General features: G+C 41.2%; 4 protein-coding genes and 2 pseudogenes across 5 annotated transcripts; all 6 read right to left on the reverse strand.

Moving 5' to 3' along the window:
- Nucleotides 1-1,513: 1,513 nt before the first annotated feature.
- LOC102078466 (sacsin) lies at nt 1,514-11,883 on the reverse strand. The gene is given in 11 exon segments (XM_025904331.1): nt 1,514-1,692; nt 2,097-2,157; nt 3,484-3,773; nt 3,885-3,973; nt 4,157-5,360; nt 5,363-5,587; nt 5,679-5,825; nt 7,165-7,276; nt 9,990-10,077; nt 10,604-10,649; nt 11,865-11,883. Coding segments are annotated over 10 exon segments (2,427 nt in total). The 5' UTR covers nt 10,636-10,649; nt 11,865-11,883.
- Nucleotides 11,884-15,672: 3,789 nt separating this feature from the next.
- On the reverse strand, nt 15,673-25,926 carry LOC112844709 (sacsin-like). The gene is made up of 2 exons (XM_025904332.1): nt 25,923-25,926; nt 15,673-22,012 (listed from the first exon to the last, which is right to left on the reverse strand). Exon 2 carries the CDS (start codon nt 21,976-21,978, stop codon nt 16,570-16,572), a length of 5,409 nt encoding a protein of 1,802 aa, XP_025760117.1. The 5' UTR covers nt 21,979-22,012; nt 25,923-25,926; the 3' UTR covers nt 15,673-16,569.
- Nucleotides 25,927-58,592: 32,666 nt separating this feature from the next.
- LOC106098386 (sacsin) lies at nt 58,593-66,981 on the reverse strand. 2 transcript variants are annotated; one of them, XM_013272627.3, is made up of 2 exons: nt 60,347-66,981; nt 58,593-60,295 (listed from the first exon to the last, which is right to left on the reverse strand). In XM_013272627.3, the coding sequence occupies exons 1-2, from the start codon at nt 64,839-64,841 to the stop codon at nt 59,457-59,459; spliced, it is 5,334 nt and encodes a 1,777-aa protein (XP_013128081.2). In that variant the 5' UTR covers nt 64,842-66,981; the 3' UTR covers nt 58,593-59,456. The 2 variants fall into 2 exon arrangements, with proteins under 2 accessions (XP_013128081.2, XP_019211889.1); XM_019356344.2 differs by having other exon boundaries at nt 58,593-66,981.
- On the reverse strand, nt 63,121-67,001 carry LOC109200744 (sacsin-like). The gene has a single exon (XM_019356346.2). The coding sequence runs from the start codon at nt 66,975-66,977 to the stop codon at nt 65,175-65,177; it is 1,803 nt and encodes a 600-aa protein (XP_019211891.1). The 5' UTR covers nt 66,978-67,001; the 3' UTR covers nt 63,121-65,174.
- LOC109200742 (sacsin-like) lies at nt 63,121-68,820 on the reverse strand (annotated as a pseudogene).
- Nucleotides 68,821-71,770: 2,950 nt separating this feature from the next.
- The window catches only part of LOC109200743 (sacsin-like), a 631-nt pseudogene continuing 504 nt past the window's right edge, over nt 71,771-71,897 (reverse strand).

Raw genomic sequence — 71,897 nt, forward strand, 5'->3', positions numbered from 1 at the left:
CTGAACACTGCTTCTCTGTAGAACTTCTCCCAGTTCCATGTCCTGTTTTGTAAAACCTTTTCAGGCCAGCCTGTTTGAAGCTATTTCTCAGCCACAGTGGAAGAGGAACACAGGTTGGGTCTTTGGCATATTCCTGCAAACTTGAACTGCAAGGTCACCAATCTTTTTATCATTTTCAATGCTCTCATGTAGAAATATGGCATTGTTCATTGAGAACCATTGTTCTCCATCACTAAAGAGCTCTGGACAACAGAGTCATCAACAATGGTGAGTAAAGTGCATCCACTAAGGCTTGAAAGTTCAGTCACTTTCTCTCTATCAGGCCAAAAACTGTGATAACAGTAACTCACCAGCTGCTTATCTTCTGACATTTTCTTTAGTGCCTTGAGTACAGTAACATATGCTGTCACTACTGGATCCTGAAGGAGAGCTTTGTTCCAGTCACTTTTCACTCCAGTTTCCCACAGAGCTTTTCGGTTGCTTGTCACTGCAAATGTGCCATTTACATTGACAGGAAGACCTGTGTGAATGGGAAGAGGAAGGAAGCAAAAGGCCTGTCCAACAAGATCTGTTTGTAATGTGGTGAATTTTCCAGTTTCTGGATCATTTGCAAAGGCACAGCAATCCTCCAATGGGCAAAGAGAAACTGGCCTGCTTGTTTTTGTGAAGGGCCATTTTAAAGACTCATCTGTCCCAAAGCAGTTGTACAGGAGCCAGAACTGAAGTTTAGTTTCATTAGACAGCTGACTGGATATTTTCACAATGCTGATTTTGCAGCAATTGATCACCTCTTTGCATTTACCATCAAGTTTCATCAGTGATTTCTCAGCGTGACGTTGCTTGGACACACTGGTGTCATCAGGAATCTCCATTGCACTCACAGTGGTTTTGGACACAGAGAAGATGGTCTCTATTTCATTATCTCTTGGTGGAGTTGATCCATTGTGGGGATATTTTGGAGGGATAATGTAATGATGTTCTTTAAAAAAAGCAGATGGTTTGTGAATTCTTAGAAAAGAGATGTTGAAAATCAAGGATATTGTGTTTTTGATACACTTTTGGGTTTATTTCTGATTTGGCAGCCTCTTCTTCACTTCGGAAAGGTAGTTTGATCAGAGTGCCTGGATAGGGTTCAGGAGGACTTTTTCTGGTAAAATTACAGTCAAAATGTTTCATATGATCCAAACTGACCAGGAAAACAATGAAAGAGTCGCTGTTGAGAGAGATCCAGCTTGATTCCAGGATTTGTTTTGTGTTTAATATGCTTTGTGAGATGAGTAACATTTGGATCAAGTATGAGAAGAGTGTTGCCACTAAGGATGGAGGGGACATCTGTCACATGATACACAGTGTTGAATCCAAGTCCAAACTTTCCAATTTTTTCTGCTTTGTTTTCCTTTGAGGCTGAGCCAACTCTGACAATATTTTCCAATCCTCTGCTGTAAACTGCTCATTATTGAAAGCCCAAAGACAAGGTCCCTGACAAAGAGCCATGTCAGGGTCAATCAGGCTTTCAGGGCATCTCTGTGTACTCTGAAATCCACCAAGAACTTGCAACATCTGCCCCAGCATCCTCTGCATTCTGGATGAGCTCTTTGAAGATGTCACTGTCTTCATCGTACTCTTTAAGAATGTTTTTTATCCTCATTGTTATTGGTTCAGATTGTCCACACTGCTCTATTCCTATCTCCTCTGGATCAAGGATGTGGGTACTGAGAAAACGAATTTCAAGCCATTCAGCCGCTGCTTTTGGATTTCCTCATGTATGACATAAATTTCCTCTTCTCTGCAGTTTAGTTCTTTCAGTCCATTTTTGCTTACATCACAGAAAAGAGCTGTTGATCGTGGTTTAAGGGTAAATTTTCCTCCCTCAGCAATGACTGGCACTGGGATGTCATCCTGAACTGTCTTCTTCTCTTTCCAGAGCCAGTTGAGAATTTCTATTGACACTTTGACCTCAGAGGAACTTGCAAATGGCGGTTGTCTTGCTTCAATCATTTCCTGGATGGAGTACAGAATGCCCAAAATGTCTTCACTGGAAAGTACTTTTCTCAGGCCAAACCTCTGGAACAATGTTTTGTACGGCAAAAACTCACTTGGCACCTTCCCAATGTAAGAACTCAGATCTAGATTATTTGGGTATTCAAGAACCAGATCCTGGGGTGCAACAAAGTGGTTGTGAGTCCATACCCAACATGTCTCCTTGCTCATCATTGTAACAAATACAGAGACATTGTCTTGCATGTGTTTGTAAATGCTGTGCAGCTGTCTTTTGAAGTCTACATCTGTGTCAGGATTAACCATTTCCAGTGCTTTTGATTTCAAGACTGACAGATTCTCAATCACTTTTTCAGGTGGTGGTAGGTCTTTGAGACCAAGGCTGTTGCTAACTCTGTCACTGAGCTTCCCTACCAGAGGCACCACATGTCCAACAATGTCCTTATACACAGAATGTCTTATTTCATTTGGGCAAAACAAACAATACTTCTGAGATTTATCACTGAATTGTTTCTCACTTCCAGGTTGTTCACATGGGACCCATTTTAACATTTTGAGGCAATGAAGCTGTCTGTGAGAAAACTTGACAGTAAATCATTACTTTCCAACATTTCCAACAGAACCTGAGCTCTTCTCAGAGCCTCAGTTTGTGAGTTCACACACAGTTTGTCAGTCAGGGTGGCAGCATGTAGCAAATGTTCAGGTGAGAAATCCATCTCTTTATTCAGTAATCCGATTTCTGTTAAGCTTTCCAGCATCTGCAGTGAATGAGTGTATGAAGGCGGTGGAAAGAAGTCTGACTCAAAGATGACTTTAAAAGTCTGAATTCTTGGATCAAAAAGTCAGATGCCTTTTTCAGCTGTCCATTCATTTCAATGAAGCTCAAGTCCTTACAGCTACATTTCAGGGATTCGTTTTGTGAGAAAAGCACCTTACCATGCTGTAAAACCCAAGTCATTGTTTTGTTAGTGTTGTCACTGCTACAAGCGCCTTTCCTTATGCTGTCAACAAGAACATTGGCTGCTTCGGCGGTGTCCAAGAGATGAACTTTGAGCAGCTGTAACAGTCTGCGGTCAGTCTCAGTAGAACACTGGATTATGGAATCAGGCATAGGGAGCTCTGTTGGTACTGTTAGGCCTGAGATCAGAAGCACAGCTTGTTTTGATTGAGCTGCAACACTGAATCCTTTCATGGTTTGAAACAAAGGCAACTTCAACAGAAAATCTTTCTCTGTTTTTGAGAGAGAATCCAGATAAGAAAGATAATCTTTTAGTTCATTGCGTGCTGTGTGAGAGGCAGATGTGAGTTCTGTGACAAGATACTGGAAATCTAAATTCATCAAGACCTTCAAAACACTCCTTGGAGATGGGCACAGCACGTACGAGTCAAGGTCTTCATGCTTGAGCCACTCATTTCCTCTCACCACTGTGCCACCAACTTTGTTCACCAGCTGAGCTATTCCGTCTGGCAAATTCAGCTGTTTACTTTTCTGAAGATCAGGGTTGTGCTCTGCTGTAGTTTTGCTACTGATACAGTCTGACTGCCAGACAGAGGACTAACTGGTATTAGAGGTATGTCAGTGAAAGGACTTAACTCGTTAAAATGACTGTTGAGAAACCTCCAGAATTCTTGGAACCAGTCTAAAGGTGGATGCTGACAGTTGTTGTTGTCCCATGTAACAAGGTTCTTCCCTGTCTGCTTCCAGTCTGGTGGCAAATATCGTCTTGCATATTCAGCCACATGGGATGCATCAATGTTGGTGACCTTGAAGAAATCTGAAGAGCAGATCAAAAAGATTTTTTTTAAAAGATAAGAATAAATGTGTGTGCTAAAATGTGTAGCTGTGTACAAATGACTCTGCATTCTTTAAAATTACTTTGACTTACTTCTTCTGGCCAGTTCTTTCAGATGGGCACTGCAGGCTGGAGTCAGATCATGTGGGATGAAGAAGGGTTTACAGAATGGCAGCAAGACTCTATAAAAAAGTGTAATGGATTCTGTCGATCAAACTGTTAAGAGTTCATTCAGTATAGAAATATTCCTGAACCTTCCAAATATTCAGTTACAATCATTATGTGAATAACACATAAAATGGCAACTTTAGTCATAATGAATATAACATTTATTTTAAATATTGATAGATGTATGGAAACCCTACCTTGGAAATTCATGGCTGTCAATCAAAGCAGTGTCTTCCTCTCTGTATGTGAAAGATCTGAAAGAGCCATCACTGAGTGGAAGGAGGTGAAGACCCTCAAGTTCTTTGTATTGTTTATCACCCAAAATGTACTCCAAAAGACTGAGTTTGTCATCTTTGGTGATGTTATCCACACCGGTCCTGTGGAGAATGTCCCTGAGGAATGCTGGAGTCACATGTTTTAGGGTAGTAGGGTTTGGGTAGGCCTCATTTATAGCATTCGCAACACTAGCTGGTAAAGTGACAAGATTTTCTCCACATGACACTAAAGCCCTTTTAATGGCAGACAATATGTTGGTGCTTGTTGGGCCATTGCAGGGGAAAACAGCTTCTGATGGAGAGATAAACTGTCTTTCATCTTTAGCAAGAGAGAGGATGGCCACGTTCTGTCTGAATAAGTGATGAAAAACATCCAGAGTGAGAGCATGCCATTTGTCTTTGTGTTGTATCTGAGTGAGATCTGGCCACAGATTGTACACAGAGGAAACAGGGAGGATAGATTTTTGGGCAAGTTTAATGGCATCTTGAATGATCTTGATGTATGCTTGTGGAAACACCTTCTTCATCAGCATTTCATTCCACAATGCATGTTCATCATGTCTCTGGTCTTCCTCTTGCCATTTGATGTGTCTTCTATTGTCTGTGAGGCCAAAGCATGCATTGACATAAACTGGGAGTCCTGTCTTATTGGATTCATTGTTTGGAAGGGGGAGAAAGCAGCTCAGTCTGCTCTGGCTACAGTCTCTCTTCTCACCACAGGGGAATGCCAGGTCAACTTGAGGTAAAAAGCTCAACTTCTTTGTAAGCAAATCGAGATCTTCTGCAACGCCCTCTTTCATGGTACATGTTGTCAGAAGCCACTTTGTCTCTTTTTGGTCTTCTGAACTCACAGTTATAACTTTGAACCTTGTTAGACCCTCAGTGACTGACTCCTCTTCTGGCTCCAAAACACCATCTGTGGGGACTGAAGATTTCACTTCAAGTCTGGTGTTAACAGCTCCATCTTCACTAATATGTAACAAGGACACGGAGGTGACATTTTTCAAGAAGAGGAGGCTCAAATCTGCATCTGCAATGAAGCTATCAAAAAGCTCAACCACTTTATCTGAGTCATACAGATTATCAGAAATCTCTGATGCTTCATTGCGTAGAGGAAATCTAAAATTGTCCCACTGAAGTGCTGATCCTCCATGACAACTTTTGACCATCCATGTTCACATACAAGTGAGACTATATCTCTAAATGGTTGAAACTGATCACTCATATTCAACAGAACTTCTTGGTGTTCAGCATCATCCAAAGACCACCGAAACCCTCCATTTCTCTCTCCAAATACTTTTTCTTGGGGATCCATCATGCCAAGATGCTCTGAACTGAATATACTTGGCACATCTGTGGACAAAGTAAAAATATGTTACTGCTAACTGTTTATCTTTTCAAAAATTACTACTCATAGCTGTGATCTAACTACACATAGTTTCACCTGTTATGTGGTAAACAGAGTTGAAGCCGATTCCAAACCTTCCCACTCTGTTTGGGTCATCACGCTTGACACTCCTTCCAGCCATCTGAATTCCTTTCCAGTCTTCATCAGTGAATGCGGCATTGTTGTAGGCATAGAGAGCAGGACCTTCGTAAAAACATAACAAACTCAAGGCTTATGCTTTAGGTATCTATGTGTTAGTGACACATTCTCTGGAACCTCTATACCAACGTGCACTGAATGAGATTTTTCCAGAAAGGAAATCAGAAGACAGGAGACACTTTTCAGTAGAACACTTTGAGTGTAACTGTAACTAGAGACAATATTAACAGTGACTATCCTAAATCTTCACGCTTGATCTGCATATTATAATTAAGCTGAAAGCTCCATTGTCGAAAAATGAAGCCAGTTTTAAAAACTGCAGTGCTGTGAATGAACAGTTGAGGTTTGCTCCAAAAGCAAAATGCTCAACAACCTTGTGCAAGTTTAAACTGTGTTAAGGGTGAGGGCTGCATGAACATACATATAAAACTATTTGGCTGTTTAATTAAGTGAGTACATTTGATTTTCACTAGTCAACATTCATTATCATAGTGAATTACAGTGCCAGTAGCTTGTTAACAAGTAGTTTTTACTTTGCAAGGCTCTGCCTTTCAGACAAACATGGAATTAAGTGAGTGTGGGAATTTGTTAGGAAGCAAGAGCTATATTATTTAATGATGCTGTAAATGCACATTGGTTATTCATGTTTTCTTATATGACCAATGCCTTTAAGTGAAGCACATTGACAGTGATAACGTTGGTCTCTGAAAGCACAAATATCCAAGAAAGCACAGAAAATATAGACTAAGAAAATGTAATCTGTCCTGTTATGCACCACCTGAGACATGAAAGAATATAAGCAGACCCACTATTACTACTATTAAAAAATTATACAATAGAAAATAAATAAATAAAATGAGAAAATTTTTGTACTTGTTTTTCCAATCAGTTGTTGTTGGAAATGTAGTTTTTCCAGGGCCTTGGATAGCTTGAATAAAAATGATGGTGACAGCCAAAATTCAACAGCTTAGGATTCACAACTGTAGTCCCAGCATGTGACATCACATATTTTATGTAGTCTACAATCAGAATCCAGTTTTATAGGGCTTTCTAAAAACAGCCACCTAGGAAATGTTTGATAATGTGGAAAAATATGAGGAAAAACATCCACACACTATACTTTGGGAGAAATTACACACTGAAACAAGCAGAACCTGCTACTTTTATTCTGCTCCTTTAGTCACAAGGGATCGCCACAGTGAGTAGCTCCACTTTTCGACGTGACCCCCAAAGGAAGCAGAATGTTAAATAAAAACAAACCAAAAAGTCCCCAGCAAACCCGGACAGACATTCTTAACTGGAGATGTATTGGCTCTATTTATTACTTTTAAATGTAAATAAATAATAGTTTTTGTGAAATATATTTCTGTTATTCAGTGAATACCTTGGTATGTCTCCAGTTCTTCAGTCCAAAGGCTTTCAGTCCCATAGCTTCGCTCATCATGGATGAAAACCACTTCTGTGGCTCGAGCATCATCTGCATTTTGAATCAGCTCCTGTTTACAAAAAAAACAACCTTGAGCAAAAAATGGCAGTACAACGCTGCCACTGACACAGTTCTGCACAGAAAGCTGGTAGATCTTTCTCACAGCAAGTATGTCTACAGAGGAAAAACAAAAAAAGGGTCCGTTTCAGTCTAACTCAGACTCACTGGACACTGTAGTCCAAAGTGTCCAGTCAGAGTATATGATGTAGTCATTCTTATTCTTTAGCATACAATGGCAAAAATGTTTTAAGCTTCAAAAATGGTCAATAATTGTGTAAATTTAACTCTGTGGTAAAACTGATGAATTGTACTGCATTATATTTTTTATATTTTGTCTGATAAAATGCCAGTTCAGTATGGTCGGTTGCAAAAAAGCAAAAATTTGCAGGTCCTTATCATTTGCAAGCAGCACAAAATCTGGGAGATTTCTGTGAATTACAACCATATTTTAGTTACACCTCCACCAACCAGTGAAGTTTGCATCCATGTTTCCATTTTGCCAATTAAATAGAGCGTTTTCTAATCTGAGCTGATGGTCTAAGGACAGAGTCAGTACATATTATGAAGCTCATTGTTTTATATTTTGGGTTTGTCACAATGTTAAGTAGAAATAAATTACATTTTCATTAAATGTAGAAATAATTGTTGTTCTTGTTCTTCTGTGTTCACACAATTAATGTGTAGGTTCACTTTCAAATGTTTTTAATGGGTGAAAGGTCCATACTGCAGGCAGGCGAGTTCAGCAGCTGGACTCTTCTACTGTGAAAACATGCTGTTGTACTAGATGCAGTACGCAGTTTAGGATTATCTTTCTGAAATATTCAAGGCCTGCCCTGCAAAAGAAATTACCTCATTGAGAACATTTTGCTCTAAAACCTGTGTATACCTTTCAGCATTGATGGTGCCTTTAGATATGCAAGCTGCGAATTCCATAGGCACTAATGCACCCCCATACCATCAGAGATACATAGTGATGATAATATGCCATATGGGCCCTCTTCTATTCACTCTGGCAGATGAGCCATCCATCCATCCATCCATCCATCCATCCATCCATCCATCCATCCTCCCGGTGGGACATGCCCAGGACACCTCACCCATGAGGCGCCCAGGAGGCATCCTTGTCAAATGCCTGAACAACCTCAACTGGCACCTTTCAATGTGGAGGAGCAGCAGCTCTACTCTGAGCCCCTCCCAGACGGCTGAACCTATCACCCTATCTCTTAGGAAGAGGCCAGCCACACTTTGGCGGAAGCTCATTTCAGCCGCTTGTATCCGCGATCTTGGATCACTACCCACAGTTCATGACCATAGGTGAGGGTAGAGACGTAGATCAACCGGTAAATTGTGAGCTTTGATTTTACACTCAGCTCTCTCTTCACCATGACGGACTGGTACAGCATCCAAATCACTGCAGCCACAGGACCAATCCGTCTGTCGATCTCCAGCTCCCTTCTCCCGTCACTCGTGAACAAGACCCCGAGATACTTAAACTCCTCCACTTGGGGCAGGAACTCATCCCTGTCCTGACCTGGGAGCGGGCACTCTACCCTGTTCTGACTGAGAACCATGACCTCAGATTTGGACGTGCTGATTCTCATTCCCACTGCTTCACACTTGGCTGCGAGCTGGACGCCATCACTCGAAGAAGCCAGCTGAACCACATCATCTGCAAAAAGCAGAGATGAGATTCTGAGACCATCCAAGTGAAAGCCTTCCGCCACTTGGCAGGGCCTAGAACTTTGGTCCATAAAAATTATGAACAGAATCGGTGACAAAGGGCAGCCCTGGCAGAGCCCATCACCCTCTGGGAGCAACTCCGACTTATTGCCGGCTATGTGGAACAAGCTCTTGCAACAGTTGTATACCCGTCTATGTTTGTAAAAAATAAATACAATTTTGATTTTTTTTCTAGACTACAGAATAGGTTTTCACTTTTCTTCAGTCTATTTTAAACAAGCTTTAGCTCTGAGAAGATTGTGGCCTTTCTGAATCGTATTGACATATGGCTTTTTCTTTGCAAGCTACAGCTTTAACCCACATTTGTGGATGGCACTGTGACCTGTGTTCACAAACAGTGATTTGTGGAAGTGTTCTGGAGCTAATGCAGTGGTTTCCACGAGAGAATCATGCCTGTTTTGCAGTGCTGCCTGAGGGCTTGAAAATCCTGTGTGGCTGTGGTACTGACTTTTGGCCTTATCTCTTGCAAACAGAGATTTCTCCAGATTCTCTGAATCTATATACAGAAGATGATGAAATTATTCCAATCTGCACAATTTTGCATTGAGGAATATTATTCTGACACTATGTCTACAACTTGTAGACATTTTTTTTTCTTTACAGATCGGTGAACCTCTGCCCCTTAACTTTGGAGAAACTCAGAGTCTCTGTCCAATCATGTTACTGACTTTTTACCAGTTAACCTCATTAAATGTTGCCCCGTCCCAACTTATTCAACCATGTTGATTTCACCAAATCCAAAATGAGACAATTTTTTTTCATGAAATAATAAAATGTTTCAGTTTAAATTTTTACTTTGTTTTCAGTTGTTCCATTGTGAATCATTTTTATGTTTGTGAGAACTGCAAAATGTAGTAAATCTCATAAACCCATCACTTTCTATTTTCATTTACAGTTTATTATTATTATTATTATTATTTGCACAGCAGCCCAATATTACCTAAAGTAACTGTTGTGTGTTTTTGTTACATCATTACACCAACCTTCAAAATTTGTCCACCATCTGGATATCGCCGTAGAATATCTTTCAGATAGTCAATGATGGGTGGTGCTGTGGGCCCGAAGGAAGTCCTAAACAAAGTAAAAGCATTAAACAGAAAGAAACTAGAGTCTGAAGGCAAATTAAAACCATGTTGGTCCTGCTGATGCAATGTTAGTAAGGATAAGGTTGAGAGCTAAGTTAGCAAAGCACATGCACATATTTGACTATTTGACTGATATTGTTAGAGATGAGGTTCTTTACTTTAAATTAAATATAATAATCTTTATGAAATTAGACAAAAATTAAATTTAATTAAAAAGAGACACTAAAGTCGAGTATAAAAATAATTTTGGCCATCTGGTTTCAAAATGTTTCTTTCATGTATGGATTCCACACATTTGTTTTAATGCTGAAAACATATTTATTCCCTAATTTATTTTGACCACAGGAAACTGACTAGTAGTTAGTAATGATATCAATAAAGAATCTGATCTTTAAGCAGAATCAAAAATGGCATTAGTACCCAAATCCTATTAATATAATGTCTACTCAGCATGTAGGAGAACAGTTACTGCCTCCTACTGTATACAGTATATTAAAAAGAAAGCAATTCACCCGACTTTCTTCTTTGCCTTTAGATTCACCATGCCAGAACGGGTTCCTGTAAGAAATTCAGAAAATTGTGACATGTGTTACAGCAGTGCAAACTTACTGTCACACTTTTAGTTTTAAGGTTTTATATATCTGGATGTAATAAAAAAAAAACCACATGAACTAAGGGGCTTAATGGGTTTTAAAAATAGGTCAATAAAACATCAGATGAACATCTAAACGTGACATATTACACCGTGTCATTATTTATTTAACAAAAATGAAATCAAAATGCAGAAGCAGTGCATAAAAAAACTCAAATACACACACACCGCTTCTGCAGTACTTACTGAAGTAGGTAGCACCCATGAGCTGGAAGGTGATTAATGGCATTAATAGCAAAACATTCAGGACAGCTGCCAGTCTTCCCCACCAAAGTGGAGAAGTTTGGCCATAAGGCACAGAGCTACAAATGCAGCATTGTTGTAGAATGTGGATTAGGATGATTGATTTCTGTTTCAAGTATTGAATGCTTTTGTTTGCTTATTCTTTTTAATGTGTGATGTAAACCACACCCATGTGGGGAAGGAGACTGTACTCCTCTGGATCAGATGACTGAGACAATTGTGTGATGATAGCAAAGGTTTAACATTAGTAATATATAGAAACACATGCAAACCTTTTGCTTAGTTTACAAATTAGGTTTACAGTGCTCTCTTTAAACCTAAGAAAATATAAATGTGAAACAAATCTTTGAACTATGAGTCCTTCAAGGTTTTATTTCTTGTTTTGTTCTGATCATTTTGCTGAGTAACAGTGTATTGCACAAGGAAATGATCAATAATTCAAGTGTTTAAGTAACTTAGCCTGAATCTAGATGATCTTATGATTTAGCTACTTCACCCACCTCTCAAACAGACTAAACAGCTACAGTATGAGGGCTGTGGTTGATGATGCACACTGAAATTGTCCTTGTGAGCCCTCTTTGTTTACTTTGTTGCTTCCAAAGCATTTGTACTTTGGAATTAAACAACAACAAAGCAGCAAATATAATTAAACACAGATCTAAATAAGATCATCTGTATATAATTTGACAAAAGTGTATAAAATATTTTTTTTTAAAGTTAGTAAATTAACAAATAAAGATTTTCTCTATTCTGTGATCACAGTGTTTAAAATAGCAAAATCATTTTTGCGTGTATTTCTGTTTTTAAGATTTTCGTTATTACTTAGCTAGTAGCCTACCTAAATACGCCAATAAAACAAATAAATACAATCACAGTACCTCAGTCATAGCAGTGCAGGGTCCTATCAGTGCCAGGGAAAGTAGTGATGCTGCATCAATCTGCTGTATATAAAGGCTGCTGATGTCCAATCACAGCAACGAACGCCTGTCTTCTTTTTCTCCTCCGAGTTCCGTCATCTCGTTAGAAACGAAACTGACTGAAACAGAAGCAGCAGATCCAAGACTGAATTTCCTCTGATGTCCTGGAAGAAACGAAACTTTCGGAGGAAAGTTGTCCTGCATCCCGCATCATCCAGCTGCCTCCGAGCTAGATGATGATGATGCAGGAAATCAGCGGAAATGCGACTTACAGCCCTCCGCTGTTATTTCACTCTGTTCATGTGGTGATTTTAATGGGTTTGTAAGATAAATACTTCTCTTCAAGTACATTTGTTAGGAAGGATTAACAATCTTTGCATCCTTATATATACAAGACAATAGTTGGTAGGCTTCTAAGTAAGCTAGTACACCTGCTTGCTATGTTTGCATGTCTCTTATGGTGGCCTGTTTGACCCATAAAGGGCGTAATTGGATGAGTCAGTGCATCATAATTGATATAAAATAGCCAAAAACTAGTGATGAAAAAGGAAACATGACTTACTGTTTATTTAAAACAGTAATAAACTTGTAGGTTAGTAAGCAGGGGAGGGATGGTTATAAAACAGTGCATGTCTCCTCAAAAATCTGCATAACTGTGTAAAAAATAAAGATTATGTCATGTTTCTCATCTGTAGGACAGTGAAAACCCCTCCCCTGCTGCTGTGGGTTTAGATGGCACCATGCTGGATAACACAGTGATCAAGTAGAGCAGCGGTCTGCTCAGACTGTTGGTGTAGTTTTAGTCTTTCCTGACTCTGACCTTGATTCTGATGACATTCCAGTTGCTCCTAAACAGCAGAATAAAACAGACAGTTCTTCCAAATGTCCATCCAGGTCCAGGCCTTTAAAGAGTTATTTAAATTTATATTTAATTTATTTATTTTTGAAACTCATGTCTGTACTTTAATGAGTTGAGTCACTGTAAGAAAAATTAATATGAGAATGTCCTTTCAGCTCCTTGTACAACTTGATGACAGACCCTGGTGCAGATATTTTTTGAACATTTACTGCCACGTCGTATATATCATATCCCCCCCCCCCCCCCCCCCCCCCCCCCCCCCACACACACACACACACACAAATTTTCCCTGTCTACATGCCTGGTGGTAGCAGGTGAAAGGCTCCACGTAGCCATTACTCAGCACCACCTTCAGCTGCAGAGTGAATGTTTTAGTCTTTATCCAGGTAAGTTGTTGGTTAAGAAAAATTAGAAAAGATTGGACTGGGAAAAGTCAAAAGTGACTGACAATCAAAAGTTCACAGTCAATTTTGGTCTTGAATCTGTGCAATTATTCAGAGAAGCTGTATTTTAAAAATTATTGTAAGATATAGTCTTGATATTACTTCATTTGTAAGAGAAAATGATGACATGGGCAACATTGTGTATTATGAGAAATTAGAGATCTCAGACAAGATGGCTGCTATAGAAAAGCAGATATTTTGTATGCAGCAAAGCAGCTTTACATTAAAAAAAGTAAAGCTAAAATCAAGCTATACACAAAATAGCATTTTAGGCTGAAAAGCAATTTTTTCAGTTAATTTTTTTCAGCTTTCAATTATGTGTTATACAAAGGTTGTAGTATTGATTTGCTGAACTGTATTCAGAAATGTTTTCCTTTATTCTGCCAACATTTAATTTCGATGTGTACAATAAATATGTAAGGGTGAAGAAAACAAGTTAAGGAACATCTGTAAATATAATTTAGTCCAGAAGTCCTTTAGCTATAGTCTAGCTTTTACATATTTGGGGTAATTTTGGGGTGGCTGTAGCTCAGGTGGTAGAGCAGAATGCCTACTAATGAGGAAGTTTGGTGGTTTGATTCCCCATCTGCAATTACATACAGTTCCGAAATATTAATTCTGACCACTAATTTATACTGTATGTATTTTCTTTCATTCTTCATCTTGTACTCCTGATGCAGTACTCACATTGACCAACCTGCTTGTGGTTGTTGTAGAACGGCAGGAACCCAAGCAGGAGGCCCTGGACCTAGTAGTCTTGGTCAAGCGCTACCTCATCATAGGGATTGTGGTGGTAATAGAACCCTCCATCACTGCCATCAACCATGAAGGGAGAAGCCACAAATAAACCTCAGAGACAAATTTAGGTTCATAGATTTATGGACACCAATTCCTTGTTTTTCCGTCATTTTGCTTCTATAGTAGCACAGTGGATTTTTCTTCATACAGTGAAGTTAGGAGTAAAACGCAGTCTTTCAGGTTTAATTTAAGGGGTATAAGTATTGCATTAATTGTTGGATGTTTAATATTGAGTAGTATATATGTAAATAAAATCTTTAATCGTAAACCATCTCTACCATCAACTGTTAAAGGTGTTTCTGGGTCTCCATAGTTTACCCTCCAGATTTGCCCATACAGCTGAGAACCTGTAACACTGGATGTATGTTAGGTAAAACATTGATAACTCATCTTACGTATGCAGATGACCTGGTTGTTTTTAGTCCAAGTAGTGCTGGATTACAGCAGCTTCTTAATATCTGTACTGAATATGGTGTGCTATATGATATAAAGTACAATGCTATCTTGATATGTAGAACCAAGCAGGATAAACAGCTAAATTTCCCTGTGTTTAAACTGTCCGACGATACCCTTGAGATTCATAAAAAGGTGAAATACCTCGGTCACTTTATTACTGATCAAATGAATGATGATGACATATACAGACAATGCTGTAAGCTCTATGTGCAGGCAAATACTATTGCACACAAATTCAGCTTCTGTTCAGTTCCAGTTAAAGTGGCTTTTTTTAAAGCGTCTTGCACACTGCTATATACTGCCCCCTTGTGGTCATTTTACAAGCAATATAGCAGGGGTAGGGAACTCCAGGCCTCGAGAGCCGGTGTCCTGCAGGTTTTAGATGTGTCCTTGATCCAACACAGCTGATTTAAATGGCTAAATTAGCTCCTCAACATGTCTTGAAGTTCTCCAGAGGCCTGGTAATGAACTAATCATTTGATTCAGGTGTGGTGACCCAGGGTGAGATCTAAAACCTGCAGGACACCGGCGCTCGAGGACTAACGTTCCCTACCACTGCAATATAGCATGCAGAAGCTGCATGTTGCATTTAATGATGCAATGAGAATCCTTGTAGGATACCTAGAGGAGGTAGTGCCAGTCAGACGTTTGTAGCTGTGGGTGTTTGTACTTTAAAAGCACTCTTAAAAAATTGAATGTTCACTTGTAGAGAACGACTGGATGGCTGTAGTAACAGTATAATTTTAGCACTCACAAATCCGACAGTGAGTGGTTCCCGTTACTCATCCAGTTGGAGGAAGCACTGGTTGAAGTGTTTGTGTATTTATTGATTTCTTTTAAGTAATTGTGTATTTTATATATATTATTGTTTCATATCTTTATAATTTTTATTAAGGCTTAAATGTTGTGGGGTTTTTTACACTATGGCCATAAAGTTTTGCAGCTTTTATGCAAAGACATGTTTGATATAATGACACTTGAAAACTATTGTTCATAAGCTCTTTGTGATCACATTTGCTATTCTCTGCTCAGATCCCTGACGGTGTGCCTGATGTAAAAGGAAATCTGTCAAAACATATGGACTTACTGCATGTCCTCTCAAACATAGAATTGGACCTCTGGGGGCACAATCCCCACAATTTATAAAAGATAAAAGAAGTGGTAAATCTTTGCTGTAACATTCAGTGAAATCACATCATAAACACACACACTGTCATTATTTAGTAAGTACGCTTTATTTCTCAAAAGTCTTGGGTACATGATTATTAAAAAGAGAAAGTAAAATTTCAAAAGTAACTATAGAAGTATTAGAAAGACTGGGAATCAGTGTTTGAAATATGAGATTGCTGTTTCATCATTTCATTTTATAAGTAAAATTGAATACAAATTTAAAAAGTTTCCATTAAATTCTTTTGTATTTTTATTTCCTGAACAAAACTACTACATTAAAAACCCTCAAATGCGAAATACTGCATTAAATATTTTGTTTCATCTCAATGCTAAAAAAATCTTTGCAAAAACAAACTTTTATTGGAAATTCATAAGGTATTGTTTTGGTCCTCAGTATCATAAATCATTTAAATTTAACAATACATACTTGGGTCACAGTAGTAGAACTTGCTTAAAACATAGGAAAATATCTATAGATGAAGTAGTTAAACTGTGCTCTGAGAAGTAGTCACAACTGTTTAAAACATAGAAACCTTGACATTTTTCATTTCATGACAGTGTTACAGTGAATATGTTGATCTCCAGCAGATGGTTCAGTGATTCTACTGCAACTCAAAGATGTCAACAAACTTAATCAACAAGAATATTTGATTTTTTGTTTTCAGAACAAAACCATACACAGAATATCTCAAAGTCAGGAAAGCTTAAGTAAATATTTCTAAATGTATATAAAAACACTCTAGTGAGTAAATAGCATTGACACAAATAAAAAACATTTTTCATTTAATGTTTTCTGTGATTATTACTGTGAAAAATTAGACAACTTGAAATGATATTGGTTGTGATGGTAAATAATATTTCAGCTTTAGATTGTAGATATCATCTGTTTAACATGTCAAAACACAGTCACACTAATTGATAGTCCATCTGTCTTGAGTCCTTAATTCACATATGCTTCTATTTTATTAAGGAGCTCAGATGCCTTGTTCAGTGCCAGCATTTCATTCTCTGATCTGAATTGTCCGTTCGGTATGTGGGGATATGGATGGCAGTTGGGATATTGAGTCCTTTTGGGATCCACCCCGAGTGTCTGCAGGTTTTTCACAATCTCAGGCAGATCTCTCAGTTGGGGGCTGTAGCGGGAAACTTGTGCAGCAGTGGTTGAAATTGAGCTGCTGTTGGGGTGTTGTCCATTTCTTTTATAGCATGCTGCTATGAGAGACTTTTCCACTGCTTGATGGACCTTAAACAGACACCACTCTGTGCTCCCTCCACCAGTGTCTTTGTGAGCTGCATTGAGATCGCAGCGAGCCTGTCTACACCAGCGCCTGGCCTCTTCTCTGTCTGGCCTTGGGACATTTTCATTGTGGGTCCAGAAGTTGTAGGAATGGAAACCTCTATAGCCTCTAGAGAACCTCTCTCGACTATTTCTGTGATACCTGGCCTCCTGATTCCACTGTTGATAGAAGCCTCTGAAATTTGTATTTCTGCTTGAAAAGGTCAAGCCTGCAGCTTTGCCTTTGCTGAGCTCATCAATTCGATTCTGTAAATATTTGAATGCCTCACTGGCGAGAGACTGGCAATCCGGATTTTTGTCAGGGTGCCACCTGAGGTACAGTCTCTTGATGGCTTTGTGCCTCTCCTCCTCAGGAAGCCTCCAGATCTCTGCCAAACATTTATCAATTTCCCTTTTAGCTTCCTCAACAGATGCTGGTAAGGAACTTGTTGATGGTTCAGAAGAATGTGGCACAGCTCCTGTCAGTGGTTCCAGCTCCATGCAACTGTTTTCTTCTGGTTTTAGCATCTTCTTCTGTGGTTCTGGCTCCATGCATTTCCTCCTTTCTGTTTTTACCTTCTTTTGTCGTTTAAACTGAAACAGATCAACACAGCTGACTTCAATGGGCTCATCTTCTCCAATATCTATTTTGTATCTCCATGAATATTGTCCATTGTGACCAGGCAGTTCTTCAACAATAACTGTATAAATGTACTTGTCATCAATGCTGTAGCCAACATATTCCCCCTCTTCAAAGTTGTTGAGGACATTCATGTCCAAACAATCATGCCATTCTCCTGGAACTTCTGTCCCAGGGGCTGCTGGACTAAAAGAGGAACTTTCAGTTTCAGCACTGTCACGGATCTGACTTTTAGCCAGAGTTTTCCGAATATCTTGCAGATCATTACACATGAGGAGTTGTCCCAGCACTGGAAGATGAACCGATGCAATTCTGTTCCCTAAAAGAGCATTAATCTCTTTTGTCAATGTTGTAATGACTTCATTTATTACTTTGTGAGCCATGTCATCATTGTGCTTTAAGTAAAAGGTGCATCCTTGTTGTCCTCGTTCCACAAAAACATCTGTTTCTTCATCAGTTTTAGCAAGTGGCTGTTTATTGAGCCAGAGTGTTGTTTCCAACGTTTTGCAGCAGATAATCTGTATACTGCCAAAAATCTGCTCACATATGTTAGAAGCATCTTCTTGTGTTATTTTGCCTTGCAACTGCTCTCTAATAAGACAAATTAATCCATATTTAAAGGCTCCTGAGGAGAGATGTTTATCAAACCATCCACTAAATTCACAGCCAGTCCCAAGTTCACAAAGCTGCATTTTTGATTCCACAACTCTTTCCTCTGTGAACTCAGACAGCATCTTTGGCTGAAATTTCTGAGGCAGCAGTTGCAACAGCTGATGATGCTTGTATTTGTCGTTGCCCAAATAACATTCACTGAGTTTCTCAAGCAGCAGGAACTTGTTCTCCAGCGCTTCTTCCAACCTTTTGGTCTCAAACACTGTGTCGTTGTAGCAGAGTGTGGCTGACGGGTATAATTTACCATCTACTGCAGGAAGATACAGAGTCTCCACATATTCAAGAAGCTTCTGGTTTCCGTGAGTTTTGATTAACTTAAACAACTGCTCAACAGCTCGTTTCACAGTTCTCAGCTGGTTCGAATGTAGTTTCTGTTTATCACAGGAATCAGCGTAAACTGCTGCCAAAACATTACAATATTGCTCTGCAGTAGCTTCGTTCTTCACACCGATTTTCTGAAAGAACGGTGCATACATTGCATCTTTTGGAGTAATCTTGTACAGATATGGTCTGAAGTCCAGATCATAGGAGAGCGACAGACACACGTCATCAGGCCTCATAAGTTTTGTGTCTTTTTCAACCAACACAACAGGAAGACCAGCCAGCTGGTTTCCTTCAAATCTTTTTGCTTGCAGGTAAGCGTACGAACTTCTGAACACTTTAGCTCGTGTTTTGATCAGCTGGTCAGTTTCACATGGTGACTGACAGATGTTTCTTATGTTACTGGCTACACAGTTTGGAGGTGGTTCTTCGTGAGCTCCTGCATTTTTTATCATTTTCTGAAGACCTTGTGACATAAATGGTAGGTCTATAACTGGCAGGTCTATAATTGGCATTGAGGTCCAAATCAAATCTTGATGCTCTGGATTTTTGTCAATCAAAGAGCCTCTAATTTTCACAGTAGTTCCTTCAGCAGCAAATGGTTGGTGGTAGTTGGACAGTTCTTTTCGAATTATCACTGGAAAAATGAATTTGATGTCGGCAATCCTCTCCAACAAATTTTGCTTTTTAGTTTTGATGTTGCATTCGTTATTTAAGACTTCCCTGAAAAGTAATGATGATTTCTGTTTCATGTCTTTGAGTCTTCTGTTAACTTTTGCTTCTGATTCAAGCTGGTGTGCAAAATTTATTATCTCATCGTTTGACACAACATGCTTCATTCCAAGTTCTCTGACCAGCTCTTTTGCTTTTTCTGTTGTGTAGTCATCTCCATCACACAGCTCAGTCCAAAATCTCTCAGGAACAAATCTCTCATGGGGCAACATTTGTTTGTACAGCTCCACACTCTCATCAAAGTAGTATGATGCAGGCTCCAGTCTACCTTGAGAACTGCGAATCAGTTTCACCGTCTTCAGTGAGGAGATGATAATTTTTCTTTCCTTCAACGAATAATCTAGTGACAGCAACAGTTTGAGGCTGTGAAGAATCTGTGTCTCTGTGAGTTGGTGTACAGCAGGCAGAATGAACTTCATGAAATACTGCAAATCATCCAGGACCTGAATGTTGAGTGTTTCTGACAGCATGTAGTTCTCAGAGTTGTGTTTCAGAAAAATGCTGCTGTTTGTAGGTAGGTTGAACAAATCTGGAAATATGACTGAATATTTGATTTTGAGGATGAAAACCTTCTTAGGTTCATCAATCCTCACTCGTTCACCTTGTGTTGTTTCAAATATTGGTAAGGATTTGAGCTTCCTCACATACTCTTGGTTGACTTTGGACTTGGATAATCCTGATTGCAGGAACATCTGAAACTCTTTCATATTATCATTTGAAAGGTGGGAAAACTCTGAGCGATTAATTTTGTACACTTGATCCAACACTGAGCTTTCATCATCTACATCAAGAAGTTCATCTTGTAGACATGAATATATCCATCGGTCCATCTCAGAGAAGAAAACATGATCAAACCTCATAAAACCAAGTTTGAAGAGGATGCCTGATATGTCTTTGTGTTTCTGTGAGGCAAACACAACACTTGACATGTGTTTCATTGTTTGCAGGAAGTGCTTGTTCTTCAACCTTGGACACACAACAGGTAAAATGCAGCAGTCACTGAAGTGTTTCCTCACATCACTGAGTGTAAGACTGGACTCATCATCTCTAGATGTTGGCGGTTTAATTTCATTCATTATGAACCTCCAAAGTGATTTTAGCCACTTCAATATTTTCTCATTGGGGACATGAAGACCACTGTGTGGATCAACTTCACAGTTCTCAAGAAGATGCTGAATTAATGTTTTCAGATATTTCTCTGAGTGGCGCAAAGTCATATTTCTGACAAGTTTTAATCTTTGAAGAAGGTCAGTGTGCCAAATGTTGGTTTGATAATCTGCAAATTGAGCCTGGCAGTCAAAGAAGACATCTTCATACCTTGATATCCACTTGGGTGTTTGGGAGTTGAAGAGTCTTAAAACTTTATCTCTTGTGAGAAGAAGTGGAAGGCCATTGAGTAAATTCTGTGTGACCTTTTGTGAGGAGAAATCTTTTAAACAAAAACTCAAGAGCTCTGAACATCTTTTCTCATCTTTGACCAAAGTAGCACTTATGGGTAAAGGCAAATCCTCATCTGTTTGGGTTGGATCATTGAGAGGTTTTGCTTGTAGAAAAGTCCGCACAGTGGAGGGACTGACCTCTTTCACTTCAACACCAGCAGATCTGAAACTTGTCCAAATCCTTTGCATGTTTGTGGAATAAGGAACCAGATTCATTCCAAGATCTTCCAAAATGTTGTTCAGCTTGAAATTTCCTGAGAATGTCAGATAAGGTGACTCAGTAGGGTCTGTTTCACTGACATTACACCAGTCAAATGAGTATTCTTTAATTTTTTTATCTGCAATTTTCCGTGTTGAGCTCTTCATCACAGGGATTACATCAAGGCCTTTTTCTTTCAGTGATCTGTATACTCCATGTATCATTTCATGCCAGTCTGGACAAACATCCTTGGACACAGTTGGCCAAAAACACAAGTATTCTGATCTGAAATATGATTCAGTACTTGCAAGGGAAACTTTCTTGACTGTGATCATTCGCCTGATGTAATGCAGGAGATCTGCATACAGTGGTGCAATGACGTTCTGTTTCAAAATCTCATTCCAGTTGGATTTCTTACTCTTCCCATCTTCTTTCCAAAGGCCTCTCCTGGCAGAATCAACCTCAAAGTTTCCATTTACATGTACTGGCAGTCCAGTTTTCCCTGGCAAAGGAAGTGAACAAAAGACTTCTCCTTTAAAATCCATGACGCTGGATTCTTTTGTGTTCACACGTGCAGCTAATGATGCTTGGGGAAGTTTGTAGGATAGTTTTAACTCACAGCTGTTTTTGAAGGAGCCAAATTGTTCTGCAACAATCCATGTAGTTTGTCTTTTGTCTGAGGTGGAAATCACAGTTTCATAGAAAGTCTTGTGTGTTGCTAATTTGTCTGATTGCAGTGCATTTTGTAGATGTTTGATAAAAGCATCTTTTTCTTCCCGACTTGTCTGTGGTAGATTTTTTTCAACCTCAAAGATGGTTTTAAGTCCTCTTGAATCTTCACTGATTTCATGGACTGTGATTTTGCAGATGTTTTTCAGAAAGAGAATTAGTCCTTCAGGATCTTCAGACAGGGCAGAGCACAGTTCTTTCATGTCACGGTCAGTGACTCCTTGCTGTGATATTTTGGAGGTATTTGCATTTGCACCCATCCTCAGAGGTAATCTGAACATGGTGCCCTCTTTAAGAGAAAAAATGTCTGGAAGAAAGGATTTGTAGACATCTACATACATTTCTTTGAAAGTGTCAGCTAGTTTATAGCCAATGCCATATCGTGGTTTATTTGAATGATTTTCAATGTATTTTTGATTGGGGTCAGAAATGCAAAGTACTTCATCTCCTGTAAGGATTGAAGGACAGTCAGTCAGATGGTAAACAGAGTTGAATCCAACTCCGTACTTGCCTATCTTCCCTGGGGTGTTGTGCTTTCCTCCCTCTCCCAGCTGTTGAATTCCCTTAATGTCAGCATCAGAAAACACTTTGTTGTTGAACACACAAAGTGCTGGACCCTGGAGATCGTTCCATTTCTCCCCAAATGTTTTTTCTTTCCCATGTTGTCTTTTGTCCCAGATGAAGTGAATTTCTGTTGCTTCTGCATCATCAGCATTTTGGATAAGCTCTTTAAGGATATCCTTCTTTGATGGATAGGCTGAAATTATGTTTTTAATACGAACAGTGAGTTCTTCCCTCTGTTCAAAGTCAAAAGCAAATGGTGACATGTCATCAACTATGTGGGTTTCCAGAGAATGATGCCTTGTTGTTTTGATTCCAAGGTGGCAAGCCATAACACGTGGGATATTCTCGTGACATAATGTGACACCTGAAGTGAGTGGCATCCACGGGCTGTCATTGTAAAATAGCTCACTAGCAAACTGCAAAACTCCATGCTCATTGGGTATCAGAAAGTCATCCGTGATTTTGACTTTGGCCTCAAAAATCCCTTTGTTTAAAATTGTGAGGCAAACTGAGAGATCACTCTTGGGCAGAGGCTTGTTTCCATGTTGAGCATGTAAATCCTGCAACACAGTTAGTAGTTGAGCAATCGTGAATTGCTTTGCAACACCTATACTTTCCCAAAGATTCCTGAAGCTCGTGAAAGCAGCTGGAAGTACGTGGAGATAAGGTTTTGCTTCAAATTGCCCGTTCTCAGCTACACGGTCGACATTCACAAATGTATCGCCAATGAGGATGAATGGAAATGAATATGCCCAGTGTTCAATGTAAGTGGTGTTTCCAGAATAACAGATCCACTTATCCAGACACTTATAGCACTCAAATGCAATTTTGTAAAGCATGGATCTGTCAATGGAGTGGGCTTGTTTGCTCACTTGGTGCAACTGCTGAAGCACCATCTGTACTTTTGGAGTGCTGTGAACTCCTAAAATCTGTAGAACTGGATCAGTGTTGTGTATGTTTAAATTAGTATGATCCAACACTGGTTGTGTCATGTTAACGAGTAGAGAGCATTTGTCAATAAAAACATCAGTGGGCCTTTTAAGTGTTACATTTCCCTCCATTTTTGTATCACCAGGTGAATATGCTGGAAGAAATGCAGTTGTCCTGAGTGTTTTCCAGTGGTGAGAGTCGTTATCATGAATGTGATTCTTCATCAGTTCAAAAAGGCACTTCAAGTGCACAAATGCTTTCTTTTTGTCAATGCTCCAGGTTTTATCAATTGTGCCTGCTTTCTCTGTGATATCTTCCAATGGGAGATGATCACTTGCCATTCCAAGTTCCAACAAACGCTGAATCCTTTTTGGAGATCTGAAGTCATTTTCGGATCCATCAAGCAAGCGTCCCTCTTTGGGTTCAAAAAGACAGGCCACTTTTCCTGATGGATTTACAAGTTTCCTGACATGTTGGAGCTGTCCACCCTTTGTGGGTATGCATGGATAGCAAAGCAGCAGATTGTCAATTTCTTTAACATTAACATCAATAGCATGCAGCAGAAGGGTATCTCTACTCGTCGAGTCCATTGTAGTTAGGTTACTGAACACTGCTTCTTGGTAGAACTTCTCCCAGTTCCATGTCCTGTTTTGCAAAACCTTTTCTAGGCCAGCCTGTTTGAAACTATTTCTTAGCCACATTGGAAGTGTAACAACATGGTTGGGTCCTTTTACATATTTCTGGCAAACTTGAACTGCAAGATTACCAATTTCCTCATCGTTTTCAATGCTCTCATGTAGAAATATGGCATTGTTCATTGAGAACCATTGTTTTCCATCACTAAAGAGCTCTGGACCAACAGAGTCATCAACAATGGTTGAGTAAAGCGCATCTACTAAAGGCTTGAAAGTTTCAGTCACTTTCTCCCTATCAGGCCAAAAGTTGTAATAACAGTAACTCACCAGCTGCTTATCTTCTGACATTTTCTTTAGTGCCTTGAGTACAGTAACATATGCTGTCACTACTGGATCCTGAAGAAGAGCTTTGTTCCAGTCATTTTTCACTCCAGTTTCCCACAGAGCTTTTCGGTTGCTTGTAACAGCAAATGTGCCATTTACATTGACAGGAAGACCTGTGTGAATGGGAAGAGGAAGGAAGCAAAAGGCCTGTCCAACAAGATCTGTTTGTAATGTGGTGAATTTTCCAGTTTCTGGATCATTTTGCAAAGGCACAGCAATCCCTCCAATGGGCAAAGAGAAACTGGCTTGCTTGTTTTTGTGAAGGGCCATTTTCAAAGATTTGTGTGTCCCAAAGCAGTTGTACAGGAGCCAGAACTGAACTTCAGTTTCATTAGACTGCTGACTGGATATTTTCACAATGATTACTGTGAAGGAGTCAATTACCTCTTTGCATTTGCATTCAACTTTCATCAGTGATTCCTCAGCATGACGTTGCTTGGACACACTGCTGTCATCAGGAATCTCCATTGCACTCACAGTTGTTTTGGACACAATGAAGATGGTTTCCTTTTCATTATCTCTTGGTGGAGTTGATCCATTGTGTGGGATATTTTGGAGGGATAATGTAATGATGTTCTTCAAAAAAAGAAGAAGAGTTTTTGAGTTCTTAGAAAAGTGATGTTGAATATCCAAGATATTGTGTTTTTGATACACTTTTGTGCTTATTTCTGATTTGACAGCCTCTTCTTCACTTCGGAAAGGTAGTTTGATCAGAGTCCCTGGATAAGGATCAGGAGGACTTTTTCGGGTAAAAGTACAGTCAAAAATGTTTTCATATGATCCAAACTGACCAGGAAACCACCGTAAGATTCTTCTTTGAGAGAGATCCAGCTTGATTCCGGGGTTTGACTTATATTTGATATGCTTTGTGAGATGAGTAACATTTGGATCAAGTATGAGGAGAGTGTTGCCACTAAGGATGGAGGGGACATCTGTCACATGATACACAGTGTTGAATCCAAGTCCAAATGTTCCAATTTTTTCCACTTGGTTCTCCTTCGAGGCTGAGCCAACTCTGACAATATTTTTCCAATCCTCTGCTGTAAACTGCTCATTATTGAAAGCCCAAAGACAAGGTCCCTGACAAAGAGCCATGTCAGGGTCAATCAGGCTTTCGGGGGCATCTCTGTGTACTCTGAAATCCACCAAGAACTTGCAAACATCTGCCCCAGCATCCTCTGCATTCTGGATGAGCTCTTTGAAGATGTCACTGTCTTCATCATACTCTTTAAGAATGTTTTTTATCCTCATTGTTATTGGTTCAGATTGTCCACACTGCTCTATTCCTATCTCCTCTGGGTCAAGGATGTGGGTACTGAGAAAACGAATTTCCAGCCATTCAGCCGCTGCTTTTGGGATTTCCTCATGTATGACAAAAATTTCCTCTTCTCTGCAGTTTAGTTCTTTTAGTCCATTTTTGCTTACATCACAGAAAAGAGCTGTTGATCGTGGTTTAAGGGTAAATTTTCCTCCCTCAGCAATGACTGGCACTGGGATGTCATCCTGAACTGTTTTCTTCTCTTTCCAGAGCCAGTTGAGAATTTCTATTGACACTTTGACCTCTGAGGAACTTGCAAATGGCGGCTGTCTTGCTTCAACAGTTTGCTGGATGGAGTACAGAATGCCCAAAATGTCTTCATTGGAAAGTACTTTTCTCAGGCCAAACTTCTGGAACAATGTTTTGTACGGCAAAAATTCACTTGACACCTTCCCAATGTAAGAACTCAGATCTAGATTATTTGGGTATTCAAGAACCAGATCCTGGGGTGCAACAAACTGGTTGTGAGTCCATAGCCAACATGTCTCCTTGCTCATCATTGTAACAAATACAGAGACATTGTCTTGCATGTGTTTGTAAATGCTGTGCAGCTGTCTTTTGAAGTCTACATCTGTGTCAGGATTAGCCATTTCCAGTGCTTTTGATTTCAAGACTGACAGATTCTCAATCACTTTTTCAGGTGGTGGTAGGTCTTTGAGCCCAAGTCTGTTGCTAACTCTGTCACTGAGCTTCCCTGTTAGTGGCATTACATGTCCAACAATGTCCTTATACACAGAATGTCTTATTTCTTTTGGGCAAAACAAACAATACTTCTGAGATTTATCACTGAATTGTTGGTTACTTCCAGGTTGTTCACATGGGATCCATTTTAGCATTTTGAGGCAATGAAGCTGTTTGTGAGAAAACTTTGACAGTAAATCATTACTTTCCAACATTCCCAACAGAACCTGAGCTCTTCTCAGAGCCTCGGTTTGTGAGTTCACGCACAGTTTGTCAGTCAGCGTGGCAGCATGTAGCAAATGTTCAGGTGAGACATCTATTTCTTTATTCAGTAATCCGATTTCTGTTAAGCTTTCCAGCATCTGCAGTGAATGAGTGTATGAAGGCGGTGGAAAGAAGTCTGACTCAAAGATGACTTTAAAAGTCTGAATTCTTGGATCAAAAAAGTCAGAGGCTTTTTTCAGCTGTCCATTCACCTCAATGAAGCTCAAGTCCTTACAGCTACATTTCAGGGATTCGTTTTGTGAGAAAAGCACCTTACCATGCTGTAAAACCCAAGTCATTGTTTTTTTAGTGTCTTCACTGCTACAATTCCCTTTCCTTATGCTGTCAACAAGAACATTGGCTGCTTCGGCGGTGTCCAACAGATGAATTTTGAGCATCTGTAACAGTCTGCGGTCAGTCTCAGTAGAACACTGGATTATGGAATCAGGCATAGGGAGCTCTGTTGGTACTGTTAGGCCTGAGATCAGAAGCACAGCTTGTTTCGATTGAGCTGCAACACTGAATCCTTTCATGGTTTGAAACAAAGGCAACTTCAAGAGAAAATCTTTCTCTGTTTTTGAGAGAGAATCCAGATAAGAAAGATAATCTTTTAGTTCATTGCATGCTGTGTGAGAGGCAGATGTAAGCTCTGTCAAGAGATGTTGGAAATCTAAATTCATCAGGACCTTCAAAACACTCCTTGGAGATGGGCACAGCACGTACGAGTCAAGGTCTTCATGCTTGAGCCACTCATTTCCTCTCACCACTGTGCCACCAACTTTGTTCACCAACTGAGCTATTCGGTCTGGCAAACTCAAATGCTTGTTTTTCTGAAAGATCAGAGTTGTGTCCTGCTGTAGTTTTGCTACTGATACAGTTTGACTGTGAGACAGAGGACAGACTGGTATTAGAGGTATGTCAGTGAAAGGACTTAACTCATTAAAATGACTGTTGAGAAACCTCCAGAATTCTTGAAACCAGTCTAAAGGTGGATGCTGACTGTTGCTGTTTTCCCATGCAACAAGGTTCTTCCCTGTCTGTTTCCAGTCCGGTGGCAAATACCTCCTTGTATATTCAGCTACATGGGATGCATCAATACTGATGACCCTGAAGAAACCTAAAGAACAGATTATAAAATAAAGAGAGATTTTAATTTCTGTGCTGTGATAAAATGTGTAGATGGCACATGCAAATGATTCTGAGGTTACTGCGTTCTATCAAATTAGTTTGACTTACTTCTTCTGGCTAGTTGTATTAGATGGGTACTGCAGACTGGAGTGAGATTGTGTGGGATAAAGAGGTGATTGCAGAATGGCAGCAAGATTCTGCAAAAGAAGATAAGTTTGTTAATGCAATGTAACAAAAAGTCTAAAGAGCTTGGAAAGAAAAGCGTCTGGACTTCTTTAAGTTTCTTGAAGATGTTTCACCTCTCATCCGAGAAGCTTCTTCAGTTCTCGAGTAAAGCCCTATGGGAGCGTCCGCAAGAGGGTCATAGACCTGCTATTGATCCTCTGCCTAATCACACGAGCCAAGGTGTGAAAACAGGTTTGGGTCACAACCAGCCAAGGTTTTGGGTGAACCCATTGTGAAAACTAGCCCCACCCTATCATATGATTTACTGAGGTCAAATGGCCCAGGATGTGAGTGGGCGTTAAGGCATCTGGGAAGGGATCTCGAAACTGGATTATAGATGGCAGACGGCTGCCAGATAGACAGTTGCAGATTAAAAGCTAAGTCTTGTCCACTCAGTTGTTCATCTGAGTCTAAAGGACAAGGGTCAGTCCTTCGAGGATGCCACTTGTTAGAGCCAATCCATAGAAAAATATTTTTGGTACTGTTTCAGTTATTATGTTTGATTTGTATAAAATGTTATCAGGGAATATATGCAGTGTGTTTACATTGTTTTGACTAAGATGAACATTGTACGGCGCATGTGTGGTAGCAGGTTAGAATGGAAGTGGACGTGGAAATGTGTGCTGTAGCAGCAAATAGTTTTTTGACCGTGACATTGTAATTTGTTTCTATGTACAAGTCAGAAAATAAACTTGAATAGCTCACATTAAGAAGTGGAAGAATTATTTTTTCAAGGTTTGGCACAGAAATTCGCCACTACACCAATGTTCACATTTTGGACCGAGAAGACAGATGGTTTGAAAGAGGAGTAAAAGAAGCCATCTATGTCCACTGTGAACGACTGTGTAGGTCTCATTTATCTTTGAACAGAGGCAGTGGCTTGCGACACCAACTGTCTATTAACAAGGGGTCCATGACCCTCTTGGGGACACCCCCATAGGGCTTAAAATCTTAGACTCTCCAGCAATTTCTCTTAGAACTGAAGAAGGTTCTAAGATAAGAGGTGAAACTGTCAGGGTGCTGGGTCTGTGACCTAGCATTTTGAGTTATTTTGTATTTTTGATTACTTATGAGATAATGTTAAGTTCTGGTGTTTTATTAGTTCGTCTTAGTTGAAGTTTAGTCGAGTTTATGTTATCATCCATGTCTCCTTGTTTATGAGTCTTTTTCTGTTTGTCATGTGTTATCTCCTTGTCTACGTAGGTTCCCCTTGTTTCTCTCTCCTCTGTGTCCCTCTCCCTTTCTTGCTCCCTCTCTGTCTCTTGTGTCAAGCTTGCGTGTCCCTCCATAGTTTAGTTTCGCCCTTGCCTTGTTTTTCTGTTTTGGTATTCAGCCCAAATAAACAACCAGTTTTTTGTCAAACTTCAGTTCTTCTCTCCCATGTCTGCTTTTGGGTCCACACCTCAAACACACCGGCTGCTCAGCCTTGACAGAAATGTCTTCAAGAAACTTACGTCCAGATGCTTTTCTTTCCAAGCTCTTTAGACTATGATGACCTAGATGATCGAGAACTTTCACAGACAATATAACAAAAACAAAAGTAATGACATATGTTGAGCAACTTTGTAAGGAGCCATTTGGTGTAGGAACATTCTTGGAAATCTGATCAGCCCAGTGCATCTTTCTACCATCTAATGGTGGTAGTACAACATTCACTGTCATGAACTGGCTGTTTACAGGCAGGAAAAGGACCCAAATGCAAACTCTCGGAGACAGGATGTAAACGAAAAAAAAACAAAAAAACAGCTTTATTTGCTGAATGGATAAGCGATACAAAACTAAACTGGGAAATGCTAAGGATAACACATGATGGAATAAAACACAAGGAGGGGAAACAAGACACAAGGACTCACACAACTAAATAAACACAGATGCACAGAGGGAGACAGAGGGCAAAGACACAAGGGGAAATCTAATAAACCATAGTGAACAAAATAACCTAGGAACCATAGATTGCAAGTGAACTCAAAAATAAGACAGAATAATCAAAAATGTACGAAAACTCAAACCACTGGGTCAGAAGGTAAATCAGATCTTTTGGGATGTTGATAAATTGACAGCCACTTTCTAAATATTCAGTCACAAATCAAATGTGACAGTATTCTCTGTAGTGACAGTAAGAGTGCTTAGTTTTTCCTGTATGCAACAAAATTTAAAGCAACAGCAATCAAACCAAATAAAACATAAGATGACAACATTAGTCATAATTAATATAACATTTATTTGAAATATTGATACATTTATGGAAACCCTACCTTGGAAATTCATGGCTGTCAATCAAAGCAGTGTCTTCCTCTCTGTATGAGAAATATCTGAAAGAGCCATCACTGAGTGGAAGGAGGTGAAGACCCTCAAGTTCTTTGTATTGTTCATCACCCAAAATGTACTCCAAAAGACTGAGTTTGTCATCTTTGGTGATGTTATCCACACCGGTCCTGTGGAGAATGGCCCTAAGGAATGCTGGAGTAACATGTTTTAGGGTAGAAGGGTTTGGGTAGGTCTCATTTATAGCCACTGCAACACTAGCTGGTAAAGTGACAAGATTTTCTCCACATGACACTAAAGCCCTTTTAATGGCAGACAATATGTTGGTGCTTGTTGGGCCATTGCAGGGGAAAACAGCTTCTGATGGAGAGATAAACTGTCTTTCATCTTTAGCAAGAGAGAGGATGGCCACGTTCTGTCTGAATAAGTGATGAAAAACATGCAGAGTGAGAGCATGCCATTTTTCTTTGTGTTGTATCTGAGTGAGATCTGGCCACAGATTGTACACAGAGGAAACAGGGAGGATAGATTTTTGGGCAAGTTTAATGGCATCTTGAATGATCTTGATGTATGCTTGTGGAAACACCTTCTTCATCAACATTTCATTCCACAATGCATGTTCATCATGTCTCTGGTCTTCCTCTTGCCATTTGATGTGTCTTCTATTGTCTGTGAGGCCAAAGCATGCATTGACATAAACTGGGAGTCCTGTCTTATTGGATTCATTGTTTGGAAGGGGGAGAAAGCAGCTCAGTCTGCTCTGGCTACAGTCTCTCTTCTCACCACAGGGGAATGCCAGGTCAACTTGAGGTAAAAAGCTCAACTTCTTTGTAAGCAAATCGAGATCTTCTGCAACGCCCTCTTTCATGGTACATGTTGTCAGAAGCCACTTTGTCTCTTTTTGGTCTTCTGAACTCACAGTTATAACTTTGAACCTTGTTAGACCCTCAGTCACTGACTCCTCTTCTGGCTCTAAAACACCATCTGTGGGGACTGAAGATTTCACTTCAAGTCTGGTGTTAACAGCTCCATCTTCACTAATATGTAACAAGGACACGGAGGTGACATTTTTCAAGAAGAGGAGGCTCAAATCTGCATCTGCAATGAAGCTATCAAAAAGCTCAGTCACTTTATCTGAGTCATACAGATTATCAGAAATTTCTGATGCTTCATTGCGTAAAGGAAATCTAAAAATTGTCCCATTGAAGTGCTGGTCCTCCATGACAACTTTTGACCATCCATGTTCACATACAAGTGAGACTATATCTCTAAATGGTTGAAACTGATGATGCATATTCAGCAGAACTTCTTGGTCTTCAGAATCATCCAAAGACCACCGAAACCCTCCACTTCTCTCTCCAAATATTTTTTCTTGGGGATCCATCATGCCAAGATGCTCTGAACTCAATATACTTGGCACATCTGTGAACAAAGAAAGGACATGTTCCAGTTCATGTTGTTATAAAATACTTCTCATACTAACTGTGATAATTATAGATAGTTTCACCTGTTATGTGGTAAACAGAGTTGAAGCCGATTCCAAACCTCCCAACTTTGCTTGGGTCATCACGCTTCACACTCCTTCCAGCCATCTGAATTCCTTGCCAGTCTTCAACAGTAAATGCAGCATTGTTGTAGGCATAGAGAGCAGGACCTTTGGAAAAACACAACATGCTCATGGCTCATGCTTAAGGCTGATACATCCTCTTCATATGATATTTTGATCTCTAACCGAGAATATTCTAACAGAAAGGCTGGTGTCAATGCAATGCTGTTGGGAATGTTTGAATTTCTGTTGAACATCGTGGCCACAGTCTGGTGTAAATGCAACTAGTTGCAATGCTAACGTGGACTTGCATCTGCTGTCTTAGTCTGCATATTATGATCAAGTTGCAACATGACTGAATATAAGAAACCTGAGATCCACTACCTAATAACCTAATAAGCATGCATCAACCTTTGAACTTGAAGATAGGGTGCCTGAAAAGAACCCACACAGACATGGAGAAATATAAAAGCTTCACAAGGAAGGGCCCCAGGCCAGATTCAAACCCAAGACCTCTTGTTTTTGAAAGGACATGAAAAATAAATGAGGACAGTGGTCTACAAACCAATGTGTGGCACCACATCTTTTATATTTTCTACCATCAGACTCTAATAACAAGCTTGTTGATCTTCCCAAAAAAACTCCCTCTAACATATTTATGATAATCTGGAAACCAAGAAAAAGAAAGTCCAACAGAGGCAAGCAGACAGGTCACCAGGCTATCCGGTCTTTAAGTGATGACGTGACGAACCCTGCTTCTGGGCCTAAAGTAGTCTGCGTTTAATATGGTTTTTGTGTTGTTAACATGTTTAATGTTTTGTATTTTTTTCTATTTAATCTCAAAAAGATCCTAAAAACAGTCAGTGATCACTGTTGACCTTCCTCGGCTTTTATTACCGCTAATCATTTATTTAAGCTCAGTTTTTAAAACCTTATGATGTAACTACTAGAGATGACACGATACCACTTTTTCATGTCCGATACCGATATCATAAATTTGGATATCTGCCAATACCGATATGAATCCGATATAGTGTGTTTTTTAATCAATAAAACTATTTTTTTAATATCTTGCTGCATTTTGTATAAGTTCATACTCAAGTTTAAATGAATAACAACACTAAAGCTATTCTGTTATACCTGTATGTAAAAAATACACTGCACCCAAAATATTTCATAGTTCAGCAACACTGATCAATCTAATAAACTTAAACCTACTCCATCCTCCCAATTCTGGTATTTTAAAGAGTACTTAGCAGAAATATTAAGCAACCTAACTAATAGGGTTGCAAACTCCCAGCAAAAGAAAAAAAAAAAAATAGGGAACCACCCCCCACCCTCCACTTCATGATGCTTAATCGATGTAATCAACTTTAATTTGATGCAGGGTGAAAAAAAAATGCACAGAAATAAATTATTTTTCAAGAATAATTAAATAGATTCAACATCTTTCTTCAACAGAATTGCAGAATTCACAGATGGTACTTTCCCAAAGGAAAAAGTACTATAGCTTACTAGGGTATATTAGACTTAACAGTTACTATATACAGTAATGGACTTCTATACATTTTACATCAGATTAAAACTTTGGGTGTAAGATTCAGATAATTATTTATTAAAAGCTAGACATTTTAAATGAGAATAAGAAAGAAAAGTATGTCTTTGTGCCCCCTTTTCCCTTTCATGACCTATCGGCCCCCCTGGCTAAACTTTGCTAGATCCGCCCCTACACAGTTACCAGCCGTCAGCTATGTAGAAAAGGATCCTGGTCTAGAAAGTAATATTAAATAAATTCTAACAACAGCTTATCAAGCTTAAAGGTGCTGCTGTTGTTCCGCCGCTGGTTTCCTCTTTCTGGTGCAATGTGGACCAAAAACAAAGAAGAGAGACGGACTCTCGACAGAAAAGCCGATCAGCTGATCATTAAGCAGTTTCACGATTGAAGTAGCAGCAGGAGAGAGAGGCAGTGGCTCCATATATCGGTTGTTAAGCTTAACATGGGAACGCTTTACAAACATTCAGAGATGAACTTACACACTTGCTTTACTTCTCTCTGGGATAACTTTCTCGGAGATGAAATGCTGGTTTGGTAGCGAGGCTACAAATACACACAGCCGCTCTATCACGTGAGCACACTGCTCTGACATGCTATGGTTATGAGCAGAGTTACGCCGTGTCACAAGTTTTGTGAGGTGTTTTTTTGATATTTAATGGATTGGATTACATTTTTTTATTCCTCGCCGATATCCGATCCAGTAATTTAGGTCAGTATCTGACCGATACCGATACGTAATATCGGATCGGTCCATCTGTAGTAACTACAGCCCAGCCCATGCAGCAGTATATTAATGACCAACTTCGTATTGTGGATGGATTACCTCAGTTGTTCTCTTGGCTGAAGTTTGGTCCGTTTACAGCATCCTGCCATGCGATTACATTTTTTCCTGACCACCGAGAATCCTCATGTTAACTTTTATCAAGTGGAAAAAAGTTAGCGTGTTTATATTACGTAGCTGTGTCGCTAGCGGTCACGTAGCACATCATTATATACCAGCTAGCCAAACTTCAGTAACCCTACAAACGTCACTGCTGTTTAGTTTTCTGTCTTCATTTATGTTGGAAGTGATAGCAGAGCCGTACGTTTGAATTTGTTTCCAAATCCCTCAGTCAGGACATGCTATATTTTATTTAGATAGAAGCTAGCGAGCTAACTTCCTGCTAATTTCTAACTCCGTTAAATGTCATAAATTCTGTTTTCATGGATGCCTGGATGTTAAACTCAATTGTTACACCTAGTAGAGCAGAATGCTGATCATTTTATTACAGATGAAAGACTTTAGACAGTGATGCCAGTGATTGTTTGACTGGACCTGCAGCGGAGTTTGAGTCCAGACACGGCTAGTGACGTCAGACTTAAAGACCGGATTGCAGGGCTACAGGGCACAGGACCATTCAGATTCACACCTACAGCAAATCTAGAACTGCCCTATATTTCTGGCATGTTGTGTAGAAGTATTTGCCCCCTTCCTGATTTCTTAGTTTTTTTTTCATATTAGTCACAGATACATGCTACAGATCATCAAATTAATTTAACATTAGACAAAGATAGGTACATAAAGCCCTAAGTGGACATGTAGGCGCTCCTCTTCAGGAGAGGAGAAAAGAAGGGGGTCAAAAGCTTCTAGCTGCAATGGAGTGCATTGGAGATAAGGATTTTTGAGCACGAAAGGCCAGATTTGGCCTGAGTGTGACTCTAGAGCAGGGGTGTCGAACTCCAGGCCTCGAGGGCCGGTGTCCTGCAGGTTTTAGATATCACCCTGGGTTAACACATCTGAATCAAATGATTTATGCTGGCATTAGGTATTTTCTGTTCTGCAGTTTGCCCTCTAGTGTTTTTTTTTGTGTATTTTTACTCTGCAAGATCTAGCCAGAGGCAGTTTCACCTCTGTTAATCTGTTGCCATCCATGCCTTCACAAGTTGATAAACGGCATAATCTGTAAGTAAAATTGTTTGTTATCATTGAGACGACTTGTGTGCATTATTATTTGTTGTGAAAGCGTAATATAGTTTGTAGTTTGAATTTAATTTGAATGTGTGTATAACCTAAGCTAGTAAGGTTAAGCTAGCTCATATGCCATGTGGTTTCTTTAACATTTTGATCATGAGTGTGATTTCATTTAATGTTTCATTCAGGCACTCACTAAGCAGATAAATATTGTGCTCATATTTTTGAATATGTGACTTACTGTGGTGTGTGTGTTATATTGTATATTGATGCAACATTTTTATTGGTTTATTTCTGGTTTTGTCAACAGTTTCACACTTTTTCCTTATTAAATCATCCAACTCAACACATCGGCCTGTTCCTTGGATTTTGATTAGGAGAGTGTTTAGCTGTCTGTATAGCTGAGTCTACGTTCATGAGGAAAACACTTAGTGAGGACAGATCATGATTAGTTCATTACCAGGCCTCTGGAGAACTTCAAGACATGGTGATGAGGTAATTTAGCCTTTTAAATCAGCTGTGTTTGATCAAGGACACATCTAAACCCTGCAGGACACCTGCCCTTGAGGCCTGGAGTTCGACACCTGTGCTCTACAGTTATTCTGCGTGAGTCAGATGCACTGTTTGTGTATTGACAGTGCATCAATATCAATGGCACGCTTCACAGATGCGAGAGCCAGGAGAAATGTAGTCTTCAAAGACAGAATTTTCACATGGCTTTGTGCCTCAAATGGTGAAAATGCCCCCAGCACCAGGGATAAATACCATGTGGGGACGAGAGGTTTAGACACCGGATAGAGTCGTCATGCCCCTTTCATAAAACGGTGGACCTACGGGTGATGGCTCACTGGGCCATCCACGAAGCCCACATGACAGGCTGAAATGGCTGTTAGATATACTTTAATTGTGGAAAAGGCCTTTCCTTTATCTAACAGTTCTTAGAGAAAGGAGAGAATTGTTGTCACAGAGCATTGAAAGGAGAGATCGTGAGACTTTCCACACCACTCCTCAAATACCCTCCACTTGTTCTCATACAATGATCTTGTGGAGGAGGCTCTAGCACTCTGAATAGTGGTTATAACACCCTGGGGGAGTCTAAATTTCAACCTCTCACGGGCCAAGCCCACAGGGCGAGGCACTGGGGGTGAGAGTGAAAAATCTCCTCCCTGGCTTGGGAGACTAGGTCTCGTCTGATAGGGAGAGGCCAAAGTTCGCTCCACAAAAGGGGCATAATCTCCGCTAACCAATGGGACCTCATCCACCTTGGGGCAATCAATATCATTGTTAGCCCTCTCTCTCTCACTCTGGTTAGAGTGGGAGAAATTAAAGCCAGTGGAGGGAACGCATAAAGCAGAGCATGTGGCCATTCGCGAGCTAATGCATTTAGCCCTAGCGGAGCCTCCTAGTCCCTCAGGGAGAAATATGGAGGACACTGAGCGTTCTTCCTCAAGGCAAACAGGTTGACCTGTGGCTGGCCAAAGCTGGTCCAGATTTGGGTCACCACCCCTGGGTGCAGGGTCCAGTCCCCGTACTGCAGGTTCCCCCTGGACATTAAATCTGCTTCCAAGTTCAGAGCTCCTGGAATGTGAGTAGCTCTCAGTGACAACAGATTGATGCTGCTCCACATGAACAGTTTGCGAGCCAGCATGTGAAAAGGACCTGTCTGTTGATGTACGCCACAACAGTGGTGTTGTCTGTGCTGATCAGAACGTGGTGGTTTCTTAACAGGGGAACAAAGTGTCTCAGTGCTAGAAATGCTGCTAGCAATACTAGCCAGTTTATGTGAGCACCCCTGTCATGAGTCCCAGTTGCTGCTCACTGCTCTGCCCTTGTGAGTGGCACCCCCGCCTGTGAGACTCGCGTCCGTGGTCACCACCTTCCTGGCTGTGACAGCCCTCAGTGACACCCCCTGAGTGAGAAATGTGGGGTTTCTCCAACAGTGGAGTGCCGCAGTGCAGTCTGCTGTCAATGCTGTCACTTTGATATGGGGGTGGTGGCGGTTTCAACTGAGTCTTAGTAATGCAACCCATCGCTTAAACTCCCTCATATGCAGTCTGCCTAGTGGGATGATTGCCAGTGAAGACGCCATTAATCTCAGCATCTGCAGGCATCTTCTGAATGGGATATATCTTCCCACCTGAAAAATGCAGGCATGTGATAGCATTTGTGAAAAATGGCACCGGTGAGGTCGGCTGCCGTGCTGGATGCTCTGCCCCAACTTCTCCACTTTTTGCGGTTTTTTGCCACTTTTTGCTATATCTGCCATAATCTTGCATGGGCATCATGCAAAACACACAAATTCGCTACAGTAGAGACACTCTGGTTTCTATTGGTCTACAATACACGAACATTTCACCATGTTTAACTCCGGATCCAGCCTGGCCAAAGGAGATCCTGAGAGAGAACAAAGGACGCGACCCTAAGCGACGGCCTCGAGGGAAACGAGCCGGCATCAGGAACAGGCTACGGGCTCGCGCACACCGCGCACCCATGCCCAGTATCCTGCTAGCCAATGTTCAATCCATCGAGAACAAGCTTGATGACCTCAGAGCCAGAATCAAGTTCCAGAGAGACATTCGGGACTGCAACCTCCTCTGCTTCACCGAGACTTGGCTGAACCCAGCGATACCAGACCACGCCGTGCAGCCGGCGGGGTTCTTTTCGGTTTACCGCATGGACAGGACAATGGAGTCGGGGAAGAAAAGAGGTGGTGGAGTGTGTTTGATGGTGAACAACAGATGGTGCGACAGCACAAACATTTCCCCACTCACACGCTCTTGCTCGCCCAATCTGGAACTTTTGATCGTTAAATGTCGCCCTTTCTATCTCCCTCGGGAATTCACTGCGGTCATTGCCTGCACTGTTTACATTCCGCCTCACGCGGACTCGGACACTGCCTTATGTGAGCTACATGAGGCTCTCACACATCAACAAACACTTCACCAAGATGCCGCACTCATTGTTATGGGAGATTTTAACAGAGTGAATCTCAAACGGACATTCCACAACCTTCACCAGCACATCAACTGCCCCACCAGGGGCACTAGGACATTAGACCACTGCTACACCCCGTTCAAGAACTGTTACAAGGCTCAGCCCCTGCCGGCATTTGGAAAATCGGACCATGCCGCCATCTTCCTCATGCCTGCCTACAAACAAAGGCTAAAGCAGCAACCACCAATCAGGAGGGAGGTCGCTCGCTGGACAGACCAATCAGTGGCCGCGCTGCAGGACGCACTGGATGATGCAGACTGGGACATGTTTCGGCGCAGCTCTGATGACATCAACATGTTTACGGAAGCGGTTGTGGGATTTATCAGGAAACTAGCGGACAACACAGCAGAAAGAACTATCATCCGAACGTTTCCCAACCAGAAGCCGTGGGTGGATAAAAACATCCGCGACGCTCTGAGATCACGCACCGCTGCCTACAATGAAGGGCTTGTCTCCGGTAATATGGACCTATACAAGGCTGCGTCCTACAACGTGTGCAGCGCAGTCAGAAAGGCAAAGCAGAGCTACGGGGAAAAACTAGAGTCACAGCTACGACAGTGCGACTCTAGGAGCCTGTGGAAAGGACTGCGGACTATAACGGACTATAAACGACCAGCTTCTTCAATGATGAATGCCGATGCTTCACTGGCTGATGAGCTGAACACGTTTTATGCTCGCTTCGACGCCGCAGCAATTAAAACAACAAACGGCTGCACGCGCTCGGAGTGCACCAGTGAAGACAATGCATTCATCATCACAGAGCATGCCGTGAGGAACACCTTCAGGAGGGTGAACACCAGGAAGGCAGCAGGACCAGATGCAATCCCTGGCCGGGTCCTGAGAGCCTGTGCTGACCAGCTAACACCGGTGTTCACGGAGATCTTCAACCTTTCCTTGGCCCAAGCAGTGGTTCCCACGTGCTTCAAACAGTCCATTATTGTTCCTGTTCCAAAGAAACAACAGCCCGCTTGCCACAATGACTACCGTCCAGTAGCACTGACTTCAATTGTGATGAAGTGTTTTGAAAGACTGATGAGAGATCACATCACTTCTTCACTTCCTGCCACCATCGACTCACTTCAGTTTGCTTACCGGACTAATCGTTCCACAGACGATGCCATATCTCACCTGCTCCACACATCCCTGAGTCACCTGGACACTGGCAGAGGGAATTATGCTAGGATGCTGTTCGTGGACTACAGTTCAGCATTCAACACAATAATTCCCTCTAAGCTTTTCACCAAGTTGACGGATCTAGGACTCAGCTCAGCACTGTGTCAGTGGATCCTCAACTTCCTCACAGACAGACCCCAATCAGTGAGGGTGGGAAAACAAGTCTCCCCCTCCATCTCACTCAGCACTGGAGTGCCTCAGGGCTGTGTTTTAAGCCCCCTGCTGTACTCACTGTACACTTACGACTGTGTAGCCACATCAGACACCACCTCCATTGTCAAGTTTGCTGACGACACTGTTGTTGTAGGCCTGATCTCCGACAACATCGAGACGGCCTACCTGGAGGAGATTAGGAACCTGGAGAACTGGTGCCAGGAGAATAACCTCCTCCTAAACGTCAGCAAGACTAAGGAGCTGATCGTGGACTTCACTACAAAGCAGGCGAGGAATTACAAACCCCTCATCATCAGTGGCACGCCAGTGGAGAGAGTGGACAGTTTCCGATACCTGGGTGTCCACATCACTCAGGACCTGTCATGGTCCTGTCACATCAACACCCTGGTTAAGAAAGCCCGTCAGCGTCTCTTCTTCCTCAGAAGACTTAGAGACTTCCATCTGCCACTGAAGGTGCTCAAGAACTTTTACTCCTGCACCATCGAGAGCATCCTGACGGGAAACATCTGCACCTGGTTTGGGAACAGCACCAAGCAGGACAGACGAGATCTGCAAAGAGTGGTGCGCTCGGCCGAACGCATCATTCAATCAGAGCTCCCTGACCTGCTGTCCATCTACACCAAGCGGTGCAAGTCCAAAGCTAGGAAGATTATGATGGACCTCTCCCATCCCAACAATGGACTCTTCTCACTGTTGAGGTCTGGGAAGCGCTTCCGCTCCCTTAAGGCCAAAACAGAGAGAATGAGGAGGAGCTTCTTCCCCCAGGCTATTCGGGCCCTGAACCAGGTGTAGGACTGGACTCTCCCACACACATCACATCACTATAAGACTGGACTCTCACACACATCACATTAACACACGCACCACCACACATTTCCTATAATTTATAATCTTTATAATCTCTTTCTGCTATTTGCACATTTTTTACTGTAAATTTCTAAGTTAATTTGAAAATTGTGTAGTAACCTGTAAATTGTAAATACTGTAAAACTTTTTTCTGTCATTTAATGGCCGGGCATTGTACAGCTACAAGCATTTCACCCCTATGTCATACTGTGTATGGTTGTGTGTGTGTGACAAATAAAATTTGAATTTGAATTTGATTTTTTTTACTCTGTCCACAGAGAGACACGCTCTGTACGAGGTGGAGTTTAGAGCTGTTCCTATGAAAGAGATGGCCTGAGCTGGCTGCAGGACACTCTTTTCTTTCTCTGTTCGAAAGCCCCGACAAGTTCAGCCATGTTGCCCTCTCCTGCAGGACGAGGATGCTGAAAGCTCTGCCCGCCGCTTGTACTGCTGCTGTAGTGAGGTGGAGACAGTGGTCTGTGACAGCGCCCAGCTCTTGCCACAGCTTGGTAGCATCGTTGTCCAATTTTATGAAAAATTGTATTAGTTTTATGCCAAATGTAATGGGACACACAGCTTCCAATCAGTTCAGCTTTTGTCTTGTCAGTCAAGAGAATATTTTCCCAAAAATCTTAGGAATTATTAACATTTTTTTTTTTGGGCAAATGTGAGATGAGCCTTTGTGTTCTTTTTGGTCAGTAGTGGTTTTCTCCTTAGAACTCTCCCCCATTAAAGACATTTTTGCCCAGTCTCTTTCTAATTTTTGAATCATAAACACTAATGAAAACTGAAACTAGTGAAGCCTGCAGTTCTTTGGATGTTGTTTTGAGGTCTTTTGTGACCTCCTGGATGAGTTGTTGATGCACTTTTGGAGTAAATTTGGTAGGCCAACAATTACTGGGAAGGGTCACCATTGTTCCAAGTTTTCTTAAAATTGTGGATGGTTTGCTGGAGTCCCAAAGCCTTGTAAAAATGGCTTTGTAACCATTTCCAGTCCGACAGATAACTGATTTTGTTTCTTATATTCTTGAGGGGTTTTTTTTTTTAGGTTTTGGCATGATGTGTTGCTTGCTGAACTCTTTTAGCTTACTTCACTTTTGTCAGTGTTTAGTGTTTAAATTAAAAACAAACAAAAACATCTTAACAACTAGAGCTCTTTTTTGATGTGAGGCTGTTTATTAGGTTCTATTTTTTCTGTATTATTTCTTTTAGATAAAAAATGTTTTGGAAATTTATGTTTTCTGAAAAAAACTCTTATTGTCATTCAATGAATACCTTGGTATTTTCCCAGTTCTTCAGTCCAAATGCTCTCAGTCCCATAGCTTCTCTCATCATGGATAAATACCACTTCTGTAGCTCGAGCATCATCTGCATTTTGAATCAGCTCCTGATTGACAAATAAAAACAACTATTAACAGAAAATAACCAATGCAAGCTAGTACTTATATAATTATATAAAACTGACACACTTTTTCTCAGCTATTTTGACTTATTGTAGCAGGAAAGGTGATGTGAATGATGGCTTTGTTCCAAGAAGTGCCCCATCTCTCCTGTGAACCAGCATACCAAACACTGAAAGTGGCTCATCTAAATGGGATCTAGCCCTGTTTTAATTAGCCATTTAGGTTTCCTGCTTTAACATAAAACTATCAACAGTGAGAAGATCAGTTTCAGTTTCCACTGTTAACATTCCTGTTGTGTCCTACACATTAACTTCACATTATTTGTTAATCCATTCCAATCCAATCCAACTTTATTTATAAAAAGCACTTTAAAATACCCGGTACAGGACCAAAGTGCCGTACAGTAAATAAGTTAAGAACAATAGAATAAAATAAAACAGCAAAAAATAAAACACATAATACAAAAAAAATTCAATTAAAACCACATAGAATCAACTAACACAACTAAAATAAAAATAAACTAAAACCAACATCTCACAAGGTGTCAAAGTCCAGGGTGAAGAGATGGATTTTCAGAAGTGATTTAAAAACAGGCAAAGAAGAGGCCTGTCTAATCTCTAAAGAGAGATCGTTCCACAGTTTGGGAGCTATTACAGCAAAAGCGCGATCTCCTCTAAGTTTACGCTCAGTTCAGGGTACATTCAGGAACTGTGGATCAGCTGACCTGAGAGAACGGGTGGGTGTATAAGCTGAGAAAGATAAGATGGGGCTAGGCCATGGAGGGCTTTAAAAGCAAATAAAAGAATTTTAAAATGATTCCTAAAAGAAATGGGCAGCCAGTGAAGTGAAGCTAAAATAGGGGAAATGTGCTCAAACTTTCGAGTGCCAGTTATTGGAACACCTTGTGTCTTCCTTTTATATTTTATTTTCCCTTGCTGTAAGAGCTCTGTAACACCGAAGTTTCTCATCCGTGGGATAATAAAGGTTTATTCTATCCTATTTGACTCTCAGGTCTCAGTGGAGCTACCAAATAACATCACCTCAGCCTTTTTGTCATTGAATTTTAAAAAGTTAAGAGACATCCAAGCCTGAATGTCATCAAGAATCTGAAGAATGGCTGTATGGAATATGTGCCTTTTTTTTTAGAGGGACATGGATCTGACAGTTGTCAGCATAAAAGTGGAGCAGATACAAAGTGTGTGTGTGTGTGTATGATTTTAAACATGACTACGGCATTTTTAAAATCTTTTGGGACTACACCTGATTTCAAACTGTGGTTTACCAGGTCAAGAACCAAAGGTCCAACTGTTGGTAAATCTCTTTAAGAGTCGAGGAGGGACAGCATCATTTGGAGACCCTGCAGGCTTAAAACGACCAACAGTGTCCTTTAAAGAGGTAAGAGTTACCGGCTCAAACCTGTCAAAGACAGAAGCACAGGAAGCAGAGACTGAGGGGTCATAAAAAGGAAAAGGAGAGATTTGAGCCCTGGTGGAGGAGATCTCAATAAAAAACTGTAAAAAATAAAATGGTGCTTTAGCATCTGGAATGACACTTGTAGTGGTCATGTCGTTCAGCCAGGGCTAAGATTTAATTTTAGGCTGCCTGGGTTTTAATGGAGCAACAGTGTCCAAAGCTTTCCTGCAGGTGGAATAAAACCATGAGCTCCTCAGTCTGGCTGCATAAAAGCTCCAGGATTTTACAGTTCTGGTTAAAAACTGTTGAAAACTGCTCAGCAGTGGAGGAGTTAAAAACTCATGAGATAAAACAAGATCAAGTGTGTGTCGTAGGAATTTGCAGTGCCTCAATAATGCTATGCTTTTTATTAATAAAGTTATATAGTGTAGTATTAAGTGGACACAGCCCTGAAAAATAAAGGCATTAGACCATGTGTCCTTGGGGAGTAGAAAGCTGTAGACTTTAGTAGATAAGAGGGGACCATCTCTAGTGGTAAGTTACTGAGACACTGTTGTTTAGACTAGAATGAGAGGGCTTCTGTAATAAAACTGTTAGGGGCACACCACCATTTTGAGATGCGCGGCAACATGTCATGCAGGACGCATCTCCCTTCTAGAAATTTTGTGAAAGAGAAAAAAAGTGTTAAATGGTCTACTGAGCAGTGTTTTGTCCTCCATCGGATGCCTCTGAGGAATCACAAGAACTCCGTGAAGTGCTGATATTTAACAGTGTCCACGTTCATGTGTGGGACCGGTCACACATTGCACCAGATTAAAAGAATCAATAGGTTTAAAAAGCCCTTTGCCATGGGCATATCAGGACAAAACACATGAATATTAAAATCCCCAACAATAAGAAGACGATCATATTGTATGTATGTATTCAGCCAAGAAGTCAGCAAAGTCATTCACAAAGTCCTTATTGTATTTTGGAGGCTGATAAACCAATGCACACAACACTGTGTGAGAGCAGCCCAGCTCAAACACAGCCAGTTCAAAGCTGGTGAATTACAGTGTTGATAGCTGCTTATATTTAAATTGACTTTTAAAAATAGTAGCTATTCCTCCTCCTCGGCCCAATATCCATGTGGAATTAAATTAGCAGCAAGTCAGGGCCAAGGGCTGGTTTCCTACAGATTTCTAAAGGACTGGAAATCTTTTTGCAACCCCATGAAGTACTTTATGAAGTAATTTATATAATGAGTTTTTGGCAGAGCATTACACCAACCTTCAGAATTTGTCCACCATCTGGATATCGACGTAGAATATCTTTCAGGTAGTCAATGAAGGGCGGGGCTGTGGCCCCGAAAGAAGTCCTGAACAAAGCAGCAGCAACAGTAACAAATTAAGTGACAAACTAAGTCATTAAGTAAGAAATGAAAGAAACTCAAAAAAACTCAAAACAAAGTGAATCCTCATGATACAGTGATAATAGGAAAGAGCTATCGTTAGACAAGATTGTGTATTTGACTATTTGAAGCTGTAAGTTTTATTAAATTTCCCCCTTGTGGGACTAATAAAGGTATATCAAATCAAATCAAATCAAATCAAATTTAAAAGGGAGACTTACTTGATGTAAATTGGAAGAACATGGCACTATGAATATGAATGAATATGAATTTTATATCTTATACTATTAGAGTTAGTATAAAATTTAGGGATTGTGTGAGAAATGATTGAACTCATTCAATGAGACAACTAAAGATGTGCACTCAAAGACTATCATAACGAATCCTAAATCTCTGTGCTTATAATTTCCTTTTATCGGTTTTTTTCTGACACTTTAATATCACCAAACAATTGTGTCAAAGTCATGGTAGTGCAGCCACACCGAGTTCACACTAAGTGGTGATAAAACATTTGGAATGTTGCAAAAGCATTAGGCCCTATTTTTTTTAAACAATGAAAACTAGTCAGTTGTCAGTAAGGGATTTAATACATAATTTGAAGCAAGCAAACTCAAAAATGGTATTAGTGCCAAAATCATTTTAATATCAATCAGTATTTTCTACAGTACTTCCTACAGAAGAACTGTACTTCCTACAGAAGTCCAGAACAGCATATTCTATTGTTCTGTATACAGTAGGAAGTACTGTATACAGAACATTAAAGTAAAAACAAATCAGCTCACCGAGCTTTCTTCTTTGCTTTTACACTCATCATTCCAGGGTCGTTTTCTGTAAGAAATTCAGGGTATTGTGACACATTATACAAACTATATTTGCTCATAATAAACTAAAACTGAAATCGGTTGCTGACATTAACTGTCATTTAGCATAAAACAAGCAAAACCCTTTAAACAGATGACTGTTTCTATAAAATGCAAAGAAAAACATAAAGCCCAAGAAACTTAACTGAACCTGAAGGGAAATTAAAACACGGATCCTATCACCTGTACAGATAAGGGAGTGTTGAGTGTATCATAAATTACCTGGTTTCTGCTAACAAACAATAAAAAATAGGTCCACATTTAAGCATATTTTTATTTATATGGAAATAGCTCAAAAAAATCACCTCATTTCCTTTCCTATTTTTCATAGGAACCAGTTTTTCCACTGTATGGGATGGATTCAGGCAAACATATCTGCACTATCCCTGATTAGCAGCCAACTTTCTGAAGCACACAAAAACAATAAATTATCAACCACTGTTTACACATTACTAAACCAACCCATTTGTGGTTAAATATTAGCCAGCATCTGACTAGGACAATTAAATATATGACTCATTATGTTAAAGAACAAGGCAAGGAACAAGGACAAAGGTTTTTTGTCCACACAGTGTCATGAAAGCCACACATTCAAGAGTTACCTATATGGTGACATATATCGTTTTAGGATTACACAGAGTAAGTAACTGCAATACTTTACTGATGTCATTAAAATATTGTTTCCAATACTAGTAAAAATATAAAACAAAACAAAACTAATACACAAAAGTACATCTACTCCTCATTTAATCCTTTTTCCATTAGCACCTATTTGGGTGGCTGTGGCTCAGGTGGTAGAGCAGCTACTGATTAGAAGGTTGGTGGTTCGATCCTTGGCTTCCCCAGTCTACATGCTAAATATCCTTGGGCAAGATACTAACCCCAAGTTGCCCTCCGATGCGTTCATTCGCGTGTGAATGTAGATTAGTTTGCACTTGTGTTTAAAAGTGCTTCTGTGAATAAGGCATGTTGTATAGAGCGCTTTGGGTCTCTTAATTATCAGCCTTCCTCTGTACTTTAGAGTTTTGATTTGTGCATAAAGATGGTTTAAACTGATTATTTTCCTTAGAGTAGAAGTTTACAGGTGCGCCTAGCACGATCGTGTCTGTCATTAACATGGAATTACAGTTAATAATGTTTTCCTTTTCAGTGCCTTTCCCTTGATTTGAATTGTCATAACTGCGTGGACTGAATATAAATTAGCTGTCTCATCTGAGGCAGATAATTTATAGGCAACTACAGTTTATTCTTACACAGAGTAGGTAACTGCAATACTTTACTGGTGAAATTAAGAGATTAAAATCATATTACCTCGGTCATCGCAGTGAAAGGTAGAGATGTTCCAAATAAATAGCGATACTGTATCCGTCAGCTTTATATAAAGGCTGCTGGTGGCCAGTGTCGCCCGTCGGTTCTAGTCAAGTTTCGTTTAGAAACGAAACTTAAAAGAAAGATGAAGAAAAAAAGCGTCCATTTACACGTTGGCTCTCAGGTGTGTAAGGTTAATTAACCTTAACTCACTACTTCCCATTGAGGACAGTTGTCCCGTCGCTCGCTAGATGATGCTGCAGCCCGTTTGCATCGCCTTCTTGAAGGAAAACGATTAAATGTTACTGTTATTTAGCTCTGGTTAACAGATTGTTTTTACCGCATTCGCACGAAAAGTACTTGTATTCAAGCACATTTCTTAGGAAGGGTATGGGAAAATCGTTGTTTGTATGCTGCTTACGTCCTCCGCATTGTTTAAAACGAAGCACGGCTTACTATAGTTGATAGGCTAGTGTACGCATCTTCCCACAGACAAACACTAGCTCATAACACAACTGACACGACAAGTGTGGTAAAGCTTAAATACTATGGGATGCATACAACATGCTGATTTAAAAAGGGGTTTCTATTCCCAGCAAACATGCCTGTGCAGGCCCGCAGTGGAAAGCTTTGACCCTTTTGATATAAAATGGCATCGCTTCATTTTACTCAGTTGTATCAATTTGTGTATACAGAGTAGTTTAATTAGTCTCGAGTTAAAACCAGAGCACTATAAAAGTCGGACAAAACAACCGTGACATCACTTATTGAAGTCGTTATGAGAACCACATGTATGATGGGGCCCTACATTTCAAACAGATGCCGAGGCCTACAGTGGGCTGTCCACTATGAGCTGTGTGGATCTGCCGGCAGTGCTCCTACATGGGGCCCAAGGGGTCATGTTTGCTATGTTTGCTGGGTAAACAGAAAACAATATAATATTCACATAAAACCATTTTCCAAATTGTTTACAACCTCCATTTATATGTACACACTCCCAAATACCACTCAATACCAGTAAATACGAAAAAATAAATGTAAATAGTAAAACCAAACACCCTTAAGAATCAGTATACATACATACATGTGAATACCATACTGTAAACTGCAGTTGCAAACACGTACACAAAAGTTGTGCTAGATCTGACTTTCTATTAGTTACTTTTTGCTCTAACCCAAAACATGTTGGAAAAGAGTTTTTTTTTATAATCAGAGATTAGAGAACTCAGACACCTATTTAAAACCAGATATATTATATGTAGCAAATCAGCTTTCCACTGTAAAAAGTCAAGCAAAACTCAAACTGTATACAGAGTACCTTTTTAGGCTGAAAAGCAATTCTTAACATGGTTAATTTGTTTAGCGTTCAATTACATACTTTAAGAAGGCTGTAGTACTGGTGTACTGAACTGCATTTAGAAGTGTTTTCTTATATTCTGCCTACCTTATATGCTGCTCCGAAAATTAAAGGAACAGATTTTAATCAGAGTATAGGATCAAGTCAGTTAAACGTCTGGGATACTGACCAAGTTAGTTAAGTAGCAGGGGGGGTTGTTAATCAGTTTTAGCTGCTGTAGTGTTGATAAAATAAACAACATGTGCACTAGAAAAAATGAGACGACCACCAAAACAGGAATGGTTTTAAGGGTGGAGGCCCCCAGGATTGTTTACCCTCATCTTATCTGACTTTTCGCAAGTTTTGTATTTTGCCAAGGTCAGTGTCAGTACTGGTAACATGAGGCAATACCTGGATGCTACAGAGGTTGTACAGGTAATCCAACTCCTCTAGCATGGCACTTCAACATATGCCTCCCAGCAAAGCCTGAAGAGCATGGAGGAGATTCCAGGAGACGGGCAGTTGTGCTGCCGAACTGTACAGGCCGTACAAGGTCCTTAACCCATCAACAGGACCAGTATCTGCTCCTTTGTGCAAGGAGGAACAAGATTAGCACTGGCTGAGCCCTACAAAATGACCTCCAGCAGCAGGCTACTGGTGTGAATGTTTCTGTGCACTCCTCCAGCTTTAATTGAATGGGGTATAAGTATTGCGTTAACTGTTTACAAAATGGATATCGGTGTGTGTGTGTGTGTGTGTATATGAAAATGAACGTTAGAAATCTTATTATGTTCCCAAAGTTTTACAACTTTTTGGCAATGATAAAAATGCTTGAACCTTAATACCACCAGAAGCTAGGTGAGGCTAGATTCTGAGTAGGTAGGACTGGGAGGAGGGTTGGTAGAATTTTAGTTAATGGTTGACTTGACACAACACATTTTATTTCGCCTGTTTCTAGTTGTGCAGTCAAGGTGTTGTGTATTGGTTGCTGTCGGTGTCCCTTGAGTGGTTAGCTTGTGTGTTGCGGGGCGTTTTGTTTGCTGCTAGCTTCATGGCCACTTTTGATATTGCTGGGTTTACGGCAAAGCCATCGCTTGCCCTGCTGGATGTTTGTAAGAAGAGGGATCTGCATGAGGTGGCAACATTTTACGGTATCAGTGTCTCCACTGGTCTGCGTAAAGTGGAGCTGAAGGCCGCTCTGGTGTCTGGGCTGTTGGAGAAGGGGGTGGTTGAGATGCAAGAACCCCCGAGCACACCCGGTCCGGCTGGACCAAGTGTAGCGCCTCATGTTCCAAGCCAGGTCGTAGAACTGCCAGTGTCTTCACCTGTGGGCCAGGAGCTGCCCGAGGGCGGGCCAATGACGCTGCCCCATTTTGATCCGCTCTCCACCGAGTCATCGGAGGGTTCTAAGCAGGATGCTAGGCTGAGAGTCCATCTGGCTCATCTCCAGCTGGAAAAGAAGGAGCGTGAGAGAGAGTTCCAGCTGAAAAAGGAGTTAGAGCTTAGGCGTTTGGAGGCGGAGCTGGTAAGGGCTAGGGAGGTCGAGCTGAAGAAAGTGGAAGTGGAGGCGGAGACGAAGGTCAAGCTGCGACAGCTGGAACTCCAGCAAGCCTCCTTCCCTCCCGTGACGGCCTCGCTGTCACAGACAGAGGTACAGTTTGATGTAGGCAAAAATAGGGTTGAAAAAGGTGCAGGGTCAATCCTTCCTGGAAAAGAGGGAAAAGAGTGTCCTCTTTGACCGATGGTGTATGGCCTGTAAAGCTGCAGACGTAGTTTCAGTACGGGAGTTAATGCTGATTGAGGAATTTAAAAACTGCATCTCTGAGTGAATGGCAGTATATCTGAATGAACAAAAAGTCTCCACGTTGCAGCAGACCGCGACACTGGCTGACGAGTTCGCACTCGTCCATAAAGCTAGTATCGTTAAGTATCGTTGAGCGACGCGACACCCTAGCGAAGGCTAGCGGTGCTACTGTTGAGCAAGACACAAAGGGAGAGGTACTTGTGCCTCGTCCCAGGTCAGACCGGAAATGTTTTTACTGTTTTAAATCTGGCCATTTAATAGCGGACTGCGAGGCCTACAGGCGAAGACAGCCAGCCTCAACACCACATAAGCCAAAAGGCAGTAGCGGTTTTTGATACGGGCGACACGGGCGGTTGCCCGGGGCGGCATCGTGGTGGGGGCGGCATCACGAGTATCGGCAAAAAATTAAAAAATAAAAAATTGCTCGTACTCATGCTGCCCCGACGTCATGCCAGCGCATACTGGGAATGTCGTAGGCACCGATCGGTTTTCTATCGCCCGTTTCCTGGGAGTAAGGGCGCCCTCCGTTTGAAGGGTGCGCCTGCTGCTTGCTGCACAGGGAGTAGAGGGCGGGGTGGCTGGGGATTCTCTGGCTGGCTGGAGCAACATCTAATAACCAACTCGCAAAATAAAACAAAATTAAAACAAACCAAGAAACACGAAAACACCAGACATTATGATACAGACTTATAATTTTTACTGATGTTTTTTCGAAATTCTATACGCGAAAAGTGAGCGCGAGAGCCCTCGGTGAGCCAGCTCGCTGCTGAAGTCAAAGTAACCTTTATTGTCATCTCTCCTACTTACAGTCCAGTATATAGAGAGACGAGACGGCGAGGCTCCAGTTACAGCAGTGCAAGTAAACAAACAATAAATATAAGAAGAGTAAGAAAATAAATATACACTTTAGGACTAGAGGTAAATGGATCAATAACAATTTAAAATTTATAATTTACAGTTTGATGATTTAAAGTCTCACACACAACCCGTCGAAAGGGGAGGGGGCCGGCTGCTTCCAAATAGAGCACATTTCATTCATAATGTTGTAAATCCAAGCTCATTATGGATTCATGATTTGAATCCTGGGTTGTGCGAAATCCCAGAAATAAACCCTAGACAAAGCGAATCTGTGAACTAAGGTGTAGGTCTATTGGGATATTTTGTGGTTATCCTCGGGTTGGGGGGTGGGTGTTCATACTGGAGTGCAAAATTAAAAGCAATGGAAGACGGACAAGGAAAGTTCAAAGCCATCAGGTGCTCAGTTTCGAAAAAAGAGAAAAGAAGAGGAGGAGAAACGAGCAAAAGATACAGGTAAGCAGATGTGTCATTGGATAATGGCAGGTCATCCTGAAACAATCAGAATCAGAATACTTTATTAATCCCTAAGGAAATTATGTGGGTTGCAGCAGTTTGTAGCCGTTTGCATGCTATGCATACTCTCTCTCTTCATATGTGTGTGTGTGTGTGTGTGTGTGTGTGTGTTTCTCTGGTGAAATTCAGTATGGTTCCGAAAACAGTTTTATGTTAACCCTTTAAGACCTACCACAGAACCAAGTCCGCCAGAGCTTACTTTATATTTTTACATGCTGTACTGCCATTTTTGGGAGCATTTGTCATGGCCCTGTGCCTCCCCGGCTAGCCCGGTCTGGCTACAAGTGTTTTTGCCTCTTTTGTCCCTTCTCGCTTCCCTCTCGCGCTCTGCGCACCACCGGGGCGGAGTTCTCTGTGAGCTCCCGCCCCTGGCTCCCGCACCTGCAAACAATCTCCTGTGATCAGCGCTCACTCTGGCTCGGTACTTAAGGAGGTGGCTGGAGGCGCCTCGTCGCTGGATTATTGTGTAACACTCGTTAGTGTCATTACAAATCAAGCTTTCTCTGAGTTTCACTCGTGCCGCTGCTTACCTGTTCTCCTTTCCTGTGTCAGACTTCTCGCCAGCCTGAGGATCGCCATTTGGTGAGCTAAAGCCGGAGTACAAGCTAGCCTGAGCGTCCGGGAGAGATTGTACATAGCCCGTGTGTTCCTTCCCTGTGCCTGTGTCCCTGGAGACCCTCCTTCCCGTGACCTCCCCCCCACTTGTATATATTCGCACCTGGTGTCAGTTGTTAATAAATTGTGAACCTTTTGAGACGGTCTGCCTTTGAGTCTCTCCTGAGCCTGACAGCATTTGAAGTTGTTATACATCAACACAACTGTTATAGCCCAAATTTTAATAATATGTATGCATTAAGTCCATAGTAACTACATAAATTTCAAAAAAGTGCAATAAACTACAAAAAGAATCATTTTTGTTTTGTTTTTTTTAACATATATTTCTACTTAGAGAAATTTAAGAGGTATATCCCTCAGAACTTTAAATACAAAAAAGTTGCAAAAAGTAGTTTACAACAACAGGAAATTTATTTTGAGTGTCTTCATAGTTTTATTTTTGAGATACACCAATTTTTATATACTGCAAAAAAACAAAAAACAATCCTATAATGCAAATTTGCAAAGAAAACAGCATGTGCATCAAAATTTAAAGCAGTGCAATTTGAGTTCTAAGCATCCCAGAAACTATTCAGAAAAGCATAACGTCAAACACCACTACAAGTAAAAAGGCCTACAAGTAAAAAACTACATTTTCCGCGAAAATGACAACACTTCCGGTTTCAGGCAGGTAATGGCGGACATGCGATCGTTCGCGCTGACGTGTATTTCAATGTAGGAAGTGTTATGAACAGCTGATCGGATCGGCAAAGTGTGTTTCTGGAATATTATGTTTTTGTTCCTGCAGGTGCTTTTTATGCAATTTTTGCAAAGCTATATGTGGAAGGAAACCGTAACTTAGGACAAGCTGATGGCATAAGATGTAAGTACAACTCCTCCGGTTTCATATGCAAAAAAATGAGAGGGAGTGTTCGCCCAGGGCGCCAAACAGGGATGGGGCTGATTAAAATTGCTTCCCCTGTTAACAGACCCCTTAGCACTGAGACTCCTGATGAATGTTTTAAACGCTTCATTTTTAAAGGAGCTCTGTGAGAGGCATTGGAATGACTTATGTGCCTGCCCCCCTCCATCGAATTTGGATGCGGAGTGACCTAGTAAGTGGTATTTTTCCTGTGGCTGTGTGTCCTTGCTTCCCGATTGATGGCGTGGATTTCATAATAGGCAATGACATAGCAGGCGGGAAGGTTTATCCTACCCCAGAGGTCACGAAAACTCCTGACCTAAGGCCTTTGTCAGATGCTTTAAGCCAGCAGCACCCGGACGTATTTCCTGTAGGTGTTCTTACCCGGTCACACGCCCATCGGCAGGGAGAAGTCGTTGACTTGTCAGAGTCAGTGGTTGGCTCTATTTTGGAAAAGGATGTGATGCCCTGCGAGGAGGAGGGAGCGGGTCCTGATGCCAAGGAACTGGCTCAAGAGGTAGCTGAGCCTGCTCCTGAACCCGCAGCCCCCCCTCTCCTCCTGCGGGAGGCCCTTATGATTGCTTAGAAAGGGGACCCATCATTAGCGAAATGTTTTGCCGCCATGGATGAGAGTGATGGTCTGACAGGAGACAGGAAGCAGACATTTTTTGTTTGTGATGGATTGTTAATGCGCAGGTGGACCGCAAAGCCTGGAGAGGACTGGAGTCTAGTCCAACAGATAGTGGTCCCGGCTAGTTTGCGTCAGCATGTGCTACAATTAGCCCATGATCATTCATGGTCAGGACATCTGGGGATAACTAAAACGTATGACCATATTCTGCAGCACTTCTTCTGGCCGGCAATGAAGGCGGATGTGGTGCGGTATTACCTGTCACACGTGTCAGCTGGTGGGCAAACCAAACCAAAAAGTGCCCCCTGCCCCACTATGTCCGATACCTGCCGTTGGTGAGCCATTTGAACACGTTTTGGTGGATTGTGTTGGTCCGTTGCCAAGAACGCGGGAAGGTAATCAGTTTTTATTGACCATAATGTGCTTATCCACGAGGTTCCTCAAAGCAATTCCTCTGCGGAGGATCACCACGGCAAACATTACTAATGCGCTAATCAAATTTATTACCACCTTTGGTCTCCCAAAAACAGTGCAAACAGATCAGGGAACTAACTTCTTATCCCGAGCGTTTAAACTGACTTTAATCTCCCTTGGCATTTCTCATTCTGTGTCCAGTGCTTACCACCCAGAGTTGCAGGGTGCACTTGAGCGTTGGCACCAAACGCTTAAGGCCATGCTGAAAAAGTACTGCCATGACACGGGCAGGAGTTGGGATGAGGGTGTCCCCTTTGTGCTTTTTGCGATACGTGATGCCAAGCAGGAGTCCTTGGGGTTCAGTCCAGCTACCCTTGTGTTTGGCTGTGATGTGCGGGGCCCACTGAAAGTGCTGAAAGAGGGTTTCCTTAGCGGAGGAGTTCCAAAAACTGACGTGGCAGATTTTGTGAAGATGTGTAGGGATCGATGGCAACATGCTACCTCACTAGCAAAAGGGGCCCTGTGTACATCGCAGGCAAGCATGAAGAAGTGGTATGACAGGAAGGCTGTGAAAAGACATTTTCAGCCTGGTGACAAAGTCCTAGTGTTGCCACCGGTGCCCGGTTCTGCCCTTTCGACTCGTTTTGCGGGACCGTATGTTATAGTGAGGAAGGTGTCCGAGACAAATTATGTCCTCAGTACCCCGGAACGCAGGAGGAAAACTCGCCTGTGGCACATTAACATGTTGAAACCCTACCATGATAGGGAAACCCATGAGATTGTTGCCAGCACAGCAACCCCCAGTTCTGTCTCTGCTGCCGTGCTGAGCAGAGAGGCCAGTGCTGATGACGACCTGCGTGTACTCTCTGAGGGACAACAGTGTGGGCGGTTGGCGAATTTGGCTTATTTAGCAGAGGCAACGGCCCATTTGTCTCATCTGTCCCCTTCACAGTGCAGAGATGTGCTTGGGCTACTGCACTCTTACCCTTCTCTCTTTGGTGATGTGCCCTCGCGTACTAGTGTCTCCGAACATGATATCAATGTTGGTGATGCAGCCCCAATCAAACAGCATGCATACCGCTGCCCCATGGGAAAGCGCGAGGTGATGAAGAAGGAAGTCAGTTATTTAGTAGAGAACGGTTGGGCACAACCCAGCCACAGCCCTTGGAGCTCCCCGTGTTTGCTTATGCCCAAGTCTGATGGCACCCCCCGTTTCTGCACCGACTACCGAAAGGTAAATGCAGTGACAGTCTCTGATTCTTTTCCACTTCCTCGTATGGAGGATTGCATTGACAATATAGGTCCTGCCAAATAGATTTCCAAACTGGACCTTCTTAAAGGGTATTGGCAGGTGCCTTTCACCCCCAGAGCCTCTGACGGTTCCGCATTTGTTACACCCAACCATTTCATGCAGTACACGGTGATGGTGTTTGGCATGAAAAACGCACTGGCCACATTCCAGCGTTTAATGCAGCTGGTCTTGGGGGATGTGCCTCGGTGTAATGTGTACTTGGATGATGTAGTGATATACACAGACATGTGGGAAGAGCATGTGGCTATCCCTCAATCAGTGTTTCAGCGACTGGCCGAAGCCTCATTAACTCTAAATCTCGCTAAGTGCGAGTTCGCCAAAGCGACAGTCACATACCTGGGAAAGCAGGTGGGTTTCGGGCAGGTTTGCCCGGTGGAGGTGAAAGTCGAGGCTGTCCTCAGCTACCCGGCCCCAACCACTAGGCGGGAGCTAAAGCGGTTCCTGGGCATGACCGGATACTATCGCTGTTTTTGCAAGAACTTTGCGGTAGTTGTGGAAGCTATGTAGCCCCAAAATCCCGTTTGAGTGGTCAGGGGAATGCCAGCATGCATTTGAGTCTGCAAAATCCCTCCTTTCCAGCGCCCCGGTCTTGGCAGCTCCCAACTTCTCTCAGCCTTTCAAACTGGAAGTTGACACCAGTGCTACCGGAGCTGTTGTGGTGCTGTTACAAGACGACGCAGAGGGTGTGTGTCACCCAGTCTGCTACTATTCTGTAAAGTTCAAGCGCCATCAGCTAAATTATTCCACCATAGAGAAAGAAGCTCTAGCACTGCTGATGGCCTTGCAGCATTTCACCGTGTATGTGAGCTCTAGCTCCTTTCCAGTAACAGTGTTTACAGATCACAATCCTCTTACGTTTCTCCAACGTATGTACAACCACAACCACGCTGGGCATTGCTAGTGGAAGATTATGATCTGGTTATCCAACACAAGAAAGGGACTGAGAATCTGGTGGCTGATGCACTCTCACGCTGCGCATAGTGATGCGTTTGTTCTGTGTTTTGTATAGTGTGAATGTAAGGGAGGGGGGGGGATGTCACATCCTCTGAGTGTGTGGGCGTGGTGCTGTCCTCTTCCTCTCCTCCTCCTTCTTTCTTGCCCCTCCCCTTGTCTCTCTCTCCCCCTGCCTTCTCCTTTAGGACACACCTACTGCTCATCTGCCCTCGTTTACCACCAATTACCCTCCAGAGGTGATATAAGCTGGAGGAGAGCAGTGCGGGTGTGGCAGAGGCTTCTAGTGGATTTCCTCTGTGCTGATCAGTGTGTGATTCTGGTCTAGGCGTGGAAAAGGCCTGCTGTGAGTGTGACCAGCCCCACCGTGCATGGCTCTTTGTGAGTAACTCTCAACTGAGCAGTTGTTTTTCTTAAGTGACGGCGGCCTTTATTTCTTCGTTTGGCCTGTCTGGTTTATTGCTTATAGCTAGTGACAGGCAGATGAAGCTTCATGAAGCACTGAAGCTTTTCATCCAATTAGTTCACCCCAGTGCAAAGCGTCTTGAAGCTTCATTTGCTCTAGTAGGACATCTACTGGACGTAAAAATATTAGTTGGCATGAATTTAAAGAGTGTGGCATTTTGCACACAGCCTGTAAATGTCAACAACAAAAGGAGTGTGTAAAACATGTATATTGTAGTGATGGCAGTATACTGTGTATATTTATACTGGCAGTATGGAAAATGATTATTTTGAAATGCTTAAAATGGAAACGATCATTTACTGTGAGGTGAGGTGTGGTTGGGGTATGGACAGTGGTTGTGCTTTTGTAACGTTGAGATATGGACAGCAACACACTGAGGCTTTGAGCCTAAGTCCTGCCTGTTCACATTTTATTCTGTAAAAACTAAATTTTCACTGCTTTTATGACCTTTTTAGTGGGGAGAACATGGCTAGGATTTAATGATTTAACAAATCTTTTAAATCCTTTGTCCTCCACAGTGCTAAATGGCTGGGAGTCCTCAATCACCATGCTAACCAGGTCTTCATGTATTTGAGATTGTTCTCCTGAGGAAAGACACTAAAAACAAAGCACAAATATAAATATCACACACGTAACTTATTACAGTTGTATAATATTGTTATATCATTTAGTAACATTACTGCATGCTATATTATCATGGCATTTGATGGCTCACCTGGTCTTGCTCCACAATCGGTGTTCCCCTTATTCTCATGCAAAGCTCTGTAGTGCCTAAGCATGGATGAGGTGTTGTTGTTATATCCCAGCTCCCCGGCACATAGCAAACACTTCACCTTGTACAAAAGTAAAGACAGCTTAACATAAATTGTATTGCACCATCAGTATTATGAAAATACATCTTCTGTAGAAATGTACATACCTTGTTGGGAGGAATAAGATCAAAATGTTCCCACACAGGGGAGGATATCCTCCTCTTCTTAGCTGGCTCCATTCTCTCCTGACTTTCTCTCCTCACTCTCCTAAACCTCTAAACTCTCACTAACCGCAACTCTGCATCAAACACCCACATTTTGAATGAAGTCTGATGGGTTTATATCGCTGTCATAGCTCGCGGCAAAGTTCGAACCACTTCTTGAACCAGTCACGTGGTACAGCCGGGCAGCGAGGCTTCAGACGTCATCATTTTCAGCTCCTCCCATAAATGAAGCAAGCCTCGTTACGCGCATCATGGAAACGCCCCCTCCATTACTCGACACAAGCTTTGAAGCCTCGATACAGAACGTCACATCACTACTTATAGCAGCGTTGCTGTCTTTTTTTTATTGAATCCTTATAATTGTTTTCAGAGTTGAAGCGGCCACCATTTCTTTGGGTTGGCCTTTGATTTATTGTCGGAGCAGCGTTGCTGCCTCTTTGTGTTGATACTGTTTGTATGGTTATTGGTTCATTGGTTATAATACAGACTTATTTTGTGTTAAACACCTCTGCCTGGTGTCCTTTTCATTTCAACCCGGATCCAACTCTTACTGTCCCCCACCCTCTTCGCCTAGCTTTCACGTGGGGACGTAACACACATATTCACTTATTCCATAAATATTTTGATGTCTGTCACTATTGTCAGCTGTGTTTAATGCATGTTTTATTGCAAAAGACGGGAAGAAACAGGTATGTTGTTATACAATATCACAGACTCATTTTAAATACAGTGAGTTTGAATGACAGTTGAAAAACTTTGGGTTACATGTGTCATGAAGGAAAATATCTAACTTGGGTGACCCCACTTCGTGGTACACTGACTTTGTAAAAATTATTCCTCATATGTTTTTTGTGTTTACTTTTAGACCTACCTGTGCTAGTCTCGACTCAGATTCCTGCTTTTGTGGCTGCTTCAAAAGAAAATGCCCTCTCACTCATATACTTTGACCTCTGGGCCACAATTGACAGTGCCCCCTTTTCAGTTATTTTTCTAAAAATAACATAAAAATAAAAATAGTAATGATTCAAATGCCTAAAATCTTTTGTGTGGTGGGAAATGCTACCAACCGGAGGTCATCCATCACCTCACACACAGTGACAAGTTAAAAAGATAAAATAAACAAGTCTTTGGTGTAAAATGAAGTGAAATAACATCACACACAGAGACACTCTCAGTATTACGTAGGAATGATTTATTTTGAAAAAGTCTTGCTTCATAATTGATACAAAGGAGATTTCAAAAATAACTATAAAAAAGCTGGAAATCATTTCATAAAAGTGTTTAAAAATATGACACAGATTGCTATTTTACCATTTCATTTATCACTTAAGCAAATAAAAATTCAATAAAATCTTAACCATTACTTAGGTGTGAGAAAGCTCAACCAAATTATTTAGCATTTGTATTTTATAACAAAACTTTACATTAAATATATTTTTATATCAAAGCTAAAAACTTTTTGCAAAACAAAAAAACCCCTTTTATAACAAATTCATATAGTATTGTTTTGGTTCCTATGTCTGATAAATGATTAAAATGTAAAAATATATACTTGGGTCTCAGTAGTAGAACTTGTTTAAAACATAGGAAAATATCTAAACATACATTAGTTAAATTTTGCTTTGGCAAGTCACAACTGTTTAAAACATCAAAATCTGAACATTTGCATTTCATTACAATAAGTATGTGGATCTCAAGCAGGTGAGCCATGTAGTAATAAAAAATAAAACAAGAATACTTGAGGAAATAAAAGAATATTTGATCTTTACATTTTCATAACAAAACGGTACACAGAATATTTCTTCAGTAAGTCTTCAGTAAGTATTTGGAAATGTATGTAATAATAAACAAAACACTGATATTTCAGTCTTCGTTAAAAGTTGGTTAGTCTTTAGTACTGAGACAATTTTAAAAAAAAAATCATTTAATTTTGATTGTGATGCTAAATAATATTTGACCTTTAGATTGTAGATATCATCCTTTTAACATGTCAAAACACAGTCACACTAATTGATAGTCCATCTGTCTTGAATCCTTAATTCACATATGCTTCTATTTTATTAAGGAGCTCAGATGCCTTGTTCAGTGCCAGCATTTCATTCTCTGATCTGAATTGTCCGTTCGGTATGTGGGGATATGGATGGCAGTTGGGATATTGAGTCCTTTTGGGATCCACCCCGAGTGTCTGCAGGTTTTTCACAATCTCAGGCAGATCTCTCAGTTGGGGGCTGTAGCAGGAAACTTGTGCAGCAGTGGCTGAAATTGAGCTGCTGTTGGGGTGTTGTCCATTTCTTTTATAGCATGCTGCTATGAGAGACTTTTCCACTGCTTGATGGACCTTAAACAGACACCACTCTGTGCTCCCTCCACCAGTGTCTTTGTGAGCTGCATTGAGATCGCAGCGAGCCTGTCTACACCAGCGCCTGGCCTCTTCTCTGTCTGGCCTTGGGACATTTTCATTGTGGGTCCAGAAGTTGTAGGAATGGAAACCTCTATAACCTCTAGAGAACCTCTCTCGACTATTTCTGTGATACCTGGCCTCCTGATTCCACTGTTGATAGAAATTTGTATTTCTGCTTGAAAAGGTCGAGTCTCCAGCTTTGGGTTTGCTGAGCTCATCAATTTGATTCTGTAAATATTTGAATGCCTCATTGGCGAGAGACTGGCAATTTTTGTCAGGGTGCCACCTGAGGTACAGTCTCTTGATGGCTTTGTGCCTCTCCTCCTCAGGAAGCCTCCAGATCTCTGCCAGACATTTATCAATTTCCCTTTTAGCTTCCTCAACAGAGGCTGGTAAGGAATTTGTTGATGGTTTAGAAGAATGTGGCCCAGCTCCTGTCAGTGGTTCCAGCTCCATGCAAGTGTTTTCTTCTGGTTTTAGCATCTTCTTCTGTGGTTCTGACTCCATGCATTTCCTCCTTTCTGTTTTTACCTTCTTTTCTCGTTTAAACTGAAACAGATCAACACAGCTGACTTCAATGGGCTCATCTTCTCCTACTTCTATTTTGTATCTCCATGAATATCGTCCATTGTGACCAGGCAGTTCTTCAACAATAACTGCATAAATGTACTTGTCATCAATGCTGTAGCCAACATATTCCCCCTCTTCAAAGTTGTTGAGGACATTCATGTCCAAACAATCATGCCATTCTCCTGGAACTTCTGTCCCAGGGGCTGCTGGACTAAAAGAGGAACTTTCAGTTTCAGCACTGTCACGGATCTGATTTTTAGCCAGAGTTTTCCGAACATCTTGCAGATCGTCACACATGAGGAGTTGTCCCAGCACTGGAAGATGAACCAATGCAATTCTGTTTCCTAAAAGAGCATTAATCTCCTTTGTCAGTGTCATGATGACTTCATTTATTACCTTGAGAGCCATGCCATCATTGTGCTTTAAGTAAAAGGTGCACCCTTGTTGTCCTCGTTCCACAAAAACATCTGTTTCTTCATCAGTTTTGGGAAGTGGCTGTTTATCAAGCCAGAGAGCTGTTTCCAAAGTTTTGCAGCAGATAATCTGTATACTGCCAAAAATCTGCTCACATTTGTTAGAAGCATCTTCTTGTGTTATTTTGCCTTGAGAATTCTCTCTAATAAGACAAATTAATCCATATTTAAAGGCTCCTGAGGAGAGATGTTTATCAAACCATCCACTAAATTCACAGCCAGTCCCAAGTTCACAAAGCTGCATCTTTGATTTCACAACTCTTTCCTCTGTGAACTCAGACAGCATCTTTGGCTGAAATTTCTGAGGCAGCAGTTGCAACAGCTGATGATGCTTGTATTTGTCGTTGCCCAAATGACATTCACTGAGTTTCTCAAGCAGCAGGAACTTGTTCTCCAGTGCTTCTTCCAACCTTTTGGTCTCAAACACTGTGTCGTTGTAGTAGAGTGTGGATGATGGGTATAATTTACCATCTACTGCAGGAAGATACAGAGTCTCCACATTTTCAAGAAGTGTCTCATTTCCCTGAGCACTGATTGACTTAAACAACTGCTCAACAGCTTGTTTCACAGTTCTCAGCTGGTTCGAATGTAGTTTTTGTTTATCACAGGAATCAGTGTAAACTGCTGCCAAAACATTACAATACTGCTCTGCAGTAGCTTTGTTCTTCACACCAATTTTCTGAAAGAACGGTGCATACATTGCATCTTCTGGAGTAATCTTGTACAGATATGGTCTGAAGTCCAGATCATAGGAGAGCGACAGACACACGTCATCAGGCCTCATAAGTTTTGTGTCTTTTTCAACCAGCACAACAGGAAGACCAGCCAGCTGGTTTCCTTCAAATCTTTTTGCTTGCAGGTAAGCGTACGAACTTCTGAACACTTCAGCTCGTGTTTTGATCAGCTGGTCAGTTTCACATGATGACTGACAGATGTTTCTTATGTTACTGGTTACACAGTTTGGAGGTGGTTCCTCATGAGCTCCTGCGTTTTTTATCATCTGCATAAGTTTCTGTGTTGTATAAACTGGTAGGTCTATAATTGGCATGGAGGTCCAAATCAAATCTTGATGCTCAGGTTTTTTGTCAATCAACGAGCCTCTAATTTTAACAGTAGTTCCTTCAGCAGCAAATGGTTGGTGGTAGTTGGACAGTTCTTTTCGAATCAATACTGGAAAAATGAATTTGATGTCAGCAATGCTTTCCAGCAACCTTTCCTTGTTGTCTTTGGCATCACATGCTTTATTCAAGGCTTCACTGAAAAGTAATGATGATTTCAGTTTCAGGTCTTCAATTCTTCCTTTTCCTTTTGCTTCTGATTCCAGCTGGTACGCAAAATTTATTATCTCATCGTTTGACACAACATGCTTCATTCCAAATTCTCTGACCAGCTCTTTTGCTTCTTGTTCTACTAAAAGATCTCCTTCACACAGCTCAGTCCAAAATATCTCAGGAACAAATTTATCTTGAGGCAGCATTGTTTTGTACAGCTCCACACTCTCATCAAAGTAATATGATGCAGGCTCCAGTCTACCTTGAGAACTACGAATCAGTTTCACCGTCTTCAGTGAGGAGATTATAGTTTTCTTGTCCTCTGAAGAGTAATGTAGTGACAGCAACAGTTTGAGGCTGTGAAGAATCTGTGTCTCTGTGAGTTGGTGTACAGCAGGCAGAATGAACTTCATGAAATACTGCAAATCATCCAGGATCTGAATGTTGAGTGTTTCTGACAGCTTGTAGTTCTCGGGGTTGTACTTGAGAAAAATGCTGTTGCTGTTGGGCAGGTTGAACAAATCTGGAAATCTCACTGAATAAGAGTTGTTGAGAACATAAACCTTTTTAGGTCCATCAATCCTCACTCGTTCACCATGTGTTGTTTCAAATATTGGTAAGGATTTGAGTTTCCTCACATACTCTTGATTGTCTTTGGACTTGGATAATCCCGATTGCAGGAACATCTGAAACTCCTTCATATCATCATTTGAAAGGTGGGAAAACTCTGGGTGATTAATGTTGTACACTTGATCCAACACTGAGCTTTGATCATCTACATTAAGAAGTTCATGATGTAGACATGAATATACCTGTTGGCCCATCTCAGAGAAGAAAACATGATCAGACGTCATAAAACCAAGTTTAAAGAGGATGCCTGATATGTCTTTATGTGAGGCAAACACAACACTTGAAATGTGTTTCATTGTTTGCAGCAAGTGCTTGTTCTTCAACCTTGGACACACAACAGGTAAAATGTAGCAGTCACTGAAGAGTTTCCTCACTTCACTGAGTATCAGATTTGACTCGTCATCTCTAGATGTTGGTGCTTTAATTTCACTCATTATGAACCTCCAAAGTGATTTCAGCCACTTCAACATTTTCTCATTTGGGACATGAAGACCACTGTGTGGATCAACATAGCAGTTCTCAAGAAGAAGCTGAATTAATGGTTTCAGATATTTTTCCGAGCAGGGCAATGTCATTTTTTGGATGATTCTTGAACTTTGAAGAAGTTCAATGTGGTCTTTGTTTGTCTGATAGTCTGCAAATTTGTCCTCGTAGTGAAAGAAGAGATTTTCATATACTGATATCCACTTGGGTGACTGGGAGTTGAAAACTGTCAATATTTTCCCTTTTGTGAGAAGAAGTGGAAGTCCATTGAGTAAATTTGAATTGTCCTGGGTGACCTTTTGTGAGGAGAAATCTTTTAAACAAAAACTTAAGAGCTCTGAACATCTTTTCTCATCTTTGATCAAAGTGGCACTTATGGGTAAAGGCAAATCCTCATCTGTTTGGGTTGGATCATTGAGAGGTTTTGCTCGTAGAAAAGTCCGCACAGTGGAGGGACTGACCTCTTTCACTTCAACCCCAGCATCTGTGAAACTTTTCCAAATCTTCTGCATGTTTGTGGAATAAGGAACCAGCTTCATTCCAAGATCTTCCAAGATGGGCATCAACTTGTAGTTTGTAAAGTTTGCAAGGTAAGGGGCCTCAAGTGAGTCTGTTTCACTGACATTACACCAGTCAAATGAGTATTCTTCAATTTTTCTATCTGCAATTTTCCGTGTTGAGCTCTTCATCACAGGGATTACATCAAGGCCTTTTCCTTTCAGTGATCTGTATACTTCATGTATCATTTCATGCCAGTCTGGGCAAACATCCTTGGACACAGTTGGCCAAAAACACAAGTATTCTGTTCTGAAACATGAGTCAGTACTTGCAACTGAAACTTTCTTAGCTGCAATGCTGCACCTAATATAATGCAGGAGATCTGCATACAGTGGTGCAATGACGTTCTGTTTCAAAATCTCATTCCAGTTGGATTTCTTACTCTTCCCATCTTCTTTCCAAAGGCTTCTCCTGGCAGAATCAACCTCAAAGTTTCCATTGACATGTACTGGCAGTCCAGTTTTCCCTGGCAAAGGAAGTGAACAAAAGGCTTCTCCTTTAAAATCCATGACGCTGGATCCTTTTGTGTTCACACGTGCAGCTAATGATGCTTGGGGAAGTTTGTCTGATAGTTTTAATTCAAAGCTGTCTTTGAAGGAGCCAAACTGTTCTGCAACAATCCACTTACTTTGTCTTTTATCTGAGGTGGAAATTGTGGTTTCATAGAAAGTCTTTTGTGTTGCTAATTTCTCTGATTTCAGTGCATTTTGTAGATGTTTTACAAAAGCATCTTTTTCTTCCCGACTTTTCTGTGGCAGATTTTTTTCAACCTCAAAGATGGTTTTAAGTCCTCTTGAATCTTCACTGATTTCATGGACTGTGATTTTGCAGATGTTTTTCAGAAAGAGAATTAGTCCTTCAGGATCTTCAGACAGGGCAGAGCACAGTTCTTTCATGTCGTGGTCAGTGAGTCCTTGCTGTGATATTTTGGAGGTATTTGCATTTGTACCCATTCTCAGAGGTAATCTGAACATGGTGCCCTCTTTAAGAGAAAATTTGTCTGGAAGAAATGATTTGTAGACATCTACGTACATTTCTTTGAAAGTGTCAGCTAGTTTATAGCCAATGCCATATCGTGGTTTATTTGAGTGATTTTCAATGTATTTTTGATTGGGGTCAGAAATGCAAAGTACTTCATCTCCTGTAAGGATCGAAGGACAGTCAGTCAGATGGTAAACAGAGTTGAATCCAACTCCGTACTTCCCTATCTTCCCTGGGGTGTTGTGCTTTCCTCCCTCTCCCAGCTGTTGAATTCCCTTAATGTCAGCATCAGAAAACACTTTGTTGTTGAACACACAAAGTGCTGGACCCTGAAGTTGGTTCCATTTCTTCCCAAATGTTTTTTCTTTTCCATGTTGTCTTTTGTCTCAGATGAAGTGAATTTCTGTTGCTTCTGCATCATCAGCATTTTGGATGAGCTCTTTAAGGATATCCTTCTTTGATGGATAGGCTGAAATTATGTTTTTAATACGAACAGTCAGCTGTTCCTGCTGTTCAAACTCAAAAGCAAATGGTGACATGTCATCAACTATGTGGGTTTCCAGAGAATGATGCCTTGTTGTTTTGATTCCAATGTGGCGAGCCATAGCTCGTGGGATATTCTCGTGACACAATGTGACACCTGAAGTGAGTGGCATCCACGGGCTGTCATTGTAAAACAGCTCACTAGCAAACTGCAAAACTCCATGCTCATTGGGTATCAGACAGTCATGCATGATTTTGACTTTGGCCTCAAAAATCCCTTTGTTTAAAATTGTGAGGACAACTGAGAGATCACTCTCTGGTAGGGGCTGGTTTCCATGTTGAGCTTTTAATTCCTGCAACACAGTTAGAAACTGAGTGGCTGTGAATTGTTTTTCAACACCTATACATGTCCAGAGGTTCCTGAAGCTTGTGAAGGCAGCTGGAAGTACGTGGAGATAGGGCTTTGCTTCAAATTGCCCGTTCTCAGCTACACGATCAACATTCACAAATGTATCGCCAATGAGGATGAATGGAAATGAATTTACTTGTTGTGAAATGTAAGAGGTATTTCCAGAGTCCCAGATCCACTGATCCAGACACTTATAGCACTCAAATGCTATTTTGTAAAGCATGGATCTGTCAATGGAGTGTGCTTGTTTGCTTCCTTCATGCAGCTGCTGGAGCACCACCTCTGGCTTCGGAGTGCTGTTCACGCCCAAGATCTGTAGGACTGGATCACTGTGGTGTATTTTCAAATTACTATTATCCAGCACTGGTTGTGTCATGTTAACGAGAAGGGAGCATTTGTCACTAAAAACATCTGTGGGCTTTTTAAGTGTTACATTTCCTTCCATTTTTGCATCACCAGGTGAATATGCTGGAAGAAATGCAGTTGTCCTGAGTGTTTTCCAGTGGTGAGAGTCTTTATCATCAGTGTGATTCTTCATCAGTTCAAAAAGGCACTTCAAGTGGACAAATGCTTTATTTTTGTCAGTGCTCCAGGTTTTATTAATTGTGCCTGCTTTCTCTGTGATGTCTTCCAATGGGAGATGATCATTTGCCATACCGAGTTCCAACAAACGCTGAATCCTTTTTGGAGATCTGAAGTCATTTTCGGATCCATCCAGCAAGCGTCCCTCTTTTGGTTCAAACAGACAGGCCACTTTCCCTGTAGGATTCACAAGATTCCTGACATGTTGGAGCTGTCCACCCTTTGTGGGTATGCATGGATGGCAGAGCAGCAGACTGTCAATTTCTTTGATATGAAGGTCAATAGCATGCAGCACAAGGGTATCTCTACTCTTCGAGTCCATTGTAGTTAGGTTACTGAACACTGCTTCTCTGTAGAACTTCTCCCAGTTCCATGTCCTGTTTTGTAAAACCTTTTCTAGGCCAGCCTGTTTGAAGCTATTTCTCAGCCACAGTGGAAGAGGAACAACATGGTTGGGTCCTTTTGCATATTTCTTGCAAACTTGAACTGCAAGGTCACCAATCTTTTCATCATTTTCAATGCTCTCATGTAGAAATATGGCATTGTTCATTGAGAACCATTGTTCTCCATCACTAAAGAGCTCTGGACCAACAGAGTCATCAACAATGGTTGAGTAAAGTGCATCCACTAAAGGCTTGAAAGTTTCAGTCACTTTCTCTCTATCAGGCCAAAAACTGTGATAACAGTAACTCACCAGCTGCTTATCTTCTGACATTTTCTTTAGTGCCTTGAGTACAGTAACATATGCTGTCACTACTGGATCCTGAAGGAGAGCTTTGTTCCAGTCATTTTTCACTCCAGTTTCCCACAGAGCTTTTCGGTTGCTTGTCACCGCAAATGTGCCATTTACATTGACAGGAAGACCTGTGTGAATGGGAAGAGGAAGGAAGCAAAAGGCCTGTCAAACAAGATCTGTTTGTAATGTGGTGAATTTTCCAGTTTCTGGATCATTTTGCAAAGGCACAGCAATCCCTCCAATGGGCAAAGAGAAACTGGCTTGCTTGTTTTTGTGAAGGGCCATTTTAAAGGACTCATCTGTCCCAAAGCAGTTGTACAGGAGCCAGAACTGAAGTTTAGTTTCATTAGACTGCTGACTGGATATTTGGATAATTCTGACTGTGCAAGATTCAATTAGTCCTTTGCATTTACCATCAAGTTTCATTAGTGATTTCTCAGCATGACGTTGCTTGGACACACCGGTGTCATCAGGAATCTCCATTGCACTCACAGTGGTTTTGGACACAGAGAAGATGGTCTCTATTTCATTATCTCTTGGTGGAGTTGATCCATTGTGTGGGATATTTTGGAGGGATAATGTAATGATGTTCTTTAAAAAAAGCAGATGGGTTTGTGAATTCTTAGAAAAGAGATGTTGAAAATCAAGGATATTGTGTTTTTGATACACTTTTGGGTTTATTTCTGATTTGGCAGCCTCTTCTTCACTTCGGAAAGGTAGTTTGATCAGAGTGCCTGGATAGGGTTCAGGAGGACTTTTTCTGGTAAAATTACAGTCAAAAATGTTTTCATATGATCCAAACTGACCAGGAAAACAATGAAAGAGATGCTGTTGAGAGAGATCCAGCTTGATTCCGGGATTTGATTTATGTTTGATATGTTTTGTGAGATGAGTAACATTTGGATCAAGTATGAGAAGAGTGTTGCCACTAAGGATGGAGGGGACATCTGTCACATGATACACAGTGTTGAATCCAAGTCCAAACTTTCCAATTTTTTCTGCTTTGTTTTCCTTTGAGGCTGAGCCAACTCTGACAATATTTTTCCAATCCTCTGCTGTAAACTGCTCATTATTGAAAGCCCAAAGACAAGGTCCCTGACAAAGAGCCATGTCAGGTCAATCAGGCTTTCAGGGGCATCTCGTGTACTCTGAAATCCACCAAGAACTTGCAAACATCTGCCCCAGCATCCTCTGCATTCTGGATGAGCTCTTTGAAGATGTCACTGTCTTCATCGACTCTTAAGAATGTTTTTATCCTCATTGTTATTGGTTCAGATTGTCCACACTGCTCTATTCCTATCTCCTCTGGATCAAGGATGTGGGTACTGAGAAAACGAATTTCCAGCCATTCAGCCGCTGCTTTTGGAATTTCCTCATGTATGACATAAATTTCCTCTTCTCTGCAGTTTAGTTCTTTAGTCCATTTTGCTTACATCACAGAAAGAGCTGTTGATCGTGGTTTAAGGGTAAATTTTCCTCCCTCAGCAATAACTGGCACTGGGATGTCATCCTGAACTGTCTTCTTCTCTTTCCAGAGCCAGTTGAGAATTTCTATTGACACTTTGACCTCTGAGGAACTTGCAAATGGCACTTGTCTTGCTTCAACAGTTTGCTGGATGGAGTACAGAATGCCCAAAATGTCTTCACTGGAAAGTACTTTTCTCAGGCCAAACCTCTGGAACAATGTTCTGTATGGCAAAAATTCACTTGGCACCTTCCCAATGTAAGAACTCAGATCTAGATTATTTGGGTATTCAAGAACCAGATCCTGGGGTGCAACAAACTGGTTGTGAGTCCATAGCCAGCATGTCTCCTTGCTCATCATTGTAACAAATACAGAGACATTGTCTTGCATGTGTTTGTAAATGCTGTGCAGCTGTCTTTTGAAGTCTACATCTGTGTCAGGATTAGCCATTTCCAGTGCTTTTGATTTCAAGACTGACAGATTCTCAATCACTTTTTCAGGTGGTGGTAGGTCTTTGAGACCAAGCTGTTGCTAACTCTGTCACTGAGCTTCCTGTTAGTGGCATACATGTCCAACAATGTCCTTATACACAGAATGTCTTATTTCATTTGGGCAAAACAAACAATACTTCTGAGATTTATCACTGAATTGTTTCTCACTTCCAGGTTGTTCACATGGGATCCATTTAAGCATTTTGAGGCAATGAATTTGTTTGTGAGAAAACTTTGACAGTAGATCATTACTTTCCAACATTTCCAACAGAACCTGAGCTCTTCTTAGAGCCTCAGTTTGTGAGTTCACACACAGTTTGTCAGTCAGGGTGGCAGCATGTAGCAAATGTTCAGGTGAGAAATCCATCTCTTTATTCAGTAATCCGATTCTGTTAAGCTTTCCAGCATCTGCAGTGAATGAGTGTATGAAGGCGGTGGAAAGAAGTCTGACTCAAAGATGACTTTAAAAGTCTGAATTCTTGGATCAAAAAGTCAGATGCCTTTTTCAGCTGTCCATTCATTTCAATGAAGCTCAAGTCCTTACAGCTACATTTCAGGGATTCGTTTTGTGAGAAAAGCACCTTACCATGCTGTAAAACCCAAGTCATTGTTTTGTTAGTGTCGTCACTGCTACAAGCGCCTTTCCTTATGCTGTCAACAAGAACATTGGCTGCTTCAGCGGTGTCCAAGAGATGAACTTTGAGCAGCTGTAACAGTCTGCGGTCAGTCTCAGTAGAACACTGGATTATGGAATCAGGCATAGGGAGCTCTGTTGGTACTGTTAGGCCTGAGATCAGAAGCACAGCTTGTTTTGATTGAGCTGCAACACTGAATCCTTTCATGGTTTGAAACAAAGGCAACTTCAACAGAAAATCTTTCTCTGTTTTTGAGAGAGAATCCAGATAAGAAAGATATCTTTTAGTCATTGCGTGCTGTGTGAGAGGCAGATGTGAGTTCTGTGACAAGATACTGGAAATCTAAATTCATCAAGACCTTCAAAACACTCCTTGGAGATGGCACAGCACGTACAGTCAAGGTCTTCATGCTTGAGCCACTCATTCCTCTCACCACTGTGCCACAACTTGTTCACCAGATGAGCTATTCCGTCTGGCAAATTCAGCTGTTTACTTTTCTGAAAGTCAGGGTTGTGCTCTGCTGTAGTTTTGCTACTGATACAGTCTGACTGCCAGACAGAGGACTAACTGGTATTAGAGGTATGTCAGTGAAAGGACTTAACTCGTTAAAATGACTGTTGAGAAACCTCCAGAATTCTTGGAACCAGTCTAAGGTGGATGCTGACTGTTGTTGTTGTCCCATGTAACAAGGTTCTTCCCTGTCTGCTTCCAGTCTGGTGGCAAATATCGTCTTGCATATTCAGCACATGGGATGCATCAATGTTGGTGACCTTGAAGAAATCTGAAGAGCAGATCAAAAAGATTTTTTTTAAAAGATAAGAATAAATGTGTGTGCTAAAATGTGTAGCTGTGTACAAATGACTCTGCATTCTTTAAAATTACTTTGACTTACTTCTTTGGCCAGTTCTTTCAGATGGGCACCGCAGGCTGGAGTCAGATCATGTGGATGAGAAGGTTTACAGAATGGCAGCAAGACTCTATAAAAAAGTGTAATGGATTCTGTCGATCAAACTGTTAAGAGTTCATTCAGTATAGAAATATTCCTGAACCTTCCAATATTCAGTTACAATCATTATGTGAATAACACATAAAAATGGCAACTTTAGTCATAATGAATATAACATTTATTTTAAATATTGATAGATGTATGGAAACCCTACCTTGGAAATTCATGGCTGTCAATCAAAGCAGTGTCTCCTCTCTGTATGTGAAAGATCTGAAAGAGCCATCACTGAGTGGAAGGAGGTGAAGACCCTCAGTTCTTTGTATTGTTTATCACCCAAATGTACTCCAAAAGACTGAGTTTGTCATCTTTGGTGATGTTATCCACACCGGTCCTGTGAGAATGTCCCTGAGGAATGCTGGAGTCACATGTTTTAGGGTAGTAGGGTTTGGGTAGCCTCATTATAGCATTCGCAACACTAGCTGGTAAAGTGACAAGATTTTCTCCACATGACACTAAGCCCTTTTAATGGCAGACAATATGTTGGTGCTTGTTGGCCATTGCAGGGAAACAGCTTCTGATGGAGAGATAAACTGTCTTTCATCTTTAGCAAGAGAGAGGATGGCCACGTTCTGTCTGAATAAGTGATGAAAACATCCAGAGTGAGAGCATGCCATTTGTCTTTGTGTTGTATCTGAGTGAGATCTGGCCACAGATTGTACACAAGGAAACAGGAGGATAGATTTTGGGCAAGTTTAATGGCATCTTGAATGATCTTGATGTATGCTTGTGGAAACCCTTCTTCATCAGCATTCATTCCACAATGCATGTTCATATGTCTCTGGTCTTCCTCTTGCCATTTGATGTGTCTCTATTGTCTGTGAGGCCAAAGCATGCATTGACATAAACTGGGAGTCCTGTCTTATTGGATTCATTGTTTGGAAGGGGGAGAAAGCAGCTCAGTCTGCTCTGGCTACAGTCTCTCTTCTCACACAGGGGATGCCAGGTCAACTTGAGGTAAAAGCTCAACTTCTTGTAAGCAAATCGAGATCTTCTGCAACGCCCTCTTTCATGGTACATGTTGTCAGAAGCCACTTTGTCTCTTTTTGGTCTTCTGAACTCACAGTTATAACTTTGAACCTTGTAGACCCTCATGACTGACTCCTCTTCTGGCTCCAAAACACATCTGTGGGGACTGAAGATTGAACTTCAAGTCTGGTGTAACAGCTCCATCTTCACTAATATGTACAAGGACACGGAGGTGACATTTTCAAGAAGAGGAGGCTCAAATCTGCATCTGCAATGAAGCTATCAAAAGCTCAACCACTTTATCTGAGTCATACAGATTATCAGAAATCTCTGATG

This window comes from Oreochromis niloticus, unplaced genomic scaffold (assembly GCF_001858045.2).
Source record: "Oreochromis niloticus isolate F11D_XX unplaced genomic scaffold, O_niloticus_UMD_NMBU tig00000790_pilon, whole genome shotgun sequence".
Classification (NCBI taxonomy): domain Eukaryota; kingdom Metazoa; phylum Chordata; class Actinopteri; order Cichliformes; family Cichlidae; genus Oreochromis; species Oreochromis niloticus.

What these genes read in the sequence shown, in the direction of transcription:
- LOC106098386 (XM_019356344.2), bottom strand. Translation starts at nt 64,841, where the DNA reads ATGTACGTAGATGTCTACAAATCATTTCTTCCAGACAAATTTTCTCTT.
- LOC109200744 (XM_019356346.2), bottom strand. Translation starts at nt 66,977, where the DNA reads ATGTCAGAAGATAAGCAGCTGGTGAGTTACTGTTATCACAGTTTTTGG.
- LOC112844709 (XM_025904332.1), bottom strand. Translation starts at nt 21,978, where the DNA reads ATGTATGTAGATGTCTACAAATCCTTTCTTCCAGACATTTTTTCTCTT.